Source organism: Gymnoscopelus microlampas (genome assembly GCF_963454915.1).
Source record: "Gymnoscopelus microlampas genome assembly, chromosome: 8".
NCBI classification, from domain to species: domain Eukaryota; kingdom Metazoa; phylum Chordata; class Actinopteri; order Myctophiformes; family Myctophidae; genus Gymnoscopelus; species Gymnoscopelus microlampas.
In genome coordinates this window covers 7,713,067-7,785,155 of record NC_139945.1, presented here as the reverse complement: position 1 = coordinate 7,785,155, position 72,089 = coordinate 7,713,067, and the positions used below count along the sequence as shown (strand labels likewise).

General features: G+C 40.7%; 2 protein-coding genes across 2 annotated transcripts in view; both read left to right on the top strand.

Annotated features, from left to right (window-relative positions):
• Positions 1–13,488, top strand: part of LOC311050683 (myosin heavy chain, fast skeletal muscle-like) — an 18,662-nt gene extending 5,174 nt beyond the window's left edge. Inside the window, exons 13-40 of the mRNA XM_084064768.1 lie at positions 1,445–1,594; positions 1,702–1,872; positions 2,105–2,408; positions 2,604–2,668; positions 2,988–3,075; positions 4,123–4,240; positions 4,418–4,541; positions 4,635–4,771; positions 5,575–5,830; positions 6,335–6,577; positions 6,822–6,998; positions 7,090–7,235; positions 7,319–7,409; positions 7,935–8,324; positions 8,442–8,568; positions 8,721–8,839; positions 8,945–9,141; positions 9,444–9,627; positions 9,723–9,888; positions 10,127–10,251; positions 10,705–11,013; positions 11,128–11,331; positions 11,421–11,546; positions 11,963–12,133; positions 12,219–12,323; positions 12,425–12,520; positions 13,133–13,261; positions 13,366–13,488. Coding sequence (XP_083920894.1) covers positions 1,445–1,594; positions 1,702–1,872; positions 2,105–2,408; positions 2,604–2,668; positions 2,988–3,075; positions 4,123–4,240; positions 4,418–4,541; positions 4,635–4,771; positions 5,575–5,830; positions 6,335–6,577; positions 6,822–6,998; positions 7,090–7,235; positions 7,319–7,409; positions 7,935–8,324; positions 8,442–8,568; positions 8,721–8,839; positions 8,945–9,141; positions 9,444–9,627; positions 9,723–9,888; positions 10,127–10,251; positions 10,705–11,013; positions 11,128–11,331; positions 11,421–11,546; positions 11,963–12,133; positions 12,219–12,323; positions 12,425–12,520; positions 13,133–13,261; positions 13,366–13,386 — 4,539 coding nt within the window. The 3' untranslated portion in view covers positions 13,387–13,488. The remainder of the gene's footprint in view (positions 1–1,444; positions 1,595–1,701; positions 1,873–2,104; positions 2,409–2,603; positions 2,669–2,987; positions 3,076–4,122; positions 4,241–4,417; positions 4,542–4,634; positions 4,772–5,574; positions 5,831–6,334; positions 6,578–6,821; positions 6,999–7,089; positions 7,236–7,318; positions 7,410–7,934; positions 8,325–8,441; positions 8,569–8,720; positions 8,840–8,944; positions 9,142–9,443; positions 9,628–9,722; positions 9,889–10,126; positions 10,252–10,704; positions 11,014–11,127; positions 11,332–11,420; positions 11,547–11,962; positions 12,134–12,218; positions 12,324–12,424; positions 12,521–13,132; positions 13,262–13,365) is intronic.
• Positions 13,489–39,776: 26,288 nt separating this feature from the next.
• Positions 39,777–56,371, top strand: LOC311050687 (myosin heavy chain, fast skeletal muscle-like). The gene is made up of 40 exons (XM_084064773.1): positions 39,777–39,993; positions 40,085–40,221; positions 40,514–40,670; positions 40,761–40,788; positions 40,879–40,987; positions 41,118–41,210; positions 41,298–41,361; positions 41,560–41,658; positions 41,748–41,851; positions 42,281–42,419; positions 43,155–43,273; positions 44,140–44,289; positions 44,381–44,551; positions 44,874–45,061; positions 46,060–46,175; positions 46,294–46,358; positions 46,693–46,780; positions 47,959–48,076; positions 48,162–48,285; positions 48,382–48,518; positions 49,261–49,516; positions 49,684–49,926; positions 50,118–50,294; positions 50,397–50,542; positions 50,677–50,767; positions 51,056–51,445; positions 51,574–51,700; positions 51,854–51,972; positions 52,058–52,254; positions 52,643–52,826; positions 52,917–53,082; positions 53,321–53,445; positions 53,896–54,204; positions 54,320–54,523; positions 54,602–54,727; positions 54,854–55,024; positions 55,114–55,218; positions 55,317–55,412; positions 55,988–56,116; positions 56,221–56,371. Exons 1-40 carry the CDS (start codon positions 39,783–39,785, stop codon positions 56,239–56,241), a joined length of 5,799 nt encoding a protein of 1,932 aa, XP_083920899.1. The 5' UTR covers positions 39,777–39,782; the 3' UTR covers positions 56,242–56,371.
• The last annotated feature ends 15,718 nt before the right edge of the window (positions 56,372–72,089 follow it).

The following is a 72,089-nucleotide window of genomic DNA, read 5'->3' as shown; positions in this document are numbered from 1 at the left end:
TGCTCGCATCGAAAATGTGCAGGCACACTCCCTGGAGGCCAGAGTAGAACATCTGCCTAACTTTTTTTCAGATAGGCCTGATATAGCGCCACCAGGAGGCCGATCTTTAAAAAACTTTTTTTTAAAATATTACTTCTACAGATTTTGTCCAAACATCACGCAAATCGGTACACAGTATCGTGAAATAACAGGCCGATTTGCGTTTTTACCTATAACCTGCAGGATCTGAGTAAAACTTTATATGTGCACTCCCTAGAGACCAAGGAAAAACCTTTGCTCTGCATTTTTAACATCTGCCTTATATAGCGCCAACAGGAGGCCGACTTATGTAAAATATTTTTTATCTCTATAGTCATGTGATCAAGACAGATCTGTTAGATTTTCATATAATATCATATATATGAGATACATCTAAAGTTGGCAGGCGTGGCCGGTTTTGAACAAAATGCCTCAAACCATGAACACAATGTCCGATTGTGGTGAAACTTTGCACGCACATTCGCACTACGAACAAACGACAACCTTTTGACATTGCCCTATGGTAGTGCCAACAGGAGGCCGATTTTGGCAAAACACATTTTTTATATTACTCCTATAGATTTTGTCCAAACAACTCGCAAAGCGGTACACATTATCTCTATAGTCATGTGATCAAGATGTATCTGTCCGATTCGTCATATTCCATCAACATTGCTGGCACACAATAACATACCTGACCTGTGCTCTGATAAGCACTTTTCTAGTTCAAATTCATTTATTTATTTAATATATGAAGAGCATAAAAAAAAACACTTTGCAGAAACGTGCAGTTCCATGCACCTCTGACATATTATTTTAACAGTATACAGTATACAGTATACCTGTAAAAAAAACACTACACATTGTGTATCCAACCCTACAACCCCTCCCGCTCACTCAGATCAGCTAACACAGGGAAGCTGTCAGAATCTTCCCTTAAACACCCGGGACAGACTCTCCCTTCTGGCTTCCAAACTGTGGAATGAACTCCCCATTGCAGTTAGAACTGCAGACTCACTCCCAATCTTCCACCGTAATCTGAAGACTCAACTCTTCAGACTCCACCCTAACACTTGCCGTAGCACTTGCCCTAGCCTTGAAGACCTTGCAGGCTTATGCAAAGGCTAAAATGTAATTTAGATAGCATGTTATGTAGACAGATGCCAGGTTCATTTGTAGACCTGGCATCCTAGTGTGTATAGTTTCAATGTACAGATTATTGATTTTTTTGAGATGTACAGTTTAGACTGATGATAGGTTATTGGTTTACCTATGATCCTAGATTACTATTGCTATGCATTTGATGTATTGCCTCATGTTTTCCTTGCTTACAGTAAATTGCTGTGGATTAAGAGTGTCTGCTAAATGCCCAAATTCTGAATTGTTTGAATCACACCCCTACTAAATAACGTTCCTATTGCCTTAGGTAATGAACTCAGTCGGTGCCTTGGCCAAGTCCATCTATGAGAAGCTGTTCTTGTGGATGGTCATTAGGATCAACGAGATGCTGGACACCAAGCAGCCGAGGAACTACTACATTGGTGTGCTGGACATCGCTGGTTTTGAAATCTTTGATGTAAGCATGGACTTGTTTTAAGTGGCATGGACTTGTTTAAGTGGGATACTCATTATTTCTGTCACAAAGACTTTAAAAGTGCAGGCTAATGATATTTCCACTCACAGTTCAACACCCTGGAGCAGCTTTGCATCAACTTCACCAATGAGAAACTGCAACAGTTTTTCAACCACACCATGTTTGTTCTGGAACAAGAGGAATACAAAAAAGAAGGAATCCCATGGGATCTCATTGACTTCGGCATGGACCTGGCTGTCTGCATTGAGCTCATTGAGAAGGTATGCTATTACTGGTTACATGGCGGCTTTCCGACATGTCGCCTTTCCGACGTTAACGAACCCTATACCTAACCCTCACCCTAACCCTAACCGCACGCGGAAGCCACTAGTCGGAGTGGCGAGATGTCGGCATGGAAGACGGTTACCGCTATTACTTTGTGCTTTAATGGACATGATGTTAATTTTGTTTTTTGTTCATGGTGATTGTGTTTCTTTTGTCTCCTTTACAAAGCCCTTGGGCATCTTCTCCATCCTTGAAGAGGAGTGCATGTTCCCAAAGGCTTCAGACAAAACTTTCAACGACAAGTTGCATGGCACACATCTTGGAAAGTGTAAAGCCTTTGAGAAGCCCAAGCCTGCCAAAGGCAAGGGTGAGGCCCACTTCTCCCTGGTTCACTACGCTGGAACGGTGGACTACAGCATCACAGGCTGGCTAGAGAAGAATAAAGACCCGTTGAACGACTCTGTGGTGCAGCTGTACCAGAAGTCTTCAGTGAAGCTGCTGGCTGTGTTATATCCCCCACCTGAGCCTGAAGGTATGTTTATTAATATAATATAATAATTGTATGTGTTCTATCCCCCACCTGAGCCTGAAGGTATGTTTATTAATATAATATAATAATTGTATGTGTTCTATCCCCCATCTGACCCTGAATTCATCCTCCTATAATTCCCCTAACCTCTGTCACCGAAATCTGTCACTAAAAACTGTTCTGCCCGGTTCTCCTCAGTATCTGGAGCAAAGGGAGCCAAGAAGAAGGGTGGTTCCATGCAGACTGTGTCTAGTGCTTTCAGGGTAAGAATATTTATTCATTATTATATTCCTGTAAAAATGAACCATTATTATTATCAACATTATATCCATGTAAGAAATAGGCACGTCTTTTCATGTTGGAATTAAACAATTTCTGTATCACATGTTGTGAGCTTGTAGATCAGCTATCTTTGAATGGCTGAAGTTTATAACAGGGCTTAATTGGTTAATGTATATTTTAGAAAAATCTAAATCTGCAAAGTAAACTAGTATCTAAAGAGTTAAAACAATTGTAGTGGAGGGAAAAGTACAACATTGTATCACTTTTTACCAATATCTAATATCTTTTATGTCTCAATAGGCAAACTTGGGGGTGCTGATGACCAACTTGAGGAGCACTCATCCTCACTTTGTGCGTTGCCTGATTCCCAACGAGTCCAAGACTCCAGGTAAACACAGAAAATATATACAACTAGAAAAAGTGCTCCTTGGAGCGCAGGTCTCCGCCAGGTCAGGTACGTTATTGTGGCCTCCTGGTGGCGCTATAATAGGCCAATATGTCTTCTTAGGGCTTTCATGGCAATCGGACACTGCATTCATGATTTGAGGCATTTTGTTCCAAAAATGTGTAATGCTAAATCAGACCTGCTGGTGGCGCTATAACAGGCTAATGTTAAAAGGGTGGCATTTCTTCCTCGGCCTAGTGGGAATGTACGTGTGAAATTTCACGGAATTTCAAGCTGCGTTCATGATTTGAGGCATTTTGTTCAAAACGGACCAATCCTGCAAACTTTGGAATCCAACCTTAGCCAATGAGGATGGAATCTGGAAAATCAGACAGATCCGTGTTGATCACATGACTATAGAGATACTTTGTACCGATTTGCATGACGTTTGGATAAAATCTGTAGGAGTACTATCAAAAATGGGTTTTGCACAAATCGGCCTCCTGGTGGCGCTATAACAGGCCCATGTAAAAAAAAAAAGAGGTTATGAATTGGTAGCCAGGGAGTATGTGTGCATAGTTTCGCAGCGACCGGGCCAACGGTGCCAGAGATTAGCTGCTAACGGACGGACAGGACACAGGGACGGACACACGGACGGACGGACAGGGTGCAAAACATACTCTCTCGCCAGGCCTTCTGGCCTGGCGGAGAAAATGAATATATATATTATTGTTATTATATCTGTAACCTCCCGGGTTCTGAACCCGGGTCTCCCTCGTGGAAAGAGCTTAACCACAACATCTTAACCACTAAGCCAAAGGGAATTATTTATGGCTTGGGAGAGATATTAGACTTTTAGACTGTAATATATATATATATATATATATATATATATATAATATATATAAATATCTAACAAATCCAAGACTCCAGGTAAAAACAGAAAATAAACATTTAAACAATGATTGTGAGGTGGTCATTTAATGCAACTTTAGCCAATATGTGTAACTATTTTGTCCTAATAATAATAATGAAGCAACATCTTCACAGGCCTGATGGAGAACTTCCTGGTTATCCACCAGCTGAGGTGTAACGGTGTGCTGGAGGGCATCAGAATCTGTAGAAAGGGCTTCCCCAGCAGAATCCCCTATGCTGACTTCAAGCAGAGGTATCAATTCCTTTTTCCAGCAGCTTTTAGTTCCACACCTATTAATGCAAATTGACCCACTTTTAGAAAACAGGTACAAAGTACTGAATGCCAGCGAAAAATTACCATGAACTTTTGCAAAACAGGTACAAAGTACTGAATGCCAGGGAAAAAATACCATGAACTTTTGCAAAACAGGTACAAAGTACTAAATGCCAGCGCATGTCCCGAAGGCGCGTTCATGGACAACAAGAAAGCTTCAGAGAAGCTGCTTGGGTCCATTGACGTTCCCGTTGATGAGTACAAGTTTGGACACACCAAGGTAAACACAGTGCAAATCTTGTTTAACATTATGGACAGAGGACTAAAAGTTGATTTTACGGTTGTTTAGTTACAGTGTTTGTAACATATGCAGGTGTTCTTCAAAGCTGGTCTGCTGGGTGTCCTTGAGGAGATGCGAGATGAAAAGCTGTTTGCTCTGGTCACCATGACTCAGGCCCTCGCACGAGCTTACATCATGAGACGGGAGTTTGTCAAGATGATGGCTAGGAGGTACTTTGAAAACATAATCTATTCAATATTAAGTACAATTTCCAAGTAAACATTTTCATTACTGTTCAACACAATTTTGTTATAGTGTCAAATCACTATATTAAAAGCTTTAGGTGGCAAGGAAAAACTCCCCTTAAACGGGGGAAAAAAACTTGAGCAGAACCAGGCTCTAGGGTGGGTGTCCATCTGACTTTACCTTGTCAGGTGGAGGACAACAACAATAAAACCAACAGCAATAATAAAGACAACAATAACAACTATAATGACACAATAAAAGCAGGTATAACAACAACCTGCAAGGAAACCCTCGATCTGCAGCTCGGGGTCCACAATCCACAAAGAGTAATGCTAAGTTGTTAGTACATCAATATGAAACTAGGGTGAACCAAGCGTTATATGCGATACCTAAGGTCAAAGGTTGTGGCAAGAGTTCTTTTATATTCACAGGCATATCTCTTTGGAATTAGCTTCCTCTGTGTGTCAGGCAGTCTCATTCTAAACTCTCCTATTAAAACAGTGTGAAAATATTGTTATGGAAAAAGTCACAGGCTTTGTTAGGGATTTAAGGTTGTTTTTAGTAGTTTTGTATTTTGTGAGTTCATGTGACATGCTGCGTGCTATTTAATGTATTGGTGATATGTAATTCTATTCAACTATTTATTTTTATTTATGTTGCAGGACCATATTGGAAACAAGCGTTTCATTACGCTTTTATGTGTATATCCTGGATTTAAGTTATATTTTGACCAAAATCTAATCAAATCAGTCATGACTCATGATACACTGCAACTGTGTTCCCTCAGAGACGCCATTTTCACAATCCAGTTCAACGTGCGCGCATTCTGCAATGTGAAACACTGGCCATGGATGAAGCTGTACTACAAGATCAAGCCTCTCCTGCAAAGCGCTGAGACTGAGAAGGAGCTGGCCAACATGAAGGAGAACTACGAGAAGATGAAGACTGACCTGGCTTCTGCCCTGGCCACGAAGAAGACACTGGAAGAGAAATTGGTGTCTATGGTGCAGGAGAAAAATAACCTTGCACAAGCAGCGGCATCAGTAAGTAGCTACACTTGTACAGGAAATGTTGCTAATAATTCATATTGTTAATCATCCTATCTTAAATATTTTATCTAATGTACTGTAGAATGCAGATGTAGACCATGGCAGAGAATGCCTGGTGGTCGAACGGCTGTTGGCATCATTGTATAGCTGCATGGCCACCAGCACAAAGGCCTGACCCAATTGGTCTTTCTTCTATGGGGAGGGTGAATCTGCATATGCCACTGCTAATTACTCAACCACACGCTACTATAGTTTATCCTATTGGAGGAGGTTGATAGCCTCTTCTTCCTTGTCCTCACCTCCGCCACCACCTCCGTACGTCTATCGTCTATCATTGTTAGAGCCTGCCTTTTTCACCAGCTTGTTCAGTCTGTTAATGTCCCTTTTGTTAATGTCCCCCCCCCCCCTCCAGGAAGCACCTGCAAAACAAATCTCATATATCTCCACCAGAACAAATGCTGACATGTTCCCTCACTTATCTTTTTCATTGACAATCAGGGAGAAGACAGTCTGAACGATGCAGAGGAGAGATGTGAGGGTCTTATTAAAAGTAAGATCCAGTTGGAGGCAAAGCTCAAAGAGACGACTGAGAGACTGGAGGATGAGGAGGAGATCAATGCTGAAATGACTGCCAAGAAGAGGAAGCTGGAGGATGAATGCTCTGAGCTCAAGAAGGACATTGATGACCTGGAGCTCACCTTGGCCAAAGTGGAGAAGGAGAAACATGCCACTGAAAACAAGGTTCAACATTATACACTCGAGCCGTCTTATCAAGTTATAGAACAATAATGATCCATTCCAATGGTTCTCAAACTTTAACATTTCAAGGTTCCCCCTTAACTCCATTTGTATACTGTCAGAGTTACAGACGTGTACGGGTCATTTAGACCCCCCCCCCCCTTAAAGGAACCCTGAGAGTCCCTGGAATCCACTTTGAGAACCACTGATCCATTCCATGACAACACATTCTGTTCTGCTTAACCAGGTGAAGAACCTGACTGAGGAGATGGCCTCTCAAGATGAGAGCGTCGCTAAGCTGACCAAGGAAAAGAAGGCTCTCCAAGAGGCACATCAGCAGACCCTGGATGACCTGCAGGCAGAGGAAGACAAAGTCAACACTCTGACCAAGGCCAAGACCAAGCTGGAGCAGCAAGTTGACGATGTGAGTTTATGAAGTGAATCAGATGTTCTGGATAACATTATGTTTATTGTTTCACTGAATGATGATGTACAAATAATTTATCATTGTGCAGCTGGAGGGTTCTCTGGAGCAAGAAAAGAAGCTCCGCATGGACCTGGAGAGAGCCAAGAGAAAGCTGGAGGGTGATCTGAAACTGGCCCAGGAATCCATCATGGACCTGGAGAACGACAAGCAACAGTCTGACGAGAAGATAAAGAAGTAATTTGGACCAACAATATGAAATGTCATGGAGAGAAACCACCTGCAGAATGACTGAAATATTGATGCACTGTATTCTACAGGAAGGACTTTGAAACGAGCCAACTTCTGAGTAAGATTGAGGATGAACAATCTTTGGGGGCTCAGCTACAGAAGAAGATCAAAGAACTGCAGGTATTTTTTTTCTTTTTCTGTAAAATAATTTACTGCCAGAGTAAATGAATAAAATACATCAGTGCGGTCAGCATTTTTACTAACATTTCAAGACCCACAGAATATTTCGCTCCACGACGATCGACACACAGGAGGACGGAGCAGAGTTTCTGCTTTCATCCGGAAAATAAAGCGTGTCACCGCGGCGCTCCCTTCTTTAGTTATCGGCAGTTGAATATAGCTTGTTTTCACCAAAAACGCAGAAATAACAAGAAAGCAGAGATCGTTGTGATCGGTGTGATCATTGTGATCACGTCATTTCCAGGTGTAAACTTCTTTGGAAGTCCCCAAGATCACTCACAGGTTGGCGAAGAGCACCCTCTATCGTAAACACTGAAAACACCAAGATACGTCAAAATATGTCAATGGCGGTCTGTGCGTTGGATTGACATGCGTCAAAATACGTCATTGGCAGTCAATGAGTTAATAATAAGTAGGAATGAATTATTATTTTCAGATGTTAATCTAACAACATTAATTTGAAAGGCTCGTATTGAAGAACTGGAGGAGGAGATCGAAGCAGAACGTGCTGCGCGTGCCAAGGTTGAGAAGCAGAGAGCTGATCTCTCCAGGGAACTTGAGGAGATCAGTGAGAGGCTGGAGGAGGCTGGAGGAGCCACCGCTGCTCAGATAGAGATGAATAAGAAGCGTGAGGCTGAGTTCCAGAAGCTGCGTCGTGACCTTGAAGAGTCCACCCTGCAGCATGAAGCCACTGCCTCTGCTCTCCGTAAGAAACAGGCTGACAGCGTGGCTGAACTGGGTGAACAGATCGACAACCTCCAGAGAGTCAAGCAGAAACTGGAGAAGGAGAAGAGTGAATACAAGATGGAGATTGATGACCTGTCCAGCAACATGGAAGCTGTTGCTAAGGCAAAGGTAGAATAGAATGCTTGTGTGTAATTCTTGACTTGTTCAATGAACCAATAAGAACAAAATAAGGGAATACATTGTAGGTTACTTCTGTGATTGAATATGTCCAATGTTAATCAACAGGGAAATCTTGAGAAGATGTGCCGCACCCTTGAGGACCAACTTGGGGAAATCAAGGCCAAGAGTGATGAGAATGTTCGCCAGCTCAATGATATTGGAGCTCAGAGAGCAAGACTGTTGACAGAGAACGGTAAACATCTTAAAGTCTACTTTGTCTACATGGTTTGTCGATGGTACTTGAGCAAATTGACCATAATTAGAGATAATGCTTTGAACAATTATCCTGGGACTGATGATTTGTTTGAAATGTTATTTCAACCGAATATTTCAATTTCTAACTAGGTGAGTTTGGTCGTCAACTGGAGGAGAAAGAAGCTCTGGTCTCTCAGCTCACCAGGGGCAAGCAGGCCTTCACCCAACAGATTGAGGAGTTGAAGAGACACGTTGAAGAGGAGGTTAAGGTGAGGAACAGATTATTATCATTTTGTTTCTACAAATAGGACAATTTTTTTTATTTTTGGTAATTTAATTCAGCTGACATTATTTTGGCCATTTTCTTTTTACAGGCAAAGAATGCCCTTGCTCATGCTGTGCAATCAGCTCGCCATGACAGTGACCTTCTGAGGGAGCAGTTTGAGGAGGAACAGGAAGCCAAGTCGGAGCTGCAGCGTGGAATGTCAAAGGCCAACGCTGAGGTGTGTCAGTGGAGGAGCAAGTATGAGACTGATGCTGTCCAACGCACTGAGGAGCTGGAGGAAGCTAAGTAAGTACCAAACTCTATACACAGTAAGTGATCAGTGTTCTACAATATCGGGTACCACTTTTTATACATTGATCAGTATCTTACACTATCAGGTACCACTCTATATACAGTGATCAGTGTTTTTGCACTATCAGGTACCACCCTTTATACAGTGATCAGTGTTTTACACTATCAGGTACCAGTGTTTTATACTATTAGCTACCACTCTATATACAGTGATCAGTATTTTACACTATCAGCTACCACTCACTGTACAAAATATTGCCCACAATAATGTGATTCCATTCGACACTGATCAACAGGAAGAAATTAGCCCAGCGTCTTCAGGAAGCTGAGGAGCAAATTGAGGCTGTGAATTCCAAGTGTGCCTCTCTGGAGAAGACCAAACAGAGACTCCAGGGTGAAGTGGAAGACCTCATGATTGATGTGGAGAGGGCCAATGGTTTGGCTGCCAACCTTGACAAGAAACAGAGGAACTTCGATAAGGTGCTTTGACGTTCATTATTTTCAAACAAAAATAAATCTAGCCTCCTTAATGTTGGGTAAATGACACATTACATTATAAATGCTTTGCTGTACAGGTCTTGGCAGAATGGAAACAGAAATATGAAGAGGGACAGGCAGAGTTGGAGGGAGCTCAGAAAGAGGCTCGTTCTCTCAACACTGAGTTGTTTAAGATGAAGAATTCTTATGAGGAGTCCCTGGACCAACTGGAGACCATGAAGCGTGAGAATAAGAACCTGCAACGTGAGTTTTCTCTTCATCATTCTTTATACAACAGTTTTTATTTTTGCTAATTTTTTGGCATATTTCTTTTGAGCCAAAAGTTTGAGTTGTTAATGGGTCAAAAGGTCATCATTTTGCCTTTAAAATTCTTCAAATGTTCAAGATTAATTTTGGATATAGGCTACACCAACTTTATTCAAACACAAAATACTTGTCCGACTGAAAAGTTCCTTGTTCATTATTTTCAATCAACCTGCAGAGGAGATCTCAGACCTGACTGAACAGATCGGTGAGACTGGAAAGAACATCCATGAGCTGGAGAAGTCCAAGAAACAGGTGGAGACAGAGAAGTCAGAGATACAGACAGCCCTGGAGGAAGCAGAGGTATAACTGCAAAAGAATACAATTGTTTATAAGTGTACCGACCCCACAGAAGTGTCTCTGAGCGAGCTAGTTCTCTTAACGTTGGCTGTTGCGTGTTGGACTGGTGAGTTGGTGATCAGGGTTTGATCCCAGCTCAGAGCGTTGCGGTATTCACTACATTGGTGTCAGAAGTGGGATGCCTCTCCTCGTGTGAGGAACGTTAAGCGCTTGGACTCGTACGGGGGGGTAGCGACCCCACAGAATTTGCTTGGCCATAACTTTCTCCTCTGAGCGAACTAGCTCTCTTAGCGTTGCCTGTTGCGTGCCCGACTGGTGAGTTGGCAATTGGGGTTCGATCTCAGCTTAGGGCGTTGCGCTATTCACTACAATATTTTAGATTTCTTTCAATATGTTTTATATTCAAACAGTGTAGCAGTATATGATCTTACATTTTGATCCTGTGTTACATTTCAGGGTACTCTGGAGCACGAGGAGTCCAAGATTCTTCGTGTCCAGCTGGAGCTCAACCAGATCAAGGGTGAGGTGGACAGGAAGCTGGCAGAGAAGGATGAGGAGACGGAGCAGATCAAGAGGAACAGCCAGAGAGTGATTGACTCCATGCAAAGCACTCTGGACTCTGAGGTCAGGAGCAGAAACGATGCCCTGAGGATCAAGAAGAAGATGGAGGGAGACCTGAATGAGATGGAGGTTCAGCTGAGTCACGCCAACCGTCAGGCTTCTGAGTCCCAGAAGCAGCTGAGGAACATCCAGGGAACGCTCAAGGTGCAAAACATAGTAGTTAGATATGTATCCAAACAGTGGAACTGCTCTGAGCAGTGAATGGTCACATTCTGATGTTTCTCTAAACGTGACCACCTCCCATGTGATTCATTTTAGGATGCCCAACTGCACCTTGATGATGCTCTCAGAGCCCAAGAAGATCTGAAGGAGCAAGCTGCCATGGTGGAGCGTAGGAACGGCCTTATGGTTTCTGAGATTGATGAGCTGAGAGTGGCTCTGGAACAGACAGAAAGAGGCCGCAAAGTGGCTGAACAAGAACTAGTGGATGCCACTGAGCGTGCTGGACTGTTGCACTCTCAGGTAAGTCAATGAGAAACTCTACATAACAAATAACAACACCAACCAAGTAATGCGTTCTAACATTTTGATAAACTGAATCTTTATTTTAGAACACAAGCCTTTTGAACACCAAGAAGAAACTTGAAGCTGACCTGATCCAGGTCCAAGGTGAAGTGGACGACAGCGTTCAAGAAGCAAGGAATGCTGAGGAGAAGGCCAAGAAAGCAATCACCGATGTAAGTTACGATGTTCGCCCCTTGTCCAATATAGCAGGACAATTAGATATCCTACAGAGGATGTATTTTAGAACTAAATCTTAAACTTGCATTTCTAATTCAAACAGCCATGATGAAGATCATAGGGAGAAAAGCAACATCACTATTGTTATGACTACTAAGATATTGTGATTGTATTACCTTCTACCTGGTTTGTTTCCTTCTGGTCTTATGACACTAGTATCTGTTTCTTTCCTTTCATCAATTTTAATGAGCTATTTTCTCACATGTGAATTTAAGCACGCTTATAGTGTGGTTAAGTATACTCTATTTACCATGTTTGTATATTTTGATTTTCTTGGCAAGTGTGTGATGCATCATGTGTTCCTTGCGGGACAACAAAGTATATTTTATCTTGTACAATAATGACTTTCCAGGCCGCCATGATGGCTGAGGAGCTGAAGAAGGAACAGGACACTAGCTCTCACCTGGAGAGGATGAAGAAGAACCTGGAGGTCACAGTCAAGGACCTGCAGCACCGTCTAGATGAAGCTGAGAACCTGGCTATGAAGGGAGGCAAGAAGCAGCTCCAGAAACTGGAGTCTAGGGTAAGTTGTATAGTTTACTTCAACACAGCTTATAGTCAATGAAATAAGAATAAATAATTTGATTATGTATAATTCAACTGTGAAGGTGCGTGAGCTGGAGGCAGAGGTTGAAGGTGCACAGAGAGCTGGAGCAGATGCTGTTAAAGGTTTCCGCAAGTACGAGAGGAGAGTGAAGGAGCTGACATACCAGGTACTGTATATTATGTTCACTTCACTGACCATCATGCCTCTGACAAAATGAATAGATTGCATGAACTTACAACTAATGTTATAAATTCCCTCTCACTTCAGACTGAAGAGGACAAGAAGAATCTTGCCAGGCTTCAGGATCTGGTAGACAAACTGCAGATGAAGGTGAAGGGCTACAAGAGGCAGGCTGAAGAAGCGGTAAGACAAATATACATATTGATGAATTTTCACTTGTGGCTGCCATGGGCATAGTGCCGTTGTCATAGTGTAACTAAGGAATACTAAGAATCAGTTATGTAAAAAATAATGCTGGTATTATGTGAAGATGACCAACAGCAGAGCATGCTTCAGTGTCCATCCCGCTGCTTTCCACGAGCGGCACATGGAATCACTAGATTGCTGTGCTTCTGCGGTAAGGTATCCGCACCGCGGGGAAGCTGTGGAAGCTCTAAGCTGTAACTGTAACACGGGTGCTGAAAAGAAAGGCAAGCCGTTCCACAACAATGCACACGTGCTGCAGACGCAGGCAGTCTGTTTCAGGCAAAATAGTAAACATTTCCAAAATGGTTATAGAAAGCAATAGATTTTGTTTCCTCTAAGCTGCGATTCTTCGCTCGGGGTGCCGAACAAGTACAAGAACACAGCCATGATCGCGTTGTTCCAATGAGAACCTGTAGTCCCAAGTCACTCATGAACATGCCCCATGGGCTACTGCATTATCCACAACCACACTTTATAATTTTCTGAGAGTGGACTATAAGATGCTCTTTTCAAATATTGAGGCTTTGAACCATCTCTATCATATTGTAGGAGGAAGCAGCCAACACTCACCTGTCCAAGTGCAGAAAGGTTCAGAATGAGCTGGAGGAGGCTGAAGAGCGTGCTGACATCGCTGAATCCCAGGTCAACAAGATGAGAGCTAAAAGTCGTGACTCCAAGGTAATACCTGTTCAATATGAAGGTTCATTATGTTGACTATCCTTAACTAACATTTAACTACATTTTCATGTTGAATATCTAAAATTATATTCCTATTTTTACAGGGAAAAGAAGCTGCTGAATAAGTTCTGCAATTCAAATCAAATTGTATTCAACAAGTCATAAAATATGACCCATTGTATTCAATAAAGATGGCAACAAAATAATTTTGTTGTTTATTGTATTCATTACTTTGTCAATTGTAAACCCATTGCAAAGATAAATAAATGTGTACTTAAAGGAACACTATGTAACTTCCCTCGTCTATCCCGTATTTGAACCCGGTTTCCTGCGCAAGTGCTGACATTTTTGCCATTGAGCTAATGGAGCCGGCCTGCTTGCTCGGGGAAGAAACTGAATCTTGAACATCAAGTCAAAATTCGTGTCAGATCCTGTGTCTAGGTGAGACATGACCTTTGATACGATCTAAATGTCTCAATAGAAGAGCAGGGAGACAAATACAACCACTCCAATTAATTATAAAAGTTGTGTTATATTAACATACTGTACCCTACAGAATGGACAAAATGACATTTTATTCATAAAAAAAAAGGTTACATAGTGATGCTTTTATCCTAGATGTTTTCAATGTAAATCACAGGATGGTTGTCAAATGCCAAGACCTCATCAGCATGCACATAAAATGGTGCTCCTTAGACACGTGCTTTTTCATGCTTTTTTACCATTCAAATTTGGCTTTGTGGTTAACACATTATGTGGCGTGACACAACTCACATACATATTATTACTGCTTTACAGGGACTTTAAATAACAGTAACTAGATAAAGCACAGCATTTATTTGTCAGTAGCATTTATTAGACAGAAGACCAGAACAATCTTTTTAGTGACCACTACCAGGAGCACGTCTTGGGCAAATCTAATTTAGGCCGTTTCTAACAATCAATAAACATACAACACAATACAATACAATGAAATAAAAGTACCTGGTAAGAATACACAGAAGTCTCTGTCTGGTCAGTCACTTCTTTTGGTGTAACACACCCAAGCCTCAGCACGTCTGCAACAGAATTAGCAGTAGTTTGTTGTAAACAATGTACTGTTTGGTATGTCAAAATAACTAATTGAAAACATTCTATATATACAAGTGGAACCCACTAAACTCTGTTACATGCAGAATTAATTCTCCTTTGTGGATTCTGACCTCAGCCCAGCACCTGTTTTTTAGTGAGTGGATGTGCGTGCTTTCTGTTAAATAAAGGATCACCATGTCAGTGGTCAAGACAGAGGGACAGAGAGGTCTGACATTGATTGACTGAAACACGCCCCCCTCACGCATTAGAAGGACAATATCAGTCACCAGAACCAGGGTGTGTTTTCATACAATGCCAAGCTTATTTATGGAATTTTGGCTCTGAGTGCCACAGTCAAAATTCATTGTAAAAAAAAAAGTGCTTAGGAAGCGAGATACAGCCTTTTTAAGTTATAGGTTAAACAAGGAGTGGATGGAGCAGCAAATCTTCAAATCATCACATCTTGGGTTCTGAACATGTTTTTAAAAAACAAAATATATATATATATATATATATATATATATATATATATATATATTTTTTTTTTTTTTTTTTTTTTTTTATGACGGATTTGACGGATTGTGGCGCACGCGGTGTCAGGCCACGTGACGGATTTGACGGATTGTGGCACAGAATGAGTTAATCTAACATGGTTTTAAAATGGAGTTTGCAGTTACAATGGCTTTATATAGGAAGGGGGCGTATCTATATTTTTTTATTTTTTATAAATATTAAATATCTAAATACTGAATCAAGCAACTTTTTTTTTAAAAAGTGTTTGAAAGTTAAATATCTACAGATGTGCCATTTCAAAACTTCACATGTCCTGCCATCGCCAAGACAGTAAATTTTCAGGGGATTCCCAGGGCAATAAGAGGGACAAAGAAGGGCATTTAAAATGCTGAATCATTTTGGTGATCACTGCTTTTATGATGCTAATTAATTTGAGCAACTGGTCAAGGCCCTCTTCAAATCACCTTTCACCTCATAATGAGTCTGACACACATTCTTTTGTTCTCATGTATATGGGTGTCTGTTGAAGGGAAAAACGGGGGTGTATAGTGACAACTTCTTTTCAGGGGCAAAACAGTGCAATTTTAAGGGCAGAACAGGGAGAAAAAAATGCCTTTTCAGGGCACTTTCAGGGAAAGAACAGTAACGTGTGAAGTTTTGAAGTGGCACATCTGTATTTACAGTAGTCTGTTACTGTCCACCACTGAAGTTAGTGATCATACCAGTTGTATAGAACCGTATAACATTGTCAATTTATGCAGTCACCTTATCACAACAGGTTTAATGGCAGAGTCAAACATAACCCTAACCCTAAGCCATGTGTGAGCTAATTGTTGTAAAATTCTTTCATTTATTGCTGCTATTATTACTGCCACACTTTCGGGTTGTCACCTTTTGTTAGTTTGTGACAGTCCTTTGACTGACTTTGGGACAGTCAGTGATTGGTTGGTGACTGTAGGCTACTATATGGGGGAAACTGTAGAAGCATTTTGGTATGGGACAATTAAAGAACAGATTGATATATTTATGTTGCTTGCTCTGCTTGGAATTAGGTGTACAAGTTCAATCATTTGAATGAGTCCTGTTTGCATGCAATTTACCCCCAAATGTAATGAATACAATGAACAACACATACAATGTGTACATTACACAAGGGCTAGATGTCTCACTCCAGTACCCCCTGACTCCATGTTCTCCATACATCAAGGGTCACGTGTGTTGTGACTTGTGTGAAACGCACACAAGTACACACAATGTATGCATTTTGGAGTTAGCAGCTGATAACATTCTGTGTTAAACCTTGTGTTGTCCTTCATCCAAGGGTGGAAAAACAGCCAAATATTATAGGGAAAGGGCGTAGGGAGGAGCCTAAGTCCCTGGAGCCCAGAAGCCCCTAGTTCCGGTGGCCATCTTGGGTGGGCTCCATAACAACCACTGTATCAACAACATTGACAGTTACTCACACGTGTCCTGAGTCTGACTCCTGAACGCATACACTACAACAGATTTATTGGTAGAGGACAGAAGATGGACCGCGCAGTGCGTGACAGAGAGATACCATACAGAGAGAAGCTTGATTGATTGATTGATTGAATTTTGTATTAGGCAAAAGAATGTAAAACAACACAGTTACATTTATAATGCTTTTGTCTAAAAGGTCCGGCCAAAAGCTGAACGCGGACGCAAAGGCACGCTACCTGGAAAAAAGTCATTACATCTGTGCCCTAGGGCCTAGACCAGATGTAATGACAGTGCCCAGTCAGTCACAATCATTCATTTTACCTGAAAAGAACAACGTTTTGTTGCTTAGTTGTGTAACTGAAATAAAATATAGTCATCTTGAGTACTGATTATTTATATATATGTTTATAATATTATTATAGTGAAGTATTATTATTTATTGTATATTGTTCATTGAGAAAGTGCACAACGGACCTGTTGCGATCAGTGTTGCCATATTTTGCGAGAGAAATAAGCAACCAGGTCTATGAAAACAAGCCCAAAAGAAGTGGCTTAGTGACATCGGCTACTTGAAAATAGCCGATCTACAAGCTCACGTGAGCTTGTACATAGGCTATTAAAAAAAACTCTTGCAATAAAATAAGGAATATTTGGAATATTTGTGACCTAGTGATATAGAGGACACCAGACACAAGACTGTATTTATGGGGGTCATTTATTATCTGATTACTCTCCGAAGGTGAGAGCGATATTAATGTAAAGATTTTTAGAGTTTCCACTCTGGTTCAGTGTTGACAAAATAAAAATAATAAAACAAACACAAATATCACAATGATCTGTCTCAGACAATTCTCATAGGACACAGTCCTTGGTCACAGTTCTCAGTTATTGACCTTTCACAGACTTTGGTCACCAGACTAACTTCAGGACTTCAATGCACAAATAACAATGCTCAACATATCTCAGAAGAATGTACTCACTACATGAATTCTTGGTGCTCACACAGGTGCACATGTAACACAGGTTTCCTCTCAAACATCTTTCTCAAACACTATACAATGAACACAAATATACTTTCAGCATAATGCACAAAATGAAACTCAAACAATATATATATATGTTTCTCAAACAATACATATAAAAGAACAATTGTCTAGAAATAAACTTACAATGCTTGCAGAACACAGCTGCAGGACACTTCTCTGCTGCCTTACTCAAAGTGCTGACTGATCAGTGCATGTGAACACAATCTGTAAAATATCAACAACTCCTCCACAACTCCTCACATGAATGGACAGTGACAGTAAGATGGCAGAGGCTTCACTTCCTGTTTCTTCTACTGCTACCCTTGAGGAACCCTGAGTCTGAGAAACTCCACAATGGTGACGTGCCATCTAGTGGTCATTTGTGGGAACAAAACATTTTCATGAAAAGATTTGAGAACCACTGGTTTAAATGTATTTAATTTTTAAAAAAAGCCTAAATAAGCAAGTACCTAAATAAGCCTAAATAAGCAAGTACACTTTATAAATAAGCCACACAAAAAAACGCAACCTGCAACTACCAATTTTACAAGCAACTTTACAGAAAAAGAAGCCCAAAGTTGCTTATAATAAATAAGCCGTCATGGCAACGCTGATGCTCGCCTAGCCCTTGCCTCCAACAGATGTTTATATTTTTGATTGTGTGCTGTCATGCTCGTTTGAGCTTATATGTGTTTGGGAATGTTGTTGAAGGTTATGTTATTTTGTCAGCTGACACCCAAGCCATACTACATTTATTTGATATCTCCGACATCTGAACACTTGCTGACAGACAGACAAGAGTCCCTGGCTGTTTACTCAGCCACCGTGACCGTGAGCCACCCACGTTAGACAACGTTCCTCAGACTGGACACATAGAGAAACACAATTTAGCTGTTAGCTCAATCTCATTGTATTTAAGATGCCCAAGCCAAGCCATACGACGTTTCTTTGATATCTCCGACATCTGATCTCCATAGTGCAACAAGCATAGGACTCTAGTACAGTGTTGTGGCAGCACGTCAATCTACCCACCGAAAATGGCGGCCAAAGTGGGCCGGGTTACCACTGTGACGTCACGGTGACGTCACTACGCCCGGTCTCTATACTTTTACTCCTCTGCAATTATTTGAAAACTTTGGTTATTAGTTACCTTGCAGATTTTGATTATCATTACAAAACATACAATAACCACTTATACATTGTGGCCATTTGAAAACAGACGATGGTCTTCAACCTGATGGAACTTCAACCTGGTGTTTGCATTTTCTTCCTTTTTGGTCCGTACATAAACGTTCAGATTTCAAATATACAGTGCTTACCACATGACCACGGATGTTAAAATTGTACACGGCCCCTCATAAGTACCCGTATCTTCCGTATTTTTCAATAAAAAGCATTTTTATATGATTGGTAGCCATTTTCTCCGTATTCTTTCAATATGCTTTCAACCACGCGACCCCATCGGTTGGGAGGTGTACCGCACCCTGATACACTGTGAGAAAATTACCACAGTTCGGATTAAAATGTTTTTTATAGAACAATACGGAAGATACGGGTACTTATGAGGCTCCACATAATTACAACATCCGTGGGCCGTGGCTATGGGGTAAGCACTTTACATTTGAAATATGAACGTTTATGTAGATGTACGGGTCAAGAAGGGAGACAGTTTAAATACCAGGTTGAAGTTTCGTCATGACTGAGTCATGTTTCAGGGCTAGTGAAATGCAGCACATTCTGGAACTAAATATACTGCACACAATGAAACGCGGTAACTATGGCAACAACAACATACACAAACCTTTCTGTGCATGTAATTACTCTTCTATTAAACAATTAATATATTTATATTAATGTAGTTATTTGTTTAAACTGATGATGATTTAAATTTGTCTGTCATTAAATGTTTTGATGAATTGTGTACAAAGGACGGCCGGTCGCCAAGAAACATGCTTTCTTGGATTTAAAATCCTCTTAGCAGACCTTGTAGTGAACTGTACTTTCCTGTACTTTTCCAATCAATCATGTCCAGTGCTGTACACAGTGATGGAACAGCGACATACATGTGTAGTACCTCTGCTTTGTCACAAGATGGGGCATTTTCCTCACATTCCGTGTGGTCTGATTTGTAGGCTAACTATTTCAGATTTTAAATGTAGGCCATTAATTATGCAGTGGTGTAAAGTAACTAAGTAAATATACTCAAGTACTGTACTTAAGTATACTTTTGAGGTATTTTTACTTTACTGGAGTATTTCCAATTTTCAGTAATTTTACTTCTACCCACTACATCTCATGTTATACTTTTACTCCACTACAATTATTTGAAAACTTTAGTTACTAGTTTGTAGATTTAGATTATAATTACTAAACATACATTAACCACTTACGCTCTATATATATTTCGACTATTTGAAAATAGCCGATCTACAAGCCCACAACGCGTCCCGATGCAACGAGCTTGTAGATCTGCTACTTTCAAAAGATTTCTACAATGAGAAAACTGAAAATGGGACATTTCTGCTTAATGAGTGCTTTTACCTTTGCATGGTACTTTAAGTACATATTGATGCCAATACATTTGTACTTTTACTCAAGTAAATTCTGAATACCAGACTTTTAATTGTACCATATTTCTACATTGTGGTACTGATACTTTTACTCAAGTAAAAAATATGAGTACTTCTTCCACCACTGAAACGTAGGCTGTGTATTATGCAGAGCAGCACTCAAAAGTATGTTGAAAATAGCATGTATTGATTAGCCTGGAGCATGTGATTTTGGATGCAGTGAGGAAGCTGCAGCCAAGAGAGTCCAGATGACAGACTGACCCACTGACACACAGGTCAGTAGATCATTATAAGCAATTGATGCTGAGCTTATGGGACATTGAATTCTATATCAATCATGTTGGGTGTGGTTTAAATTATTTGTTTCTTTCACAGATTATGTGGTTGAAAGCCATAATCGTATAATTTGAAGATTAATTGTATCTAACTAGACAGTGGGAGGTCCATTTAACATTAAGGCTAGCCAAGACATGTTTGAGCTGTTGAATTATGCTTTTTCTTTTTCTTACTAGCTTAAGTGTGCTTAGTAGGATTACAAGGCAGTTCTGTTCAGGACGGTACAAACATAATTACTGTTACTCAATTACATTTTAATTTGAAATGGAATCAAATGACCCATCACCCACGGGGACATTGAATGGAAGCTGGTATCCTTCTGCTTAACTGATGGGGTGGATGCTGAGTCCAGATACACCTCAGTACAGGAAAGATGAAATTACATCTTTTGTACTGTGACATGCCTGCTATCTATGTGAACAGAGATGTCACAATTACACTACACCGAATGATTGACAGTACCATAGGGCAGTGATTCCCCCTGTAAATAACGCTTTCGTCCATGGCACCCCTGAACAACATTGTTACTTTACAGCACCTTACATTTGTGGCATATTATGCTACGTAAACATGTCAATCTTTCCCCCTAAGATACAGTATGTCACGAGGAAAACTTGAGAGAATATGAGAGAATATGAGAATATAAGTTTCCATCAGGACAGATTGAAAATAACTTTAAGCTTTGGACGTTTAACCACTTGAACCCCATCATCCCTATTCATTAGCCAAACATAGCCGATCTGCAAGCTTACAACGTGTCACGCTGCGACGCATTGTGAGCATGTAGATCTTCTATTTTTGGCAAAGACATTGGGTGTAGATCGAAAAAGAACGCATCAATTACAGTACAATTCAGGTCCAAGTATAGATGTATATTTTATTGATATGATATTGATAAATTACAAATACTATCGAAGTATTCTGCGGCACCCCTGGACTTGCGTCACAGCACCCTAGGGTGCCACGGCACCCACTTTGAGAAACCCTGCTATAGGGCAGTGGTTCGCAAAGTGGATTCCAGGGACTCTCTGGGTTCGATTAAGGCGGTCTAAATTGACCCTTATAAGTCTCTAACTCTGACAGTATACAAATGGAACCAAATGGACCCTAACGGATTCAGATGGTTCCATTTGTTTACTGTCAGAGTTAAGGGGAGACCTTGACATTTTAAAGTTTGAGAACCACTGCTATAGTTGTCCAACACCCAAAATGATACACACTGTCAAACGTTTGGGCAGGCCTTCAAAGCAAGTTCACCATTTTTCATAGTCAGTGATGGAACGTGTAGTTAAAAAGTGAACACTACATAGATTTGACCCTCAAAGGAATGGGTTTGGCCTACTTGATGTAAACTATACAGATATGTCTATAACCATCTGCAAATTACAGACATCAAACGGCCACTATTTTGTTTATCATTGCTGTTGGGCCGGGAACTTATCTCCATATTTAATCTTTTAAAATGTTTTCCTTTTTTCATAAATTACTGTCCTATTTTATACTTTGTTGTATTTATTTCAACAAAGTAGGAAATAGCTTATCTACAAGGTCACAATGCATCATCCCAATGCGTTGTGAGCTTTTAGACCGTCTATTTTAGCTATTTTTGAGAAATTTAGAAACATTTTTTATTTTTTTTGCCTTTACAATGATTTGTGGTGTGTCTGTGGGTTTTTAGATATTTAACCAATGAAAAGTATTTACAAGAACTTAACTATATAGCTCCACTGGAAACTGTTACTGTACTTTAATCCATTTTCTGAAAAGTAACATATATCGTTGCTGTCGAATGGAAACCTTGTATGTCCAAAACCGTTTCTTAAAAAATATTATGTGAAAATATGAAATATGGCGATGAAAGGTTTCTGCCTGACGGCAACGATATATTGGATGACTATATTAATTATTGTGCTTATTTTTAAATCTAGACGCTCGCTGCAAGACATTTGATGGCCTGGTGACAAGCCCAGAGGTCATGTGATGTCATCGCTTGCTGTCACCAATCAATAGAAGCAGCAGACTGAGGGTTCGGAGACACAGCTTGGCAACACATTATGGTTAGAAAGATTATTAATGAAAACAAACAAAACATATTTGACACTGTTTAACTGTTCAGAAACTTTGTAAATTTGGACTTTCTTTGCTGCAGAGGATCAGATTTTGTTAAATGTAACTTTACTCTAATGCCAGTTAACCAAGCAAGCCCTAGCACCCCTATTCTGGGCATTTTGTGGTGGGCGATTCAGCGAAAATGACGAATATTCAATGAAAATAGCAATTCTACAATGTCTGCTATTTTTGGTGAAGAGATTAGTGTGGACTAGAGAAAAACAAGGGGGCCTAGTGGAGACCATGAGTGACAATGTATATGCAGGCCTATAGGGCATAGCAGTGGTGCCACAGATATAAAACCCATTCATTTCCCCCATAGAGATTTCAGAAAATATTTATATAAATTATTTTAAGCCTGGAACCAAGCCATCCAGGCTCCCGGTGAATCATGACCATAAAACATTTGATTCTGAGTAATAAAAAACATTTAAAACCGCAAAAAAATGAGTATATAATACAATTAAATATTGAAATATGTTTTGATACAGAATCAAATGTTTTATGATTCTGAAATCTAAAAAAAATAATGAATGGGGTTTCTATCTGTGGCACCAATAAATGGTCAGCACTGCCATGCCCTATAGAGCGTGCCAAAATTCCTGAAAGGGGCGTCAACAAGTGTCTTTTGGTAGCTGCGGACATCTTTGAGGGGTAAAAACCAGGTTGACTTAACATTGCCCAATGCCACGCCCAATGTCAACGCCCCCCCGTGCTGACGACGCGTTGGCATGCCCTATAGGCCTGCAAGCAATACTTCTTCATCTTACATTTAAATGACTCATCAACGATTATGAACTCATTTATGATTAAATATTCGCTTATGGTGATTTATCGCCCCGACAGTAAAAAAGAAAGGCTGGCCGTTGGAGTTGATGGTGTACTGTAGGCTACAGGTAAACTTAGCCTAACCACTATACCGGCTCTCGTGGCTGACAATACAAACACACGCAGGTGCGTAGCTATTTACCTTTTCTGTCATTATCCTATATGACGATTATTTTTTTAAATGCGCTGCTTCAGATGGTTGCAACAATATCAACTGCATTGTTGCCATGAATGATGATTCATGATCATAATCTCATGCCATGAAACTGTTATTATAAACCTCTGACTGAATTAGTCAATTTGAAACCTTGTTAACCTTGATGGGCTGAACGCCTATGGTGGGATTATATGCATTCAAGTTCATCCTAGCCTATAATTTCTTGTGTCATATGTGACATAAAAATGCAGTAGTTTATGCTCACTTTTAGACCCTGTGCCTCAGTTATTGTTCATGTGTGTGGTTTATGCTCATTCACTTTGTGCTCACTTGATTGCATCTCATCATGATTTAGCTTGCTGAAAATAGCCGACCTAAAAGTTCACAACGTGAGGTTGCATCATGACTCATGTGAGCTTGCATCGGCTATTTCCACCTTACAACACAACCTGTTGCTGATTGAGTTATTTTTCATCTTTAAACAGAACTGGCAGTCTGGCACCATGGTGAAGGTTCTGAGTTTCACCGTCGGATTGGCCATGATGATAGGGCTCCGCTACATTATGGGGCATTCTCTGGACATCCTACAGTTGATCCACCACGGAGGTAACATCCATCACTGAATCACATAGCAAATCACACAAATCTGTATTATCTTTTATAGAAATATTGTAATGTCTGTAGATGTCTATCTTACAGGACGTATAAAGTTCACACAATTATAATGAGGCGACTCCACGAGTTCTTTGTTGTGTATCAGCAGTAGTCTGTTTATTAACGTTCCCTCCAGAACCGGCATCACACATAACATCTCTCGTACTTCCGCCTACGTCACACAACACATGCCGCTCTTAAAGTGACAAGCACTCTGTCTTAGTAACTTCACTCATTACAATATGTTTATTATTGTCTAAGAAGCCTGTCTCATGTTCCAGTTCTTGAATTAGCCATTGACTATGTCCTGGCCCACCATAATAATGGCTAATGGCTTAGATTTTAAAAAGACCTGGCCAAACTTGCTTGCTGACCTCAGCTCTATTCTATACCTTTGTACGTGCACCAATAACTGTTCCCATAGCCTTCACCAAAAGTGCTAGTGGAGGTGCAATAATGTAATGCTTTGTATGGAGTAGTGTTTGCAATGTTTCTGAAACAAACTAATACAGCACGCTCATCCACTCACTAACAGAGGTCAGAATCCAAAAACAATAAAGTCTGCAAACTGGATCATGCTCCAATGTTTATAAATGTATTGATTCCTTTTACACCATCATTGGACGTGACTTTTCGAGCCTTACAGGCTCTTCATCAGACTACAATGTTTCTGACCTCCAGCTTTTTGTGTTGCACACAGTTCATTCCAAGCTTGTGCTTGTCTCATGGATGGTGGTAGTCTACACCGCGATCTTCGGTCCAGTCGGGAGGATAATGCACAAGCTCTCTGGCCCCTCCTATTCAACTCTGGAAAAATCCCTCTGGCTCCGTTTCCTGTTCAGTATCTTGATCCTGACCAGCCTGTATGCCAACTTAGAAGTCTTCCTCAGCTGCTCGATATACTATCGCATCACCGTCGTGAACGGCTGGCTTCCCTCGAAGTCCGTCGCCATCGCCTTTACCATCATGGCCGTGTTCCTCACTATGGCCATCGCCGTCGACATGATGCAATATGCAGTCATGTAGACCGGTAATCCTCCACAAGTTGAATTGTTTGTGTGTTGATTGTTAATGTTGATTATTATACAGTATTTACTGTTTACTGTGCAACAAATGGCCCCTCTGGGATAGTCAAGTTTACCGTGACCTTGATCACAAACACACATTTATTTATTTGAAATGTGTACCACAACTTTTCAATCGCCCATACCGTAAACAAGAATTAAACAGTATACACACATCAATCATTCAACAACATCACATGCAATTGTGAATGTTACTCTCCAGACTAAAAACATTTCACAAAAACACAGTGGCCCGATTTCACGTTGAGATTTTTTATAATGTAGTAAAAGAAAACATTTTAAATACCATTGTATTTCACTCCAAATGTGCTCACAGATTAGAGAATGGCAGTATTGTTCTATATGATATAATTTTCCTCTCAAATTAAAATTGTTTTATTAACGGACTAACGGAACGTCACGACTTGTTGGGGCTTTGTGGAGGAAACAATATGACTGGAAACATACTGTAATGCTGTGTCTGACCAATGAATATTCAGATCACATACCGAAGTACTGCCATTATGGATTAATGGTGTCATTCAGTTTTAGATAACAATAGATAACTTCAAATATTAGGCCTGAATTGTGCGAGTACATCTGGTTTATCATCATGGTTTATTCATCCAAAGATGTAATAGTATGTCTACAGTATTATCAGACCTGTGTCACACTTGAACACAGACTGTTTATGTCTGGCCAGGTAGCCAGATGGATACAGTTAGGGCTATTCCAGTGGAGTCTATGGAGCAGGCCAGGACAGTGAAACATTTGATTACCCTTACGTCCAACCACTGATATTCACAGTTCAGAGGTTACTGATACACCATGGCTTATAGAATGTGACTTAATGTGATTCATTATTGCTGGTGAAGGTTTAATGTTGTTTATGAGGCACAGGTTTCTCCAATCTGTTCCTCTTTCTGATGCACGCACGCACGCACGCACGCACGCACGCACACACGCACACACACACGTACACGACGCGTACGCTCAGTAGATATTGTGTCGTCTGCTGCTCTGAGGATTAGCATCTAGAGATGTGTTTCTGCTCCTGAAACTCCTGAAAGTCGAAGGAAGGCACACTCTCACCTGACTTCCTCAATAAGGTGGTTTCTTCTGAATACATACCGTAAACAAGAATTAAACAGTATACACACATCAATCATTCAACAACATCACATGCAATTGTGAATGTTACTCTCCAGACTAAAAACATTTCACAAAAACACAGTGGCCCGATTTCACGTTGAGATTTTTTATAATGTAGTAAAAGAAAACATTTTAAATACCATTGTATTTCACTCCAAATGTGCTCACAGATTAGAGAATGGCAGTATTGTTCTATATGATATAATTTTCCTCTCAAATTAAAATTGTTTTATTAACGGACTAACGGAACGTCACGACTTGTTGGGGCTTTGTGGAGGAAACAATATGACTGGAAACATACTGTAATGCTGTGTCTGACCAATGAATATTCAGATCACATACCGAAGTACTGCCACTATGGATTAATGGTGTCATTCAGTTTTAGATAACAATAGATAACTTCAAATATTAGGCCTGAATTGTGCGAGTACATCTGGTTTATCATCATGGTTTATTCATCCAAAGATGTAGTAGTATGTCTACAGTATTATCAGACCTGTGTCACACTTGAACACAGACTGTTTATGTCTGGCCAGGTAGCCAGATGGATACAGTTAGGGCTATTCCAGTGGAGTCTATGGAGCAGGCCAGGACAGTGAAACATTTGATTACCCTTACGTCCAACCACTGATATTCACAGTTCAGAGGTTACTGATACACCATGGCTTATAGAATGTGACTTAATGTGATTCATTATTGCTGGTGAAGGTTTAATGTTGTTTATGAGGCACAGGTTTCTCCAATCTGTTCCTCTTTCTGATGCACGCACGCACGCACGCACGCACGCACGCACGCACACACGCACACACACACACGTACACGACGCGTACGCTCAGTAGATATTGTGTCGTCTGCTGCTCTGAGGATTAGCATCTAGAGATGTGTTTCTGCTCCTGAAACTCCTGAAAGTCGAAGGAAGGCACACTCTCACCTGACTTCCTCAATAAGGTGGTTTCTTCTGAATACATACCGTAAACAAGAATTAAACAGTATACACACATCAATCATTCAACAACATTACATGCAATTGTGAATGTTACTCTCCAGACTAAAAACATTTCACAAAAACACAGTGGCCCGATTTCACGTTGAGATTTTTTATAATGTAGTAAAAGAAAACATTTTAAATACCATTGTATTTCACTCCAAATGTGCTCATAGATTAGAGAATGGCAGTACTGTTCTATATGATATAATTTTCCTCTCAAATTAAAATTGTTTTATTAACGGACTAACGGAACGTCACGATTGTTGGGGCTTTGTGGAGGAAACAATATGACTGGAAACATACTGTAATGCTGTGTCTGACCTATGAATATTCAGATCACATACCGAAGTACTGCCATTATGGATTAATGGTGTCATTCAGTTTTAGATAACAATAGATAACTTCAAATATTAGGCCTGAATTGTGCGAGTACATCTGGTTTATCATCATGGTTTATTCATCCAAAGATGTAGTAGTATGTCTACAGTATTATCAGACCTGTGTCACACTTGAACACAGACTGTTTATGTCTGGCCAGGTAGCCAGATGGGATATACAGTTAGGGCTATTCCAGTGGAGTCTATGGAGCAGGCCAGGACAGTGAAACATTTGATTACCCTTACTTCCAACCACTGATATTCACAGTTCAGAGGTTACTGATACACCATGGCTTATAGAATGTGACTTAATGTGATTCATTATTGCTGGTGAAGGTTTAATGTTGTTTTATGAGGCACAGGTTTCTCCAATCTGTTCCTCTTTATGATGCACGCACGCACGCACGCACGCACGCACGCACGCACACACACACACACGTACACACACACGTACACGTACGCTCAGTAGATATTGTGTCGTCTGCTGCTCTGAGGATTAGCATCTAGAGATGTGTTTCTGCTCCTGAAACTCCTGAAAGTCGAAGGAAGGCACACTCTCACCTGACTTCCTCAATAAGGTGGTTTCCTCTGAATACTCTCAACTCTCCTGATGAACTTTTGAATTAAAACAAAAAAAACCCCAAAAAGTAAGAAAGGAGACAAAGTCCTGAGTGGCTTGTCTGTTGGCAGAGCTGAGAGCTGAGATTCCTCTAGTGAGCCAGGACAGGAGAGAGAACACCTATGTCCAAACAGTTGGACATAGGATAAAACATTACTCAAACTTTTAGACTATACTGAGATACACAAACATGCGCGCGCACACACACACACACACACACGCGCACACACACACACACACACACACGCACACGCACACGCACACGCACACGCACACGCACACGTACACGTACACGTGCACACGCACACGCACACACACACACACACACACACACACACACACACACACACACACACACACACACTAAATAAACATAATCTGCACAAGGTACAAGTAGGTTGAGGTATACTGAATGTTAATTTTAGATATGATATATTGCCAATAGTAAAAATGTGTTAATATGTCATAATATTACATATTAACACATTTTTACTATTGGCAATATATCATATATATATACATACACATATAGTAATAACACTGGAAGTTGTAGTGAATAAACGTGATTATACTCTTATATGTATGTGGGCTGTTCAAACAAACTGCTGTTTCCAATGAAACTGCAGATCCGCTGAGCCATGTCTATTCTGTCTGTTTATCCAACTATAATCCTACAATCCATAAAATGGGGAAACATCTGTCCGTCCGTGCCTTGCGTGGTTTCCTCCACCATCAGTGCGTGTGAGAATGAATGGGTGAATGTCTTGCGCGTTGTAAAGGGCTTCGGAGAAAGGCGCTACAGAATACAGTATAAAAACACCATTCAACTTGGTGTTTTGCTCCTGTACTGTGCATGTTGGTGTCGAGGAGATTTGAAATAAGTCATGTTATTTATTTAAGAGAACTCATAGCTTTAATGATGAGGAGGATTTCTGACATGTGAACATGTAATATGACCTCTCCTCCAAAAGCTGACTCCTGCAACAGCTGAGAATGTTTTGTGAGACTCATTTTCATATTTAACACCTGAAGTCTCCTTTTATGGTGTGCCATGTGTGTATGGCCGTATATGTGTCAAATACAGAAGGTGTTAAGCTCTGAGTTAAAGATAGGGTTTATGTAAGAAGCCATCTTTCTTAGCTGCAGTTGTGTAAGCCAACACTGAGCGTGTCTGTCTTGGTATTTAAGTTGAGGCCAGTCTGGACATGCTCTGAGTCAGACAGGGTTTCCGTTGCATTGTACATGTAAGTTTGGCTCCTTACTCAAGTAAAATATCTTATACTGAAATTTGAATTTTTGTCTACCCTCATTGTGTATCTATGTTTTTGAGTACCCACTACAGATTCTGAATTGACATTGGGCAGTGTGCTGGTTATTGTTTCCGCCAGGCCGCAGGCATGGCGAGAGAGTATGTTTTTACCCCCTGTCCGTCCGTCCGTCCATGTGTCCATCTGTCTGCGAGCGGCTGATCTCCAGCACCGTTGGTCCGGTCGCTGCAAAACTGTGCACACACACTCCCTGGATTTTTCACATGGGCCTGTTATAGCGCCACCAGGAGGCCGATTTGTGAAAAGAATATATATATATTACTCTTACAGATTTTCTCCAAACATCACACAAATCGGTACACAGTATCTCTATAGTCATGTGATCAACACGGATCTGTCCGATTTTCCATATTCCATCCTGATTGGCTAAGATTGGCTTCCAAAGTTTGCAGGATTGGTTCATTTTTAACAAAATGGCTCAAATCATAAACGCAGCATGCGATTTCCGTGAAATTGGCCACGCACATTCCCACTAGACTAAGGAAGAAATGCCACTTAAAAACGTTCAAATCAGCCTCATGGCGGCGCTATAACAGGCCGATTCACGTTTTTACCTACTGTATAACTGCACCGATCTGCGTGAAACTTTGCACGCACACTCCCTAGAGGCCAAGAAACAACCTTTGCCCTGCATATGTAGCTCTAAGCGCAAATTCAATAAAGAAGATCTAACGCTTTGTGGGAGCGCATCACTATTGTCTGCGTCACTTCCGTTCCCACGCTGTCAGTATCTTTCCATTCACAAATCTAGCGAGCACACCCAATCTGCAGCCAGCCAATCAGCGATCGGGATCCACTCTATCAAATATCACCGCCTCTAACTGTCATTCTCCTTTCAGTCGGCGAACAGCAACCCACCTCCATCCCCAGCTCCACCTCAGATGTTCAAGAGCCGAAGGGAGGTCGATTCTTCTGCACTGCCACCACCAGCGTCTAGACTCCATGGGGGCTTTCCTTCCTATTCATCTATGCACGTTAAAATGCGATGGAGTCTAATCGCCAAATCAATTCAAAGTTTTTGTATTTTCTTGTATCAAATTGGCGTGATCTCTCTTTTATTGAATTTTCACATCTGCCTTTTAGAGGAGGCCGACTTTTGGAAAACAATTTCTTTGCTCTTACTTGTTCATTGGCTAACATTGGCTTCCAAAGTTTGCAGGATAGGTCCGTTTTGAACAAAACGCCTCAAATCATGAGCGTAGTGTGCAATTTCCATGACATTTCGCACGCATATTCCCACTAGGTCGAGGATCAAATGCCACGCTTTTCACATTGGTCTGTTATAGCGCCACCAGCAGATCTAATTTTACAAAACACATTTTTGGAACAAAATGCCTCAAATCATGAATGCAGTGTCCGATTGCCGTGAAAGGCCTAAGAAGAAATGACACCCTTTTCACATTGGCCTATTATAGCGCCACCAGGAGGCCACAATAACCTACCTGACCTGGCGGAGACTTGTGCTCTGAGGAGCACTTTTTCTAGTTTCTTATTGTTCGCCAAACAACACTCACACAACCTCATTGCCAAAGCTCCGTTTAGGTCAAGGTAAAGGTCAAGTGTATTAACAGATACTGAGGGCACAGTGAGACGGAGAGTAGCTCCAGATCAGCTGTGCAGATCTTCTCTCTGACGGTTACAGTTTTACGTCAATATATATATATATATATATATATAGAACTAAAAGGAAAAACCTTCAAAAGAAGGGACCGCACAACTCCAGGACTGATTTTGCTTTCTTTATTTGCACAACGCGTTTCGCTTGTTTGCTTCTTCAGGTGCTATACAGCAGGTGTCAGTGATCATCAGTTTATACAGAATGCTCCACACCCCCACCAAGTAATATGCCAAGTTCATTGGCTCTTCAATTATTACATTTCATTTCATTTTTCATTTTATGAAATGACTGACAATTGACTGTAACAAACTAAACTATGACATCATATTTGTATGCTATAATAAACCATCTGCTTATTACAGAATTATTTGAATCATTGCATACTGTAGCACAAAACATTTAGTAATGTGTATATTTATGTTATGTGGCCTTGAAACTAAGATCATTGAATCTCGTTTGTTATTGGTGTTATTCATATTGTCTGTTGCCTAAATTAATTAGTCTCTACAGTCCCCCTTAGCTCTCCCAATCACACTTCCCTGGAGCCGCCACTGTGTGTGATATACAAACTAAGCTTACCATAAATACAATCCTTGTTTAGTTCATCACTGTCTTACATTCTATAACACCAGCAGTGATTTCAGAAGGAGAGGGAGGGGCTGCTGAGAGCCAGGGGCAGACATGCTCTCTCTATAGGCACGGCAGCAGCCAGCTCTGGTCCATAGTGTTAGGCAGCGGCAATTGCTTCCTGCAGAACACGTTCCAGGAAAACAGGATAGTGTTTTCAATACATAATTATTATAATATTTACATTTTCACACAGATCAGATGTCCCTTCCTTTGCCATGCTAATGTATTTTTAATCAAAGTAATTATAAACAGTTATTATCTTAGAAAGTACATATTTTTATTAAGGCATAATGTCATTTCAATCCAATGTTTTAGGATCAAATAAATATAATGTTTTGTATGTAATTTCACCCCAACTTTGAATTGTGTTTGTTCTACCAATCCCTTCCCTGCATATTATCAAAAGAAGATGAATATTATTTGTTGATTTCATTGAATTGTGATTAAAAAACACCCCTGTTATTGTCCACCCTGTCCTATTTTGCACTCCAACAGGTGGAGAGGACATAACAGGGTGGACATTAAACCAATAAGCAAAGAAAAACCTAACAAAAACATTGTTCGGAGACACAAATGGCACCGAATAGGCTACTAGGAATGACCCATACACATTTGTGTTGAAAATATATCCTCCACAGTATCAATTCTCTAAACTAATTTAAGATACAAGAAACCCTCTCTGACTGTTGTGGTATGGACGTTAAGTTTGTTCGCTGTTTGACAACTATACGCTTCTCTCTTAGCCAGGGAATATTATCAGGAAAAAAATCCAATCTGGGAATACATTCCTCACCAAGACATTTCTACACCAATGTGTTTGTAAAGGTGTCTAATAACAAATCTCACAAAGATTGAAATTCTATTTCCCTAGGGGAATCTGTGACAGCTGCTGAAAGTTGGGGTACCCTTAACCTTATGCAGGATAAATTTTCAAAATGTAATTCTGCTTTAAGTAGCATGTGAGAGGTCAAACTAGGGTTTTTTCGTGATTCTGAATCCATTGCAAGCATTTGTTTTACACCAACCACTCCTTGGCAGAAAATCGTCTAAGCCAACCTTGCCAGCTCATTGCATAGCTATTTCCGCTGACTATCTCTCTTCACCGACAAAGGCTGCAGCAGCTGTTCTGTGAGACAGGCAGGCAGTGTGAAGGAGGGGGGAGGGAAGGGCCACAGCTGACGCTCTTAAAGAGACAGAGACAGGCAGACTGGCTGCTCTGCGAGCACAAAAGCCATTGACGGTTACATTATTGCGTCATCAATATCGGTGAAAATAATGGGGTTTATTTTGAGATCGGTCAAAAGATCGGTTTTCACAAGATGGAGAAGAAACGCTCATGTTGTACTGGATCTGTGCAGGGAGATTTGAAGACGGAAAGAAGTCCTCAATACCTACTCTGGACCAGGTGGCATACCAGCCAATAGCAGAGTGATGAGATCCATGTCCAGCAATCACGACATGAATAAATGTTGTTGTTTAATCAGCCTCGTAGCAGAGGAGGCCAGCTTCCCAGGACACTTACCTTAACTTAGCTTAATAACATTCTACATTCTCAGCATTGTCACAGCTGCGTTCTGCAGCCTGCCAGTGTTCAAACTCCCTCCACCTCCCCGGCCTCCTCCCTGTGGTAATTAGTTTTCCCTGTTGTTAAAAAGGATCCCTGGCCAATAAGCCAAATATGCCTTAATTCATTATAATTGCCCTCTATAGCTAAAATGTAAATCAATATTTTAGTTATTTTAGAAATGGTTCATCTTTAACTAAAAGGGCCGTCACAAGTTGATGATGTCATTTGTCCATGTGGTGCCGGGAAGACGTTATAGGTTACGGGTGCTGTATTATTTTTTTTACTTTAACTCGGTTAATTCGGTTCCAGAACACATTGCACTAAATCCCCCCCAAATAACAACCAACAATAACAGGCATTATGCAAAACTGTATGTATGTAATGATATATTCTTTTTATTATTTTTCAAACTTTATTTTCAGGGGGTGCTGCAGCCCCCTCAGCACCCCTACTTCCCACGGCTATTGTGTGGTCCAACCCTATGGAATATTATTAGCATGTCCTAATAAAAAACAACTTAATACTTACTAAGGTTATATGAACATACAAATTGTATTTATTGTTTTATTAGGACAATGCATCCTTTTAAATGGATAATTGTGGATTTTACTGTTGAAATGTGTGTATCTTATCTTATTCCATTGAAATGTTGAATGTTATTGTAACCAAAAACCCAAATAGCATATTATGCTATTTAGGTTTTGAAATTCTCTGTTTCACCCTGTGGCAAGGCCAGGCTATAACAATAATTCAGGCTGAGAGAACATACTGTAAGTCAGTAAGTAGTTGTGTTTGATCCCATAGCATGGCCCTCACCCCTGGCCCCCCCCTGGGGGGCTACATGACTATTAGCCTGGGATCAATACCTTTTTCGGGTTTGTGATCCGGTCGGGAGCGGAAGTAACCCTACGTCACCAGGCGTGCCACCCACGTTATCAGGCGGCCGGAACCCGCAAATCCGGAAAGACCTCACCCCAAAATAACTTTGGCCACTATCAAGGGCATTGTAATAGGGCCTACCTAATAAAATCCTTGATGCAGCGTAGTTTAGCTTATTTAAAAAAAAAATACAAAATAAATATAAATGTGAAAGTACTTTCGGGAGACTATAGCGTCTGTCTACCTTTGTAATCCCACAGGGAAATTCTATTCCATTTAAATAGGGATTGGGGAAACAAACAGGGGGAACCAAAACGCAGCGGCTCCGCCAAACCGTAACCCGCAACTTCCGGAAATAGAATAACGAATACCAGGCTTTCCTCCGAGGTGGAAAGACTGGTGATGTGAGGTTACATGACTATAGAGATCATGTGTACCGATTTGCGTGAAATTTGGATAAAATCTGAAGGAGTAATATCCAAAAATGTGTTTTACATAAGTCGGCCTCCTGGTGGCACTATAAATGGCATATGTGAAAAATGCAGGGCAAAAGTTTTTCCTTGGCCTCTAGGGAGTGCACATACAAAGTTTTACACAGATCGGTGCAGTTATAGGTACAAACACAAATCGGCCTGTTATAGCGCCACCATGATGCTGATTAGAACATTTTCATGTTGTGCGTGCAAAATTTCACAGAAATTGCATGCTGTGTTCATGATTTGAGGCATTTTGTTCATAACAGAGCACTCCTGCAAACTTTGGAAGCCATTCTTATATAGCCAATCAGGATGGAATCTGAAACATCTGAAAAGACACGTTTTGTTTAATGACTATTGAGATACTGTGTACCAATTTGCGTGATGTTTGGATAAAATCTGTAGGAGTACTGTCAAAAAATGTGTTTTGTAAAAAGCGGCTTCCTGGTGGCGCTATTACAGGCCCATGTGAAAAATTTGGGGCAGAGGTTTTGTATTGGGATCAAGGGAGTGTGTGTGCACAGTTTCGCTGCGATCAAGCCAACAGTGCCGAAGATTAGCTGTCCACAGACAGAAGGACACACACACACACACACACACACACACACACACACACACACACACACACACACACGGAAGGACGGACAGGATGCAAAACATACTCTCTCGCCATGCCTTTCGGCCTGGCGGAGACAAAAATTCAAAGCGCACTTTAGATATTTAAAGCTGAACATGTGACCTGCACCTACATTCCACACTTGCAGAAGCTCCCAAAATGTTCTGTTTCAACTTAAGACATGGGTAAGGAACAGAAAGAAAGAAAGAAAGACGTGCATGCCAAGTGTAGGACAACTTCAGGCACAGCGTGCTGTAACTGGAAAAATGATGCGAGAAGTGCTTGGAAAACTCTCTCTAATTACAGCTTGGTTACATTGTAAAGAAGTTGTGTTTATATTTGGAAGCCTCAGTCATGTCCATAAGTGAGAGGCCAGCAGATTGCAGGAATGCCCAAGCCAAGAGCTAAGGCAGGGGTGCCCACACTTTCTTTTGGCTTGAGAACTACTTTTAAAATGACCAGCTCATTAAGAAATGATTATACCATTGCTGAAAGTACTTTAAAATGCTTTTAAAATACGTAGAATGTTTTGAAAATGTCTCTCCATCTTTCCTTTCTTGGAATACACACTTGCAATGGGCCACAGTGGGGGAAGAAAAGTCTTCCTCCCATTCTGTAGGGAAGTAGTAGGTTTTCGATCTCTATACCATGCACATTTATATACCTTTACAAAGCCACCGATGTTCGCACGCAACACTCTTGAAAACAAAGCAATGAATTGTGCGTTTGCCTACTATCAGTGAAGGGATGTGACAGGCGGATTCCACTTTATGTTGTTATTATATTTCATTTTGTTTGGGGCATGGCATGGTGTCTACCTGCACAGCCTTTGTGATCTACTGATAGATTGATCTATATATTTATAGTTTTGGGAACCCCTGAGCTAAGGCATCGGCTCATTTCTGTTCAGTGTCTGTGATAATTGCCAGTCGCCACATATCATTTATCTTCTTTATGCATTTGTTTGATAGGACAGTAGACGGGGAGATGGGGAGTGACTCGCAACAAAGGTCGTCGGGATCGGGATTTGAACTAGCGACACGCTGTCAGGCTTTGCAGCTTGGTGCCAAGACCAGGGACGTGCACAGATAGACTCTAGGTGGGGCTAGAGCACCTGCCCTTTGCCCTCTTGACCAGAAGTGCCCTTTTGAAAAAAAGAAGAAAAAAACGTTTGTTTTTTCTCAGTTTACAGCAGGGGTCTTCAACAGGGGGTCCGGGACTCCTAGGGGGTCCTCAGAGTTACTACAGGGGGTCCGCCAAATCTTTGTGTGATATGACTTTTCTTTAACCACTCGAAACCTAGCATCCCTTTTCTGAGGAGAACTTTAGCCAAAAATAGCAGATTACAAGCTCACAACGCCTCGCGCTGCGAGGCGTTGTGGGCTTGTAGATCGGCTATTTTTGGCAAAGAGCTATAGGTGTAGAGGGAAAAAAAGAGCTGACCAAGTAAACAAAAAAAAGTATAATTTACTTGAGCACCTGCCCCTCAAAATGTCTGTGCACGCCACTGGTAGACGGGGAGATGGGGAGTGACTCGCAACAAAGGGGATTTGAACTAGCGACACGCTGTCAGGCTTTGCAGCTTGGTGCCAAGACCGCCACACCAGTGGCTTAACATTTTTGAGGAGTTTTAATAGTGGTATTCCATAGATATAATTATACATGTACAGTAGATACCCTGTACCGCACTGTACTGGCTGCTGTTCATTGGAGTGATGCATTCAACACTGACACAGGTCCTTAGTTAATCCATTGCCATAATACTGAGAAATGCTGTTAAAATAGGACCAGATCCAATTAGGGGAAGGCAGCTCTGGGGTGGTTAAGCTGGATGCAAACTTTGTCGTACGACATCCTCGCATGCTGAAAATGTCTGATTTACAGGCTCACAATCCGTATCAGAAGTGATGTGTTGTGAGCTTGATCGGCTATTTACGAAGAGGTTATCGAAGCAGAATCGAACATGGCTACTACATGGCACTCGACCCCCTTGTTAAGTCTTTCTTTTACACTTCTTAGTATGCAAAAAATATATACTTGATGTTAATCTAGTAATCATACTAGTTTCTGTATTATTACATCTTGTGTATAGGAGTAACATTATTTAGTTCTGGTTCCTCTGTCATTTCTATATTTTTATGGGTGTTTCCAGGCTTTGTATAAAGTAGTGGTTCTAGAAGCAAGCAAACCAGTGCATGCCGTGCAGGTGGTTTCAGAGAGTTACTTCTCTGAAACAAGAGTTACAGGGTCCTATAAATTCATTGTGAAAACATTGCAATTCATCTATATTAAAACATAGACATTTTCTACTTTTACTTGTACTTGTACTTTTTAAAAGCATGTACTTTTGAATACTTAAAGCAAATGAAGCAATTACTTTTTTTTACTCTTACTTGAGTAACATTTTGACTGAGCTACTTTTACTTGTAGTGGAGTAAATTTGACCAGGAGTATCTCTACTCTGAGTACCTCTGCTGAAATCAAAAGTGATAAGGGATGAAAATAACATTTTGTGAGCCATTTTATTATGGGATGACATCAGGGGGCAGGGGCCAAACCTTAATTCCAGCCAGACATGTCATACATGCCTGTATACAAAGTATATAGGCCTACAAGTAGGCTATTAGCAGCAAAATGTACTTAATGTACTTTCCACCACTGAATATTAACCTATTCCAAATAATTCATTTGACAAGACATAGTGACACCAAGTGAAGAAACCCAGCACCCTGCCACCCTCCCAGTTATATAGATATTTTCTATGCAGGCAGCAGTGATTAAATTTCATAGCCAAATGTTATTAACCAAGATGCAAGTTCACCCCATTACCTCAAATACCAAGTATGGGATGAATGTTGAAAGTGACATTTACAGCTCCATGATGTGGCATATTTATAGATTTTAAATAGTTTTTATGGCTAAACCGATACTATCTCAATGTCAAATTAAATTAAGGGACCTTTTAAGGCAAGTCCTGCTTTTACTTTCTGCAAAGCATGCAATAAACACCAATATATAAGCAGGCTGAGATAGTTGACATGGAGCCATTGCGGGAGTGCCGAGTTCTACTTGCTGGTGAGTGAGACTTTAATTTATTAGACATGTTCGCTATTCATGCTAGACATATAAATGTATTAGGGAAGTTAACTATGTATAGCCATGTAAATGTATTAGTCCTGTTAGCTATTCATAGACATACAAATGTATTAAAAACATTAGCTATTCATAGTCATTTAAATGTATTAGTCCTGTTAGTCAAATACATAAATGTATTGTGTTAGCTACATCCAAATGTATTCAGTTTTAGGCCTTCAAACATAATGTAACCAGAGGTGGGAAGAGTACACTTACTCAAGTCACTTTTTGAACGAATTGTACTTACAGTACGAAGAGTACTTTTAATGCAACATACTTTTCACTTTTAGTACTTAAGTACATTCATGAAAACCTTTTTCTTTACTAGTATAATTAACATTTTCAAATTATTTAGCTACAATACGCCAGTTGTTTTTTTTTACCAATTTTATTAAATTGATGTTTTGCTTGTTTAATTATCTGAGAAACACTTCAGGCAAAGAGGCTGACTGGTATATAGCCCCTGTTATGTGTTGAGGTGTCCATAAGAATCATACATCTATTGGAGTCATTATTATATCAATTTAACAATGCTTTTACTTGGGTATACGTTTTTTGCTCGACCAACTTCTGAATGTAACCTTAATTCATGGAATGGAATGAAAGTGTATAAGAATAAATGTAGTGTTGTTTCACTACAAATGAAACCAAACACAATTGGTTAAAACAATCAAAAATCAAAATAAGGTGTTAAAATTGAGGATAAGCAACAACAAAAATCTGAACGAGCAAATATACATTTATTTCATTGCATATACATAATAATACAAAAATGGATCACTCTACTCAGTTGTGGAACATGTGAGAAATAGGATGTCTGTCTGTCTGTCTGTCTGTCTGTCTGTCTGTCTGTCTGTCTGTCTGTCTGTCTGTCTGTCTGTCTGTCTGTCTGTCTGTCTGTCTGTCTGTCTCTCTCTCTCTCTCTCTCTCTCTCTCTCTCCCTCTCTTTCTCTCTCTCTCTCTCTCTATCTCTCTCTCTCTCTCTCTCTCTCTCTCTCTCTTTCTTTTTCTTGTCTTACTGGGTGCAATAATTAACTTTGATATCTTCATTAGGGATTTATATAATGTTATTTAATGTATTAATAGTGAATTAAAGTGTATCATTCAAGTCATGTTTGTGTCCTCAAAATGATGTGTTATTTTTTTCTCCAAACTTTCTCCACACAAGTTGCACTTGTGAAAGGTTCCACTGCTACTGGGTAAAGGGAAAAAGTGAGTGTTCATAAGTTTGTATTAAACCTACAATAAGATAGAGGTTATAAGAATAATCCTACAATTATTTGCTCAGATCTCAATTTAACAAAGGCATCAACACCATCTATTTGTCTGTCTACAGAAAGCCGCCACCATGAGTACGGACGCAGAGATGGAGCAGTATGGCAAGGCCGCCATTTACCTCCGTAAGCCAGAGAAGGAGAGAATGGAGGCTCAAGCTGCACCCTTTGATGCCAAATCTGCAGCATTTGTGACTGATGCTAAGGAGCTGTATATCAAGTGTAAAATCATAAGTAAGGACGGTGGCAAAGTCACCGTGGAAATACTCGAAACACAGGAGGTACGTAGGTAGAGATGATTTAAAATAAAATAGTGACACAGTACAACTGTAATTGCAAGACATTCTAAAGTTGTGTTTTTATTTTTAGGAAAGAGTTGCAAAGGAGGCTGATGTCACCCCTATGAACCCTCCCAAGTATGACAAAATTGAGGACATGGCCATGATGACCCACCTCACTGAAGCCACTGTCCTGTATAACCTCAAAGACCGTTATGCAGCATGGATGATCTATGTAAGGTTTTCTACATGCTTACAGTACAGTATTAGTTATATAAGTAATATAAGTTATAAGTAATATAAGTTATACGTTATAAGTAATATAAGTTATACGTTATAAGTTATAAGTTATAAGTATAAGTTATATAATCAAGTGAAACCCATGGAAAAACAGTTAACTTGCTTATAAGTTGATGCCACTTGCAAGTTGTGACTAATCACAGCTCTAGTGATCCGTTGTCCCAGATATGTGGCATGCTCAGTGCTATGTTGTGTGATGTTAATGTTCTCTCTCTTCTCCCCTTCAGACCTACTCTGGCTTGTTTTGTGCAACTGTGAACCCCTACAAGTGGCTCCCAGTGTACGACCAGGAGGTTGTAAATGCCTACAGAGGCAAGAAGCGTATTGAGGCTCCACCCCACATCTTCTCTGTCTCTGACAACGCTTATCAGTTCATGCTGATGGGTACGTACTAGTCAGGACAATGTAAAGAATATATAACTATAATGGTTTTGTGCTGTATCCATGACTAAAAGTGTGCTTTACATTTTACAGATAACGAGAACCAGTCTGTCCTGATCACGTAAGTTTCCCATCTACTAGGCATAAAAAATAGAACATTGTACACAAGTTCACTAACTGCATTTCTCTGAATGTATGCATTTATAACCAGTGGAGAATCCGGTGCTGGAAAGACTGTGAACACCAAGCGTGTCATCCAGTACTTTGCAACAGCTAGTTCTGGTGGAGAAAAATGTGCGGCTGATAGCGGTAAAATCAAGGTATATGTACATGTTTTTAACATTAACAAAAAAAAAAGTTTGAACATGAAGCATTTATATACAATATAGCAATTCAATTTAAAATAATTCTGACCAAATTTTAAATATGGCGATGTCTAAAACATTCTAGGGGTCACTGGAGGATCAGATTATTGCAGCCAATCCCTTGCTGGAGTCCTATGGTAATGCCAAGACTATTAGGAATGACAACTCCTCTCGCTTTGTAAGTATAAATAATGACATTTTATGAGAAAACCTGCAATGATTCCACAATGTAGAGTGATGCAACATATGTTGCTATATCAAACAGGGTAAATTCATCAGAATCCATTTCGGCACAACGGGTAAACTGGCCAGTGCTGATATTGAGACATGTAAGTATGAAGTTCACAGATTATATATTATATACTGTATGCTTAAATTAGAGGATTGCTTTTTGAGTTGTGTACAACCCATATAAATGTTATTATTATTATTATTATTATTATTATTTTCATTATGAGTTATGTACAACCCATATAAATGTCATTATTATTATTATTTTTATTATGAGTTATGTACAACCCATATAGATCTGCTGGAGAAGTCTAGAGTGACCTACCAGCTTTCTGCAGAGAGAGGTTACCACATCTTTTTCCAGATGATGACCAACCACAAACCTGAGATTATTGGTAAGTGGAATTACTGATGATGCAGTGAGTACAGGTACATAAATGAATGAATAAAAACACATGTTCACCCTTTTTTAATCCCTTTTAAGAAATGTGTCTGATCACCTCCAACCCTTACGACTTCCCATTGATCAGCATGGGTGTGATCACTGTGGCCAGCATTAATGACAAGGAGGAGCTGGACGCTACTGATGTTAGTGAACATATTTTAATCTTTCTAATACTCACTGTGCACTGCAGTCAGTTGCTCTGCAAAATGTATTTTATAGAGCAGTGGTTGAAAGCACTTTGGAATTGTAGCAGTTGAGGCATTACATTTAGTTTGACTCGGTTCCACAGATACATATTGTGAAAATAGCCGATCTACAGTTTTCACATTTTTTACCTCTTTCTTAGATAATATTCGACAATTTGGCCAATGCTTCCCAATTTGTATAGTATAGTTTGTTGATTACTTTGGACGCAGTAATGGTCTTAAAAGTCCTAAATTGTCACTTCAGAAATGAGCAGATACAATATATACACTTATACTGTATGTTGGATTGTTAACTGTTGAGTTGTACATAGTTTTAACTTATGTTTGTTAATCTAATGTTTAATCTCAATCTTTTGAATACATCAGGATGCTATTGACGTCCTGGGCTTCAACGGTGAGGAAAAACAGTTAATCTACAAGCTCACCGGTGCAGTGATGCATCATGGAGTCTTGAAGTTCAAACAGAAGCAGCGTGAAGAACAGGCAGAACCTGACGGCACGGAGGGTGAGCTGATATTTATTATTATTAATATTATTATTATCACAGAGGGTGAGCTAAATCTTCAACTATGGTTAATGTAAATGAAAATAATGCATACTTTGTCGCAAGTATTGTATTTACTTATATTCAAAATGAACTAAGCTAAATATATTTCCAATATATTTCCATTATTTTATTTATTTATATTATACTGGTTACGGTGGCACGGTGGCGCTGTCTGCAAGTGCTGTCGCCTCACAGCTATAAGTTCCTGGGTTCAATTCCCGCTGGGGGCGTGCATGTCTCTCCTCCGTGTCATCATTGCCCATACTCTAGGTGGGGTTGGCCTTTCTGTATGGAGTTTGCATGTTCTCCCCGTGTACCCCTAGGCTAGACACCCTCACAAAAAACATGCAGTAGTCCTGGTCTCTATACTGCCTCCCCCTGGTCAGTCGGGGCCTGATGGAGGGGAAAGGAACAGGTTGGAATAACGTATTCCTTCCACGCGCTACGTCCTACTGGGCCCAGGTTTACAGCAAAGAAAATTTGCACTGGTTTAAAAAATCGTGGGATAAAAAAGAAAAAAATATATTATACTGTTTAGACTGATGATTATTGGGTTTACCTATCCTAGATTACTATCTCTATGCATTTGACGTATTACCTTGTGTTTACCTTGCTTACTGTATATCGCTCTCTGGATTAAGAGCATCTGCTAAATGCCTAAATTGTAAATTGCAAATTGTATCAACATTTCAGAGGCTGACAAGATCGGCTACCTGTTGGGTATAAACTCAGCAGAGATGCTTAAGGCGTATTGCTACCCCAGAGTGAAAGTCGGAAACGAGTATGTCACTAAGGGACAAACTGTCCCACAGGTGAGTAAGTTACATTATTTCCATGTTCTGATTTCATACACACCTTATATACCATAAGAACACAGCATACCATAAGAACTCTAATATCTTTTTGAGTTGTGTCCAGACTGTCTAAAATCACCTTCTGTAGATAAAATGATCCTCCAACATTATTCAAATTAATTTCTATTTATTTATTTCATAAATGAAGAGCATACAAAATATACCACTCTGCGGAAACATGTGCAGTTCCATGCACCTCTGACATATTATTTTAACAGTATTGTTATACCTGTAAAAAAAAACAAAAAAACATTAGCCTACACATTGTGTATGCAACCATACAAACCCTCCCGCTCACTCAGCTAACACAGGGAAGCTGTCAGAACCTTCCCTAAAACACCCGGGACAGACACTTCTCCCTTCTGGTTTAGAAACTGTGGAACAAACTCCCCATTGCAGTTACTGTAGAACTGCAGACTCACTCCCAATCTTCCGCCGTAATCTGAAGACTCACCTCTTCAGACTCCAGCCTATGCTATCCTTGCCCTAGCCTTGAAAACCTTTCAGGCTTATGCAAAGGCTTAAATGTTATTTAGATAGCATGCTATGTAGATAGATGGCAGGTTCATTTGTAGACCTGGCATCCTATAGATTGTATAGTTTCAATGTACATATTATTGATTTTTTTATTATACTGTGTAGACTGATGATAGTTCTTGGTTTACCTATGATCCTAGATTACTATTGATATGCATTTGATGTATTACCTCGTGTTTTCCTTGCTTACTGTAAATCACTCTGGATTAAGAACATCTGCTAAATGCCCGAATTCTGAATTGTAAATTGTGTAATTCATACCCCTACTAACGTTCCTATTCCCTTAGGTAATGAACTCAGTCGGTGCCTTGGCCAAGTCCATTTATGAGAAGGAGTTCTTGTGGATGGTCATTAGGATCAACGAGATGCTGGACACCAAGCAGCAGAGAAACCATTACATTGGTGTGCTGGACATCGCTGGTTTTGAAATCTTTGATGTAAGTGGCATGGACTTGTTTTAAGTGGGATAATCATTATTTCTGTCTTTAAGAGACTGCAGGCTAATGATATAATGATATCCACCCACAGTTCAACACGCTGGAGCAGCTGTGCATCAACTTCACCAATGAGAAACTGCAACAGTTTTTCAACCACACCATGTTTGTTCTGGAACAAGAAGAGTACAAAAAAGAAGGCATCCCCTGGGATCTCATTGACTTCGGCATGGACCTGGCTGTCTGCATTGAGCTCATTGAGAAGGTATACAATTACTATTATATCATATTAATATATTGTTATATATTACCATGGACTTGGCTGTCTGCATTGAGCTCATTGAGAAGGTATACAATTACTATTATATCATATTAATATATTATTATATATTACCATGGACTTGGCTGTCTGCATTGAGCTCATTGAGAAGTTATATTATTATATTATATAATTATATGTTATCATGGACTTGGCTGTCTGCATTGAGCTCACTGAGAAGGTGTACAATTATTTTGTGCTTTAATGGACATGATGTTAATTTTGTTTTTATTTATGGTGATTTGTCTCTTTTGTCTCCTTTAAAAAGCCCTTGGGCATCTTCTCCATCCTTGAAGAGGAGTGCATGTTCCCAAAGGCTTCAGACAAAACTTTCAACGACAAGTTGCATGGCACACATCTGGGAAAGAATAAGGCCTTTGAGAAGCCCAAGCCTGCCAAAGGCAAGGGTGAGGCCCACTTCTCCCTGGTTCACTACGCTGGAACGGTGGACTACAGGTAGAGCATTAGGTGCCATACTAAGTAAAATGAAATTGTGCCCTGGCTTAGGTATTGCTACATTTACCAAGCTTTATGACTCTATGGTGTCTTTCATTTTATTTTATGCAGCAGGTTTTGGGGGTTTTGAGTAGAGCTTTGAGGTGTTTTCTCGGGGTACACAAGTATACCACTAAGTTGGCCATTGAAGGTGACACAGGAAAGCTGCCTGACAAGGCAGAGATGTGAAATGATCAGACTGTGAACCGCCTTAAACAACTGACAGAAGAGAGGCTAACAAAAATGATATTTAATTGGAATAGGCCTAGAAGATGTAATCATCCATGGATAAGAGAGGTCTCTTAAATTTTTTTCACTTTCTGATTTAAATGTATATTTTATGAATAACCTTCATTGTAATATCAATACGGTCAAACATAAATTGTCAATGTTACAATTTATAGGAGCAATGGAGGCTGGAGGGAGGACATTTGGAAAAAAGCAAAGTAAAAATATTGTGTGTTCTTTTTGACCTGGGAGTTGTGGAGAATGAGTTTCATTTTGTTTTTCAATGTCCACTGTACAATGATATATGACATTATTTATTTGAAAAAATGCAGGATAAGATTCCAGATTAGTTAGTTAGTTAAGGCATGGCAGTTGCATTGGAGAACGATGTATCCTAACTCACATCCTGGACAATCAATATGTTTATGTATTCTGTTTGTGGTCTATCTATCTATCTATCTATCTATCTATCTATCTGTCTGTCTGTCTGTCTGTCTGTCTGTCTGTCTGTCTGTCTGTCTGTCTGTCTGTCTATCTGTATCTATCTATCTGTCTGTCTGTCTGTCTGTCTGTCTGTCTGTCTGTCTGTCTGTCTGTCTGTCTGTCTGTCTGTCTGTCTGTCTGTCTGTCTGTCTGTCTGTGTCTATCTGTATCTATCTATCTATCTATCTATCTATCTATCTATCTATCTATCTATCTATCTATCTATCTATCTATCTATCTATCTACAGCATCACAGGATGGCTTGAGAAGAATAAGGACCCCCTTAACGACTCTGTCATTCAGCTGTTCCAAAAGTCTTCAGTTAAACTGCTGGCTGTGTTCTATCCCCCACCTGAGCCTGAAGGTATGTTTATTAATCTCTGTTGGCACCAGTGTTTCACTCCCCATGAATACTTGTCTCAGCTCTGCTTGTTTTTGACCTTTTTGTTAGACCATTTTGTTTTTGATATTTTTCTCCTCAGTGGCTGGAGCAAAGGGAGGCAAGAAGAAGGGTGGTTCCATGCAGACTGTGTCTAGTGCTTTCAGGGTAAGAATATTTATTCATTATTATAAATATTATATTCCTGTAAGAATGAAGCATTATTATTATCAACATTATATCCACATAGGAAATAGGCATGTCTTTTCAGTTGGAATTAAACAATTTCTGTATCACAAGTTGTGAGCTTGTAGATCAGCTATTGTTGAATAGCTGAAGTTTAAAATAGGGCTTAAGTGGTTAATGTTTTAGAACAATCTAAATATGTAAAGTAACTAGTTAGTATCTAAAGTGTTCAAGTAATTGTAGAGGAGGAAAAGGAAGAATATTGTATGACCTTTTACTAATAATAAGCCAACTTGGCTCTTTTATGTCTCAATAGGCGAACTTGGGGGTGCTGATGACCAACTTGAGGAGCACTCATCCTCACTTTGTGCGCTGCCTCATTCCCAACGAGTCCAAGACTCCAGGTAAACACAGAAAGTAACTAGAAAAAGTCTTCCTCGAAGCATAGGCCTCCGCCAGGTCACGTAGGTTATTGTGGGCCAGCAATGTTTGGAATTCGCCAATCAGGATGGAATATGAAAAATCGGACGGAACCATCTTGATCACTTGACTCTAGGGATAATGTGTACCAATTTGCATGATGTTTGGACAAAATTTGTGTGAGTAATATAAAAAAGAAAAGTGTTGAAAAAAGCGGCCTCCTGCGGCACTATCATAGGGCAATGTTAAAAGGGTGGCACTTGTTCCTCAACGTAGTGCGAATGTATATGCAAAGTTGAAACAGATCAGTCTTGATCACATGACTATAGAGATCATGTGTACCGGTTTGCGTGAAATTTGGATAAAATCTGAAGGCTTAATATCAAAAAATGCGCTATAAAAGGCAAATGTGAAACATGCAGGGCAAAGGTTTTTTCCTTGCCTTCTAGGGAGTGTACATACAAAGTTTTACACAGATCGGTGCAGTTATGGGTAAAAACAGGAATCGGCCTGTTATAGCGCCACAATTAGGCTGATTTGAAAAGTTTCAAGTGGCATTTCTTCCTCGACCTAATGGAAATGTGTTTGCAAAATTTAGAGGAAATTGCATGCTGTGTTTATGATTTGAGGCATTTTGTTCAAAAATGAGACTCCTGCAAACTTTGGAAGCCAATTTTAGCCAATCAGGATGGAATATGAAAAATATGAAAGTTTCGTTTAATGACTATAGAGATACTGTGTACCGATTTTCAGGATTTTTGGACAAAATCTGTAGGAGAACTGTCAAAAAATGTGTTTTGCACAAATCGGCGCTATAAAAGGCCCATGTGAAACATTTGGGGCAGAGGTTCTGTTGTGGCATCCAGGGAGTGTGTGTGCACAGTTTTGCTGCGATCAAGCCAACGTTGCCAGAGATTAGCTGTACAGAGACAGAATGACACACACACACACACACACACACACACACACACACACACACACACACACACACACACACACACACACACACACACACACACACACACACACACACACACACACACACACACACACACACAGAGCCAAAAATGTAAACAATGATTGTGAGGTGGTCATTTTAATAGAACTTTGTCCAGTGTGTAACTATTCTGTCCATAATAATAATGGAGCAACATCTTTACAGGCCTGATGGAGAACTTCCTGGTGATCCACCAACTGAGGTGTAACGGTGTGCTGGAGGGCATCAGAATCTGTAGAAAGGGCTTCCCCAGCAGAATCCCATATGCTGACTTCAAGCAGAGGTATTCATTCTTTTTTCCAGCAGCTTTTAGTTCCACACCTACTAACTGGAGACACGCAAAATGACCATGAACTTCTGCAAAACAGGTACAAAGTACTGAATGCTAGCGCATGTCCTGATGGCGCATTCATGGACAACAAGAAAGCCTCTGAGAAGCTGCTTGGGTCCATTGACGTTCCCGTTGATGAGTACAAGTTTGGACACACCAAGGTAAACACACTGTGAACCTGGTTTAACATTATCAAGAGAGGACTAAAAGTTGATGTTACAGTTGTTCAGTTACAGTGTTTGTAACATTGTCTTCAGGTGTTCTTCAAAGCTGGTCTGCTGGGTACACTGGAGGAGATGCGAGATGAAAAGCTGTTTGCTCTGGTCACCATGACTCAGGCTCTTGCACGAGCTTACATCATGAGAAGAGAGTTTGTCAAGATGATGGCAAGAAGGTACTTTGAAAACATCATTTATTTAGTATCATTTGTAAGTCAGCTTTTTCGTTACTGTTCAACATTATTTTGTTATAGTGTCAAATCACTATAATAAAAGCTTTAGGTGGCAAGGAAAAACTTCCCTTAAACGGGGGAAAGAACCTTGAGCAGAACCATGCTCTAGACTGGGTGTCCATCTGACTTTACCTTGTCAGAGGGAGGACAACAACTATAATACCAACAGCAATAATAACGACAACAATAACAGCTATAATGACACAATAAATGCAGCTATAATAACAACCTGCAAGGAAACCCTCGATCTGCCGCTCGGGGTCCACAAGTTGATTGTACATCAGTATGAAACTACGGTGAACCAAAAGTTATATGCGATACCAAGAGTCAAAGAGTGTGGCAAGAGTTATTTTATATTCACAGGTATTTCTCTTGGAATGAGTGTGTCAGGCAGTCTCATTCTAAAGTCTCCTATGAGAACAGTGTGAAAATACTAAGAAAATACTAATACTAATTTAAGGTTGTTTTCAGTGGTTTCGTATTTTGTGAGTTCATGTGACGTGCTGCGTACTATGTAATTTATTTGTGCTATGTAATTGTATTAGACTATTTATTTTTATTTATGTTGCAGGACCACATTGGAAACAAGTGTTTCATTACGCTTTTATGTGTATATCCTGGGTTTAAATTATATTGTGATCAAATCAATCATGACTCATGATACACTTCAACTGTGTTCCCACAGAGAAGCCATTTTCACCATCCAGTTCAACGTGCGCTCATTCTGCAATGTGAAAAACTGGCCATGGATGACGCTGTACTTCAAGATCAAGCCTCTCCTGCAGAGCGCTGAGACTGAGAAGGAACTGGCCAACATGAAGGAGAACTATGAAAAGATGACAACTGACCTGGCTGCTGCCCTGGCCAAGAAGAAGGATCTAGAGGAGAAGATGGTGGCTCTGATACAGGAGAAAAATAACCTCCTGCTGTCATCAGCATCAGTAAGTAGTCTACACTGGACATGGTACAATTCCCTCCCTCAGATCACAAAGCTGTGCTTTTTCATGCTCCCTAAGAGTCTGTACTCCCCAACAGGCAACTGCAAAAGTATATCTTGACCAGAACAAATGCTGATATCTTTCCTCCCTTTTTTTCCCTTGACCACAAGGGAGATGAAGCATTGAATGATGCTGAGGAGAGATGTGAGGGTCTTATTAAAAGTAAGATCCAGTTGGAGGCAAAGCTCAAAGAGACGACTGAGAGACTGGAGGATGAGGAGGAGATCAATGCTGAACTGACCGCCAAGAAGAGGAAGCTGGAGGATGAATGCTCTGAGCTCAAGAAGGACATTGATGACCTGGAGCTCACCTTGGCCAAAGTGGAGAAGGAGAAACACGCCACTGAAAACAAGGTATAGATTATACACTCTAGATTCAAGATTATACACTTTAGCCGTCTTATCAAGTCATAGTACACTAATGATCCATTCCAATCCTAATTGGACCTCCCCCCCACAAAAGGAACCCTGAGAGTCCCTGGATTCCACTCTTTTAGAACCACTGATCCATTCCATGACGAAAAATTATGTTCTGCTTATATCAGGTGAAGAACCTGACCGAGGAGATGGCCTCTCAGGATGAGGGACTTGCTAAGCTGACCAAGGAGAAAAAAGCCCTCCAAGAGGCACATCAGCAGACCCTGGATGACCTGCAGGCAGAGGAAGACAAAGTCAACACTCTGACCAAGGCCAAGACCAAGCTGGAGCAGCAAGTTGACGATGTGAGTTTTACCAAAGTGAATCGGATGTTTTGAAGACATTATGTTTTTTGTTGTTTGTTTCACTGAATTATTCATTTTTTTTTATTTTTTATTATTGTGCAGCTGGAGGGTTCCCTGGAGCAAGAGAAGAAGCTCCGCATGGACCTTGAGAGAACAAAGAGAAAGTTTGAGGGTGATCTGAAACTGGCCCAGGAATCCATCATGGACCTGGAGAATGACAAGCAACAGTCTGACGAGAAGATAAAGAAGTAATGTGGACAAACAATATGAATGATTAATAATACAAATAAAAATTCATATTAATAATAATAACAATATTAAATGTCATGAAGAGAAACCACATGCAGAATGACACTAAAATATGATGTGCTGTATTCCACAGGAAGGACTTTGAAGTAAGCCAACTTCTGAGTAAGATTGAGGATGAACAATCTTTGGGGGCTCAGCTGCAGAAGAAGATCAAAGAACTCCAGGTATTTTTATTTTCCGTAAAATCATTAACACATTTAGACCTGAGGCCGATTCAAAAAAAGCCTTCTAAATCCTGACCAAAGTTTTATGAAAAACTTCATATATTTATTAAAAGATTACAACAAATGTATATTGCTATACTTTATATATTGTATATACTGTACATCAAAAGGAGTTCCCGCCCTGAAAGGTATATTTACATAATAGGGGTTCCCGCCCAAAATGGGTTAATGATAAATAAGAGTGAATTATTACTTTCAGATGTTAATCCAACATCATTCATTTTAAAGGCTCGTATTGAAGAACTGGAAGAAGAGATCGAGGCAGAGCGTGCTGCTCGTGCCAAGGTTGAGAAGCAGAGAGCTGATCTCTCCAGGGAACTTGAGGAGATCAGTGAGAGGCTGGAGGAGGCTGGTGGAGCCACCGCTGCTCAGATCGAGATGAACAAGAAGCGTGAGGCTGAGTTCCAGAAGCTGCGTCGTGACCTTGAAGAGTCCACCCTGCAGCATGAAGCCACTGCCTCTGCTCTCCGCAAGAAACAGGCTGACAGCGTTGCTGAACTGGGTGAACAGATCGACAACCTCCAGAGAGTCAAGCAGAAACTGGAGAAGGAGAAGAGCGAATACAAGATGGAGATCGATGACCTCTCCAGCAACATGGAAGCTGTTTCTAAGGCAAAGGTATGATGGAATGCCTGTGGATAATATCATTATTGAGGTAATACTTGTTGAATGAACCAATCAGGAAAATAAGAGGTAATACATGTAGGTTTGTTCAATGATTGAATATGTCCAATGATCATTTCCAGGGAAATCTTGAGAAGATGTGCCGCACCCTTGAAGACCAACTTGGTGAAATCAAGGCCAAGAGTGATGAGAACGTTCGCCAGATCAATGATGTTGGAGCTCAGAGAGCAAGACTGTTGACAGAGAACGGTAAATGTTCATCTTAAAGTCTACTTTATATACATGGTTTGTCGATGGTACTTGAGCAAATTGACCATAATTAGAGATAATGCTTTGATTAGCAGTTATCTCGGGACTCTGTTGTTTGAAATGTTTGAAACAAATGTAAAAAATTCTAACCAGGTGAGTTTGGTCGTCAACTGGAGGAGAAAGAAGCGCTTGTCTCACAGCTCACCAGAGGCAAGCAGGCATTCACCCAGCAGATTGAGGAGTTGAAGAGAGTTGTTGAAGAGGAAGTGAAGGTGAGAAATATTTTTTTTTCTTTTTTTTTACAAATACGCCAAGTTTCATTCAGCCGACATTATTTTGGCCATTTTCTTTTGACAGGCAAAGAATGCCCTTGCTCATGCTGTGCAATCAGCTCGCCATGACTGTGACCTTCTGAGGGAGCAGTTTGAGGAGGAGCAGGAGGCCAAGGCGGAGCTGCAGCGTGGAATGTCCAAGGCCAACGCTGAGGTGTGTCAGTGGAGGAGCAAGTATGAGACTGATGCTGTCCAACGCACTGAGGAGCTGGAGGAAGCTAAGTAAGTGATCAGTGTTTTAAACCAGTGTTTCTCAAACATTGGGGCGTCAAGGACCCCAAAATGATATATATTTGACCACCCTCTGCAAAGGTTTTGTGCCAAGGACCCCCAGAAGAGAAGCTTTATGTTAAAACAAAATTATAAAAAATGTCCAAACGTTTTTGATATTTTTCAAAAACAAAACAGCAGAAAATAGCAGATATACAATTACATCTGGGATAGAGTGGTTGAAATGATCTTGATGCTACATTAACTACGTTTGTTAGGGACCCCCTGGACCCCCCCCGCAGACCCCAATTTGAGAACCAATGTTTTACACTGTCAGGTACCACTAACTATGCAAAATATTGCCCGCAATAATTTGATTCCATTTAACACTGATCAACAGGAAGAAGCTAGCCCAGCGTCTTCAGGAAGCTGAGGAGCAAATCGAGGCTGTGAATTCCAAGTGTGCCTCTCTGGAGAAGACCAAACAGAGACTCCAGGGTGAAGTGGAAGACCTCATGATTGATGTGGAGAGGGCCAATGGTTTGGCTGCCAACCTTGACAAGAAACAGAGGAACTTCGATAAGGTGCTTTGACATTCATTAGTTTAAAACAAAAATAATCCTTGCCCCCTTAAAGTGGGGTAAATGACACATTTCATTACAAATGCTGTGCAGGTCTTGGCAGAATGGAAGCAGAAGTTTGAAGAGGGCCAGGCAGAACTGGAAGGAGCTCAGAAAGAAGCTCGTTCTCTCAGCACTGAGATGTTTAAGTTGAAGAACTCCTACGAGGAGTCTCTGGACCAACTGGAGACCATGAAGCGTGAGAATAAGAACCTGCAACGTGAGTCTTTCTCATCATTCTTTTAACAACTGTTTAAAATGTTGCTTCAATATTTTTTGCATATTTCTTTTGAGCCAAAAGCTGGTGTTGTTAATGGGTCAAAAGGTCATCATTTTGCTTTTAAAATTATTTAAATATTCAAGATTAATTGTGGATATAGGCTACACTAACTTTATTCAATTGCAAATACAGAATACTTGTTGACTGAAATTCATTCATTATGTTCAATCAACTGCAGAGGAGATCTCAGACCTGACAGAACAGATTGGTGAGACTGGAAAGAGCATCCATGAGCTGGAGAAGTCCAAGAAACAAGTGGAGACAGAGAAGTCAGAGATCCAGACAGCCCTGGAGGAAGCCGAGGTAAAACTGCAGAAGAATGCAATTGTCTATAGTGTAGAACCCCCACAGAAGTGGTTCTGAGAGAGCTAGCTCTCTTAGCATTGCCTGTTGTGTAACGGACTGGTGAGTTGGCAGTCTGGGTTTGATCCCAGCTGAGGGCGTTGTGCTATTCGTTACATGGAACATTAAGCACAAGGATGCGCTCGGACTCGAACAGGGGGTATTGTAGCGACCCCACAAAAGTGGGCTAGCCATAACTTACTCCTCTGAGCGAGCTAGCTCTCATAGCACTGCCTGTTGCGTGCTGGATTGGTGAGTGTTTGATCAAGGTTTGATCCCAGCTTAGGGCTTTGTGCTATTTGCTACAATGTTTTACGCTTTATTTTTTATTTAATATTTCTTTCAATACGTTTTATTTTCAAACAGTATAGCAGTATTGATCTTACATTTTGATCCTGTGTTACATTTCAGGGTACTCTGGAGCATGAGGAGTCCAAGATTCTTCGTGTGCAGCTGGAGCTCAACCAGATCAAGGGTGAGGTCGACAGGAAGCTGGCCGAGAAGGATGAGGAGATGGAGCAGATCAAGAGGAACAGCCAGAGAGTGATTGACTCCATGCAGGGCACTCTGGACTCTGAGGTCAGGAGCAGAAATGATGCCCTGAGGATCAAGAAGAAGATGGAGGGAGACCTGAATGAGATGGAGGTACAGCTGAGCCACGCCAACCGCCAGGCTGCTGAGGCCCAGAAGCAGCTGAGGAACGTCCAGGGACAGCTTAAGGTGCAAAGCATAGTATTTAGTAGATAGACACATATTACAATAGTGGAGCTGCTCTGAAAAAAAATAGTCACATTCTGATGTTTCTCCTCACCAGTTCAAATGTGATTTATTTTAGGATGCCCAACTGCACCTTGATGATGCTCTCAGAGCTCAAGAAGATCTGAAGGAACAAGCTTCCATGGTGGAGCGTAGGAATGGCCTCATGGTTGCTGAGATTGAGGAGCTGAGAGTGGCTCTGGAACAGACAGAGAGAGGCCGCAAAGTGGCTGAGCAAGAACTGGTAGATGCTAGTGAGCGAGGTGGACTGTTGCACTCTCAGGTAAGTCAACGAGAAGCTCTCAACATCAAATATTTGACATTCAAGTCATGCATACCTAAATCTGAATCTTAATTTTAGAACACAAGCCTTTTGAACACCAAGAAGAAGCTCGAGTCTGACCTGATCCAGGTCCAAGGTGAAGTCGACGACAGCGTTCAAGAAGCAAGGAATGCTGAGGAGAAGGCCAAGAAAGCCATCACTGATGTAAGTCACGACGTTGTGACGTTCTTGGACAAGTGTGTTGTGTGATGCAGCGCCATGGAGACCAAGAAAAAACATCCTTGCTGCACATTAAAGTATTTTTTATCTTATACAAAAATGCCTTTCCAGGCTGCTATGATGGCCGAGGAGCTTAAGAAGGAACAGGACACCAGTTCTCACCTGGAGAGGATGAAGAAGAACCTGGAGGTCACAGTCAAGGACCTGCAGCACCGTCTAGATGAGGCTGAGAACCTGGCTATGAAGGGAGGCAAGAAGCAGCTCCAGAAACTGGAGTCTAGGGTAAGATGTAATTTACTTCAACACAGGTTATAGTCATGGACGATGAAATAACATGAAATAACCTCATAATGTATATTTCAACTTTGAAGGTGCGTGAGCTGGAGGCAGAGGTTGATGGTGCACAGAGAGGTGGAGCAGATGCTATTAAAGGTGTCCGCAAGTACGAGAGGAGAGTGAAGGAGCTGACATACCAGGTACTGTATCATGTTCACTTAAATAACCATCATGCCTCTGACAAAATCAATAGATTCATGAACATACAACTAATGCAAAAAAATCACTCTGACTGTAGACTGAAGAGGACAAGAAGAATCTTGGCAGGCTTCAGGATCTGGTAGACAAACTGCAGCTGAAGGTGAAGGGCTACAAGAGGCAGGCTGAAGAAGCGGTAAGACAAATATACATATTGATGAATTTTCACTTGTGGCTGCCATGGGCATATTACCGTTTGTCATAAGGAATAATAGGAATCAGTTATGTAAAACTGACCAACAGCAGAGCATGTTTCAGTGTCCATCTCGCTGCTTTCCATGAGTGGCACATGGAATCTCTAGATTGCTGTGCTTCTGCATATGGCATCCGCACCATGGGGAAGCTGTGGAAACTCTGACCTGTTACTTTAACACGGGTGTTGAAAAGAAAGGCAAGCTGTTCCACCACAATGCACACGTGCTGCAGATGCAGGCAGTGTGTTTCAGACAAAATATTAAGAATTTCCAAAATGGACTACAGAATGCGATATTTTGTTTCCTCTAAGCTGGAATTTTTCGCTTGGGGTGCCGAACAAGGACAATGAGAACCTGTCCATACTCATGTGTGTGGTCCCAAGGCACTCATGAACATGCCACATGGGCTACTGCATTAGCCACAACCACACTTTACAATTTCCTGAGAATTTGGAATATAATTGCAAGATGCTCTTTTCAAATATTGTGGCTTTGAACCATCTCTATCATATTGTAGGAGGAAGCAGCCAACACTCACCTGTCCAAGTGCAGAAAGGTTCAGCATGAGCTGGAGGAGGCTGAAGAGCGTGCTGACATTGCTGAATCCCAGGTCAACAAGATGAGAGCTAAAAGTCGTGACTCCAAGGTAATACCTGTTCAATATGAAGGTTCATTATGTTGACTATCTTAAACTAAGATTTAACTAAAGATTCATATTGAATATCTAAAATGATATTCCTACTTTTACAGGGAAAAGAAGCTGCTGAATAAGTGCTCCAATTCAAGTCACCATAAAAAGTCATAAAATATGACCCATTGTATTCAAAAACTCATAAAATATGAACCATTGTATTCAATAAAGGTGGCAACAAAATAATTGTGTTGTTTCTTGTATTCATTACTTCGTCAATCACAAAATTATTGTCAGGTTTGTCAGAGTATTATGGTTCCAACTCACGTGTCCACTATATACTAAGTTGTAAACTCATTGCAAAGATAAATAACGTGTAATTCATCTTAGACGTTTCCAATGCAAATCACAGGATGTTTTTTAAGTGCCAAGACCTTGTCAGCATGCTCATTAAAATGGTGCTCCTTAGACACTTAAGCAATATTACACGAGAGGGTGTGCTTTACCGTCATTATTGGCACGCCAGTGATGCGGTCAGGAACGAGGCGGAGCCGAGTTCCTTAAGCATCACTGAAGTGCCAATAATGTAGGTACACAGTTACCAACAGAACACATCCAAATGTATTCATATTGTGGGGCAATCATAATAAAAATGTCATTAATGTGATTAGGCCCGTGCTATCATGCTGGTTTGAATCACGGCTAGATAGCTATTTCAACCAATCAGATTGCTTGGTCGGAACTACCTGTTGTATAATTGCTGTTTCATGATTCTTTTTACCAAATCAAATATGGCTTCCACATTATTCTGTGGTTTGACAAACTCACTTACATATTATTACTACTTTAGGGTGCGGTCACACCAAACTTTAATTCTGCCTATGCGGCCATTTTCTGCCAATATGCTTTTCAATGGGGACGGAGCGTTTTTTTTTTCCGGAAATCCTCGAATGGCCTAAAAAAGCTCCATTCCCATTGAAAAGCATTGTCAGAATCCGCCTGCATAGGCAGAATTAAAGTTTGGTGTGACTACACCCTTACAGGGACTTAACATAATTTAAAATAGCAGCCCAGCATGATTTATTTGCCGGAACAATCTTTTTTAGCGACACCAGGAGGCTGAGTTACACTCATTAAGATTAAGAAAAGAACACAATATCAACATTTTCAGAACATAAATATCAGTAGAACTATGTTATGTAACCAAAATATAATTATATTCTCAACTATATTCTATTGTACAGAATGTTACAAAATAATATTTTTTCTAAGCTAAATAATACTGACCGGAATATGTTTGAACATAGTAGGGCTGTCCTCGACTGGAATTGTTACTCGTCTTATAGTCATAGGAATATGTCTGCATATGATGTTTTCTGCTACTACTGTAGCTATTGAACGTTTTGGAAATGCAGAATGAAAGGGTTATATAAAGTTTACAAGAGATGTGCATGGGGCGGGCGGGCGGGCGGGGGGGGGGGGGGGGAGCATAAGAAAACTAGCAAAGCCTTTGTCAACTAAGACCAAAATGACCGGTTAATTGATTTGAGTATGAGGGGACAGCCCTACCACATGCTTACATCCATGTTTACAGTACACACACACACACACACACACACAGACACACACACGTACACACACGCACACGCACACACACGCACATTAGCATCTGATCTTTCTATCACACTCCCTGGCGTCACTGCTTATAGGAAAGACAGAGAGACGTTGTACTGAGCGGTAAGCAATGTGTGTGTGTGGGGGGGTTATTAGCAAGTGCATAGACGACATAGTTCCAAAAAAGACAGTTCGGATCTATTCCAATCAGAGACCGTGGATCGACAGCGGAGGACGTGTACAACTACATGAACGGGACACTGGTTTCAGATACAGAATGGGCAGCATCACATCTGACCCCCTGACCCTCAACACTGGAGCACTCCAGGGATGCATGCTGAGCCCTCCCCTCTACTACCTGTACACGCATGACTGCACAGCCACACATGACTCCAATACATTCATAAAGTACCGGAAGACACAACAGTGATAGGTCGAATCGTCAACAATGACGAGTCTGACTATGCCGGGAGAACAACTTCTCTTCACGTCGAAAAGACCAAGGAGCTGATCGTGGACTTCAAGAGGCCGCGGAGGGATCATGTGCCCATCCTCGTCGATGGCACTGCAGTGGAAAGGGTCAGCGAGTTCAAGTTCCTCTGAGTACACATCGAGGAGGAGCTCAAATGGGAGACACACATCATACACGTGAGGAAAAAGGCTCAGCAGCGACTGTACTGGCTCCGCCGCCTGAAGAATTTCGGAGTAAGACACTGCATCGTCAGGCTGTACTACAACAGCTCTATCGACAGCGTTCTATCAGGCTGTGTAACGGCCTGGTATGGAAACTGTACGGCCTGAGAAAAGATGAGCCTACAGCGAGTATTGCGATCGGCAGAGCGCATAATGGGAGGCGAGCTCCGAGCGCTCCAGGAACTGTACAAAAAGCGATGTGTAGTCCAGTGCATCATCAAGGACAAGCACCACCCAAGTCACAAACTGTTCAAACCCCTACAACGACCGCGGCTGGGCAAGGGGGCCTACTGCAGTATCAAGGGCAGCACCACCATGTTCTTGATCAGTTTTCAGACTACTGTCAGACTACTGAGCAAGTCATGAGCCTTGTTCAGCAGCCTGATGACAGGCGGTGCTGTCAGGCTGGTCTCAGACCTTTGCTCTTCCTTGGACCTACCTGTGGATTATACAAGGGACACATGACTTGGATTTAGCTCTTCCTTGGACGGTCCAAGGAAGAGCTAAATCCAAGTTACGTGTCCCGGTATAATCCACAGGTAGGTCCAAGTTGGACCTACGTGTGGGGATTATACCAGGGACAAATTACTTGGATTTAGCTCTTCCTTGGACCTACCTGTGGATTATACCAGGGACAAGCCAAAAGTGACTTGACTTTTTTTTCTTTTCTCTTCCTCATGGACCTACTTGCGGATTATACCAGTGTCAGTCTACTTTATGTGGATTATACGACACGCACTGACATTTTGCACCTTAAACCCATGTACAACGCACTGACTTTTGTCTTTTTTATTGTGTGTTTTTCTAGCACCTTAACTAACGTCCATAAGTATATCATCCACAGTATAAATCTGCTGCTATGCTCACGCACCTTTATATTTTATCGCAGGTACCATGTGTAAATATGTAGATAACCTGTTTTGTTTGTTTTTGTTCTCTTGTTTGACCTTCTTTCCCCCATGGGGAGTGGTTCTCAACCTGTGGGCCAGGGCCGTGAGGATACTGCAAGTCATTGGCAAAACAGTATGATTTTAATGAAAATATGACATTAATATGAAATAAATAAAAAAGGTATAATGGTGTAATATACCATGAAATTGTTTCAACAAAGGACATATACAAATATGAAAATATTATTTAAAACCTTGAAAACAATTTAAGTTTAACTAACAAGTACCATTGATCCAAGCGGAACACAATTGATTAATTGGTCATTAAAATAAACTCTGAAATGCTTTCAAGCTTTTCAAGTGGGCCCTGATCCAGAAAAGGTTGAGAACCACTGCTTTATAGCCTCAATGAATAGCTGTCATCTTAAAATAGCAATCACATATCATATAAAACCTTTAACTTGATAAACATTTTATCCAGGGATGCATTTTCATAGCAGGGAATCCCATGTGGTTAATAATCCAAGTTGGGATAGCTATTATATTTGGGCTTCCATGCTACCAGCATGGAATAAAGCTTTTATAGTAACAAGTAGTGCCAAGTGTCTTACATTTGAAGAGTCATGTATAATATAACCGCTGTTATTGTATGTTAACAAGCTGAACCTGTGAAGTTTGTTGCATGCTGGTGATTAGTAATAATTAATAGACACCATTCTTAGTAATGCAATCCCTCAATGCTCTCAAAATCAGAGCTCAGACAATTTACCTATATCTAGACTATATGTATAATTTATATTTGACTATGTAGACCATTAGTGTCAATATAGCATAGTTATTGACAAAAAAAAGATATCCCACTATTCCAACTTCAAATTTACATATTTACCAAAATTCCGTCATTTCAATTTGTTGGATAAATCACGTGCCTGATTCACACAAAGTTTATTAAAATTAACCTGAACAATACATATCTGCTGTTAATTATACGTTTTAGGGAGTATGTTATTGTATGTTATTGTGCAAATCAGCTGATGCACCATCCTACTTTAGCATGGAATGCATCATTGAAGTATGTTATTGGCCCGATATCTGTTGATATCTGATATCGGTGGGCCAGTTGGTACTGATGCACCCATAGTTGTCTTAGATCAGTTGTAAGTGAAGTATAAATGTTTCAGATTAAATAATTCTAAAGGGGCTGTTGGGACGCTTTAGCACTCTGAGATTACAACAGTGGGTAAATATCATCATCTAGTGGTCAAAACATATAACAAATGGTGTGACCAGGATAAGGCCAGGTAGGACAACAATTGTGGATACAATTATTTAAAACCCTTATGTTATGTTATATATAAGTACTCTTGGTCCCCTCCTTTTTTCCCTCGACACCAAATGTGCCATAAAAAAAAAAAATATGATATGATAAAATTAATTGTAAAAACACAGCCCCCTCACGCATTAGAAGGATAATATCAGTCACCAGAACGAGGGACGTGTGTTTTTAATGAATCTAAAATGATTAAAATGGAGTTTGAAGTTACAATGGGTTTATATAGGAAGGGTGAGTGTCTGAAAAAATGAATATCAAATATCTAAATACTGAATCAAGCAACTTAAAAAATGATGTTTGAACGTGAAATCCCACTTTAAGTACAGTAGCCTACTATGTTACTGTCCACCACTGGTGTTATTGATTATACTAGTTGTATGGAACCCTATATGACATTGTCAATTTATGCAGTCACATTATCACAACAGGTTTAATGGCTGAGTCTGATGATTCATCTTTTTCATATTCAAACATGCTCCTTTGACACATGAAAGGCTCCTTGGAGAATGCAGGCATCGATTGCGCTAGTATGCGAAGCGAGCACTCTACCATTAGCTAATTCCCCTTGTTGTAAGTTACTGTATATATTGTACATAGTTTACAGAGATAAATCAGAGGTGGGACCAAGTCATTCTATTGCAAGTCACAAATAAGTCACTCACAAGTCTTTGCACTCAAGTCCCAAGTCAAGACAGGCAAGTTAGTCCCAAACCTAAACATTTTTTTTTGTCCTAAACAAGTCATTATGCAACTTGCAACTACTGATAATATATTTAAGGCTTTGAACATATCAAGTATGTTCAAGTCGAAAGGCTCAAGTCCAAATTAAATCACAAGTCATTGGTGTTAAAGTATTTTTTTATTTCATCAAGTCAAGTCTAAAGTCATAATATTTGTATCTTGAGTCCTCACCTCTGGAAATAATCATGATGACATTGTGATGTTTAATGGAACTGAAGTATTGTCAAGAGGGAACAAGTCAACAGGTGTACAGGTTAAAGCTGCGATCCAAAATCATAACATTATGTTTGTAAGCAGATTACAACATCTGTTTATAGGCTACATTGAAAAACAGTCAGCATGATGGTAGAGTTGCAGACTGGTAATCTAAATGTAATTTTCATAGCCTAGAGCAGCAGTTTACAAACTTTTTGGCACATCAATGAGTGCTGTATTCATAGCAAAAATACCCATAGCAGAGCTGCTATTTGTGCTAGATTTGTGAAATTCAAAACCAGATCCCAAATGTCTACCACTCAGCTTTAAATGTGCTACAGATTACGAAAATACAACATTTGCTCATTAAACATAAGATGTCTGGAACTTGAAGAGTCAATTTCCACAGTCATATTACATAAGCCTATACAATAATAACCCAGCCTAGGGACTGATTGTACCATTGTGAACACAAGTGCATGTGTTAATCTTATTACCAAAATACTTTCAAGTAACAGTAATAGTCACAAAATATTTTTGTCTCCATTCACTGACAGACTACATGAAATATGCTGGCCACATTACAGAATTGCCTTTATCCAACATCCTCAATGTTAGCTATTCAGGTCAGAACAGAGCTATCAACTTTGAAAGACCATGTCTCTAGGAACCTGTTTAAACTGCAGTAAAAGACGATTTATTATTGCACAAATCCAGAGTGTGGAGTTTGCCAAGTTCCAACAAACTGGATGCTGCGCAGTGCGCAGCTGCTGCCTTTTAAAGGGTTAAGAGCTGGGTTACAAAAAGACCCGCCCCCACCTGGCTCTGATTGGAATACCGAACGCCCCCTTCTCTACCCCCTGTGAAAGACAAACAGCAGAGTTTAGAATGGTTATGCTATGGGTTTGTTTTGTGTTTACTGACAGAGTCGATGAAGTGACATAAAATACAGTAAATGCATGCCAAATATCGTAGTTATGATAATGGCAACCTGAGTTCTAAGAATGTAAATGTCATGTCTATGTTTCTCAACACTTACCTGTCCTCTCCTCTCTCCTACTCCCAGGGTGCATGACTAAAAGAGTCCCTGTGAAAACAACAGCTGATTTTATTGTTCCGGGAGGGATTCATCAGATAGGATTGTGCAGGGGAGGGGAAAATGTTATTATTGATGTTTATTGGTTTTATTGTGGTGTTTGGGGATGGTAGTGTTGGGTTTTGTATTGTTTTTTTAAAAGTGAAATATGGTATGATAGAGCAGCCCTGTGGTTGGTAGCACCTGAGGGTGGGGAGTGTAAACGGCTGCTCTCTGTGCCAGTCTGTATGTAGGGCTGGTCAGGGTAACATGTGCCCGGAATACATGGTTTTATTGTTACGATGTATGCTATGGAAACTGTGACCCCATCTGCCCCTGGAGCTACAAGCAGCAGTATCCCAGTACCATATGTCCTTCAGGATCAGATCAACTGCTGTCCTCTCTGTCCCAACTGCTGCTTCAGCACGGCCTGTGTTCAGACCTGCCACCTATACGCTATAGTATTGGGTTCCTCTGCTTCCCCTGCCCAGTGGCCAAACTGCTGTCGTCTGGTGGAGGCTGGTGATTTTTGTCAGGCTCTGTGGGATACACAGGAGTCCCAAGAAAGAAGTGAGTAAGAACCTGTTAAGTAAGATGGACTATGGATATCTCCATATCCGGCAGCTGATTCTGGCCAATGGGGACATTATGCGAGTGACCGGCATAATGCTGGTGCAAGTGAACCAGAAAACTCTCAGTGGTACGTGACGCGGGTCAAGAGGGAGGCAGGATCTTGCGTTGGTTCTACAGGGGATTAACCTGCCTACTGCTATGCCTGTGGCTGCTGGGCCCCTTCCAGCTGCTAATGTCCTCCCCACTCTTCCTCCTCAACCGCCTGGTATTCAGCATGTCTAGCACCTGCCACAGAGTACAGTAGGGCAAGCTAAGATGAGAAAAAAGGTCAACGGATGAAGTTGCTGCCACCCCGTCAAAGACTGTCAGCACAGAGGCAGCTACTCCTAAAGTCTCCCGCTGCTCTGTTTGTCACAGCCGCCCCTGCACCCTCACTCCTCCCTCAAACTCTCCTTTTGTCTCATGACCTTAGCACCCCACCTCGTTTCTGTGCCCTTTGCTGTCTCCCAGACCTCAGCTGTTCTCCCTGCTCTATCTGTACCACATGTCCAAGACCAAATTCAACAAGCGAAGAGTGGAGGCAAATTCATGCAGAAAGTGTGGCCAGTTCAGAACACAGGAAACAGGACACGGCCAATACAAGGGCACAATATACTGCCCAAATACGGAGACCATCTCAAAGGAGGAGTGGCTAGCAGACAAAAAAAAAAAACTTGAAAAAGTGCTCCTCGGAGCACAGGTCTCCGCCAGGTCAGGTATGTTATTGTGGCCTCCTGGTGGCGCTATAATAGGCCAATATGAAAAGGGTGCCATTTATTCTTAGGCCTTTCACAGCAATTGGACACTGCATTCATGATTTGAGGCATTTTGTTCCAAAAATGTGTTTTGCTAAATTAGACCTGCCGGTGGCGCTATAACAGGCCAATGTAAAAAGGGTTGCATTTCTTCCTCGGCCTAGTGGGTATGTGCGTGTGAAATTTCACGGAAATTGCAAGCTGCTTGCATAATGTGAGGCATTTTGTTCAAAATGGACCAATCCTGCAAACTTTGGAAGCCAACCTTAGGCAATGAGGATGGAATATGGGAAATCGGACAGATCCGTGTTGATCACATGACTGTAGAGATACTGTGTACCGATTTGCATGACGTTTGGATACAATCTGTAGGAGTAATATAACAAAAATGGGTTTGCACAAATCGGCCTCCTGGTGGCGCTATAACAGGCCCATGTGAAAGAGGTTCTGAATTGGCATCCAGGGAGTGTGTGTGCACAGTTTCGCAGTGACAGAGATTAGTGCCAGAGATTATTAGCTGGTCGCGGACGGACGGACGGACGGAAAACATACTTTCTCGCCATGCCTTTCGGCCTGGCGGAGACAATGAGCGGTTGTGTTACATCTGAAGTTAATAAATAACTTCAAATATTAGGGGCCTGAATTGTGCGAGTACATCTGGTTTATCATCATGGTTTATTCATCCAAAGATGTACAGTATGTCTACAGTATTATCAGACCTGTGTCACACATGAACACATGTCTGGCCAGGGAGCCAGATGGGATATACAGTTAGGGCTATTCCAATGGAGTCTAGGGAGCAGGCCAGGACAGTGAAACATTTGATTACCCTAGTCCAACCACTGATATTCACAGTTCAGAGGTTACTGAAACACCATGGCTTATAGAATGTGACTTAAACATTTTATAATTATTCTGATTTATTATTGCTGGTGAAGGTTTAATGTTGTTTTTGAGGCACAGGCTTCTCCAATCTGTTCCTCTTTCTGACGCATGCACACGCACACACGCACGCACGCACGCTAGCACGCACGCACGCACGCACGCACGCACGCACGCACGCACGCACGCACGCACACACACACACACACACACACACACACACACACACACACACACACACACACACACACACACACACACACACACACACACATAGAGGTATACTGCAGTTAAAGATTTTAAACATGATATATTGCCAATAGTAAAAAAATGTTAATAATGTAATATACATAAATATATACATTCAATAATAACACTGGAAGTTGTAGTGAATAAACATGATTGTGTTCTACTTGACTGTTCTACTCTTATGTATGTGGACTGTTCAAACAAACTGTTGTTTCAATTGAAACTGCAGATCCGCTGAGCCATGTCTATTCTGTCTGTTTATCCTACTATAATCCTACAATCACATCTTTCTCCTCAGTGAAATAGCATATCGCACGCACACTCCCGGGAGGCCAAGAAAACATGAACATGACACAGAACCCCTAACTGCTCCTGATGTGCAGGATGGTGCCTTGTGTGGTTTCCTCCACCATCAGTGCATGTGAGAATGAATGGGTGAATGTCATGCCCGTTGTAAAGGGCTTTGGAGAAAGGTGCTACATGAACACACCATTTAACTTGGTGTTTTGCCCCTGTATGTGCATGTTGGTGTCGAGGAGATTTGAAATAAGTCATGTTATTCATTTAAGAGAACTCATAGCTTTAAAGGATGAGGAGGATTTCTGAGATGTGAACATTTAAAATGATCTCCTCCAACTGCCAACTCCTGCAACAGCTGAGAATGTTTTGTGAGACTCACCTTGATCTATAACACCTGAAGTTTCCTGTTTTGGTATGCCATGTGTTCGTGCCATACATGTGTCAAATACAGAAGGTGTTAAACTCTGAGTTAAAGATAGGGTTTATGTAAGAAGCCATCTGTCTTAGTTGCATTGTGTAAGCCAACACTGAGCTGTGTGTGTCTTGGTATTTAAGTTGAGGCCAGTCTGGACATGCTCTTTGTCAGATAGGGTTTCCGTTGCATTGCACATGTAAGTTTGGCTCCTTACTCAAGTAAAATCTCTTTCTTTGAAATCTGAATTCTTGTCTAGCCTCATTGTGTATCTATGTTTTTGAGTACCCACTACAGATTCTGAATTGACATTGGGCAGTGTGCTGGTTATTTCTTATTAAGCTAACACTCGAACAGCCTCATTCCATTTCAGTTTAGTTTAGGTCAATGTCAAGGTCAAGGTCAAGTTTATTGACAGATACTGAGGGCGTAGTGAGACTGAGAGCAGCTCCAGATCAGCAACTTGTCTGTGATATCAGCGTCTCTATCCAGCCGGATTGGCACACCAAATCCGTCAATCCTAAATTCCCTGTCCTTGTCTCTATCTTCTAAAAAGGTTTCCGTTATCGCCAAGATGCACGCATCTCTGAATGCATGGCACAATTTCACCTGCGCCTGCAGGATCCCAGTTTTGTTTCGAAGGGATCGGACTAGGGATGCACGATTAAGACATTATGGCCGATATCCAATCTCGAATTATTTGCAGGGTCATATCTGCCGATACCGATATATTATATATATATATATATATATATATATATATATATATATATATATATATATATATATATATATATATATATATATATATATATATATATATATATATATATATATATATATATACATATCGGTGTCTCTCTTTCGGCTCCCCCACAAATACACAAACCTAGGCCTATATAGGCCTATATATATATATATATATATATATATATATATATATATATATATATATATATACACACACTATATATAAGCCATCTGCTTATTAAATAATTATTTGAATCGTTGTATAACACAAACATTTAGTGATGTATATTTATGTTATGTTATTGTGTCCTATGAAACTAAGATCATTGAATCTTGTTTGTTATTACTGTTATTCATAATTGTCTGTTGCCTAAATTCATTAGTCTCTACTCTAAACAATGCAGCCCCCCTTAGCTCTCCCAATCACACTTCCCTGGAGCCGCCACTGTGTGTGATATACAAAATAAGCTTACCATACATACAATCCTTATTTAGTTTATTACTGTCTTACATTCTACAACACCAGCAGTGATTTCAGAAGGAGAGGGAGGGGCTGCTGAGAGCCAGGGGCAGACATGCTCTCTCTATACACGAATCCACGGAGCGCTGCCCTGCGCGCAGCCATTGCTGCGGTGTCAACGATCCGCGGACGCGACACCGCAGCAATGGCCGCCTACAGGCAGCTACAGGCAGCACGTCTGTGGATTCGTCTATAGGCACGGCAGCAGCCAGTTCTGGTCCATAGTGTTAGGCAGCAGCAATTGCTTACTGCAGAACACGTTCCAGGAAAACAGGACATTAAAGACAGAAACATTAGTTAATTTGTGCTCATTCTCTGTAGTTAAATACACAGACTTGCTTGTTCAAAGCGGCCGTTGGTTGCACTCGAGTAGCGAGTGCTTGTTACTTTGATGTTAAATAACGAGGCAATATACAGTACACTGTGTTGAAAATATATCCTCTGCTGTATCACTTCTCTAAACTAATTTAAGATGTACAAGAAACCCTCTCTGACCGTTCTGGGTATGGACGTTAAGTTTGTTTGCTGTTTGACTACTATACGCTTCTCTCTTAGTCAGGGAATATTATCAGAAAAATGTCCAATCTGCAAATAAATTCCTTACCAAGAAATGTCTTCACCAATGTGTTTGTAAAGGTGTCTAGTAACAAATCTCATAAAGATTGAAATTAAATTTCCCTCTGGGAATCTGTGACAGCTGCTGAAAAAATTACAAAATGTAATTCTGCTTTAAGTCGCATGTGAGGGGTCAAACTAGGGGTTTTTCATGATTCTTATTGCAAGCATTTGTTTTGCACCAACCACTCCTTGGCGAGGGCTAGGTAAAGAGGATGAACGGTTGGACATCAAGAATAGAGAAAATCATCTGCACCGATTGGCTAGACAGAGTTAAAAGGAAGGGAAAGATGTGCAACAGGTTAAGGTGATAAAAGATAGATGGAAATGTTCTAGCAAGCAGAGACAGTGTGTTGAGAAGATGGAAGGAGTACTTTGAGGGAATGGATGGAGGAAAGTGTCTTTGTGACAGCTAGGGTACCAGTGAGAGGGAAGATGTACAGTATAAGACGGTAGTGAGACCAGCCATGCTGTACAGCTTGGAAATGGTGGCACTGAGGAAAAGACGGGTGGTGCAGCTGGAGGTGGCAGAATTAAGGATGGTATGATTCTCATTAGGAGTGAAAAGGAAGGATATCAGAAATTACTAAAGCTGAATTCCCATACTCAAATTTCTGCTCATTCGGTCACTCCAGCATGGCAGTGTTACGGTAAAATTGGTGACCTGACAAAATATGAGACAATCGTGTAAACATCACTTAACGTCAGCGTCCGAACGTAAATCATTACGGTTTGTTTAGCAGTATTTAGGCCACGTATTTAAAGACCTCCAAGTTATGTGAAGTCCACAATATGGTCACATATTTCGGCAGGTCACCAATTTCACCTTAACACCACCATGCTGGAGGACAGATGACGGAGGCGAGGAGGCAGAAATTTGAGTATTGGAATTTGTCTTAGATTAAAGAGAGAATCAGCCCAGGTTAGAAGGTTTGGGGATAAAGCAAGAGAGGCAATTTGGTTTCGACATGAAAAGGAGAGATGAGGGTTACATCATCAATGTTTAAGTCATTCAGGGGGTTTTGTGACCGGCACTCATTCCACCAGCTGATCACTCAGCCCACGAGGCTGTGTGTTTCCACTCAAACTACCATAGATCTCATTATAACAACGGACAAGGACAAAATCCTCAATAGTGGTGTTTCTACCTGTGGTATATCTGATCATAACATGATCTTTTGTACCAGAAAGAAACATAAACCTAAGACCGTTTACCACAAATCAGTCACGATCAGAGACCTCAAAAATTACAAGAGTGAGGACTTAGATCACAGGCTCGAGGAACAGGACTGGTCCGACGTACTAAACAGCACACAGGTAGACGAATCTTGGCTTGGTTTCAAAACCAAATGCATTCAAATTTTGGACAGTGTGGCTCCCATGAAAACCATCAGGGTCAAAACCCGCTCGGTACCATGAATGAATTCGGACATCCTTACTGCCATGAAAGTCGTAAACAAACTTCATAAAGGTAGGATCAAACTCGCCAAATGCTTTAACAAAGGTCTCGAATCCCACTTAGCTAAACTCAAAAAAGAGAGAAACATGCTAAGAAACAAGGTAAATGGCATGCTCCTGTTAGCAAAAAAAACATTTGGATCCCCCTGTATTTGTCAAAATACTTCCAAAACGTTAATGAAGTCCACAATCATAACACCAGAGGCAGCTCCATGAATCATGTTCAACCCAGATTTGGCTCAACAAAGGGAATGAACTCGTTCTCATGCTATTCATCAAAAATGTGGAATGCCCTACCAAAAGGAGTAAAGGAGTGTAAAACCCTACTCACTTTCAAAACTGCCGTAAAGATACACCTTCAGGAGGCTGCAATTCTAAAATGGCCCCTGTCTAAGTCTTAATCAATCAATCAATCAATCACATTGGGAGAAGGATAATGAAGATGTAGCTGTTAGGTAAGAGGAGAAGAGGAAGGCCAAAGAGGAGGTTTAAGGATGTGGGGAGAGAGGACATGCAGGAGTCACAAAGGAAGACACAGAAAACAGAACCAGATGGGGAAACAAATTAATACATGAGATTTTTGTTTTGCTTTAATCCCTGAGTTTGCCTCTGAGCACAGCTGTATGGTGTGTTTTTGAAATGTTTTCATTTTGATGGCTATAAATGGTAACTCCTGTTTGAAAATGTAAAAAAAAAACAATGGGAGTGCTATTTGATGTTTTGGTGATTGACCTCACAAAAGTATAGGCAAAGATATTCAGGGGTGCACATAACTGGTGCGCAGGTGCGCATGCGTTGTCAAAATGCATGCTGCGCGGCACATCAGACGAAGGGAATTTACTTCCTGAAGCCACACTCACACAATCACGCTAAAGCACGAGTCGGCACCATACACAACCATTAGGCGGAGGGGGAGGGGATGCATGCTGCACGTGATTGTGTGTGTGGCCTCGAATCCTGACACACAGACACAGTCAGCCGCGTGACTCGCACGCAGCACGCTGCTGGCTGTGTTACAGGCACTCGTCACCGTTGATGAACGCACCGTGATGGTGCAAAATATGCCGTGAACGTCCCAATTTGGCGGATAAAATCATCGCAGCACAGGGCTGCGACCAACCTGGGGGGGGGGGGCAGCAAATGGTGTGTAAAAAAAAAACGGCGGAATTTAGAAGCAGGGCGCTACAACATTTCTAACTTTGTGAGATGTGTTACTAGACACCTTTACAAACACTTTGGTGACACAAGGAATTTACTCCCAGATTGTTTTAATATCCTCTGACTAATATCCATCTCTCTTCACCGACAAAGGCTGCAGCTGCTGTTCTGTGAGATATGACAGGCAGCCCTTGTGTGTGAGGGAAGGGGGGCGGGAAGGGCCACAGCTGACTCTCTTAAAGAGACAGAGAGACGGTCACATTATTATTGTGTCATCAATATTGGTGAAAATAATCAGGTTTATTTTGAGATCGGTCAAAAGATCAGTTTTCACAAGATGAAGAAGAAACTCTGTTGTACTGGATCCGTGCAGAGAGATTTGAAGACAGAAAGAAGTACTACTCCGGGCCAGGTGGCATACCAGCCACAACAATGGCAGAGTGATGAGATCCATGTTCAGTAATCATGACATAAATAAACGTTGCTGTTTAATCAGCCTCGTAGCCGAGGGGGCCAGTTTCCCAGGACACGTCCTTAACTTAGCTTAACGTGGTCTTGTGACAACATAAAACGTAAACCCACATAAAACATAAAGACAACAGGGAGCCCCACACCACCTGCTGCAGGTTGCTAACGAGCTGTCTTTTTGTGTTGTGAACAGTCCAACATTCACAACATTGTAAATGCTCAGCATTGTCACAGCGTTCTGCGCATTGTCACAGTGTTCAAACTCCCTCCACCACCCGGCCTCCTCTCTGTGGTATTTAGTCTTCCCTGTTGTTAAAAAGGATCCCTGGCTAATAAACCAAATATGCCTTAATGCATTATAAATGCCCTCTGACTATAGCTAAAATGTAAAATTAAAAACACCTTCAATATTTTAGTTATTTTAGAAATGGTTCATCTTTAACTAAAAGGGCCGTCACAAGTTCATGATGTCATTTGTCCATGTGTGGTCCAGCCCTATGGAATGTTATTAGCATGTCCTAATTAACTACTTACTGTAATACTTCCCGAGGTTAATATGACCATCGAAACAATATTTTCAACGTGTGTCATTAGCACATGCATTCCATAGCGCTGGAGGTGTTTTTAATTTTACATGTTTGTTATAGAGGGCAATTACAATGTATTAAGGCACATTTGGCTTATTAGCTTAGGCCAAGGGGTCTTTGGACCCTTATTGCATCTCTACATTATCGTCTTCCGCCGTTTTACGCATAAATGGCAGAATTATCTCTAACGTGCAGTCACTTTTTACGAAACTCTGCAATAATGGAAGAAGGCTATGCCAAACGGCTAAGACACGAAACCCTCAACTATTGGCTAAAGGTGGCGCTTTAGCACTCAATTGAAAAATGATAACTTTGAACATGTATAACTCATGCCCTGTTTCAACTAAACTCCATACAAATATGTGTCTCCTCACCTTTGACCTTTAGATCACCCACCATTTTTTATTATATGAACAATCTATCTCCTCCTGGGGGTTTTTGAGCAATGTAGGGCCTAAACACAAATTTCTACACATGTACTTTGGACATATGCCGACAGAAAATCGGGAGTGTTTTTTTTTAAGTGAAAAAATGAAGCTTTTATGAACCAATGAATATTGCAGTTTTATGAAAACCATTCTTCTGCCCCATACACATAAATGCAGACTCATATTTTTATGAAACTTTGCAGGATGGTAGAGGGTCATTCCAAATATCAGTGAAACCAATCTTACTTCAATT

Excerpts from the sequence above, each read along its gene's own strand:
- LOC311050687 (XM_084064773.1), top strand. The coding sequence starts at position 39,783 with ATGAGTACGGACGCAGAGATGGAGCAGTATGGCAAGGCCGCCATTTAC. Across the intron at positions 41,852-42,280 it reads AGGAGCTGGACGCTACTGAT|GATGCTATTGACGTCCTGGG; the intron begins GTTAGTGAACAT and ends TGAATACATCAG. Across the intron at positions 55,413-55,987 it reads AGAGGCAGGCTGAAGAAGCG|GAGGAAGCAGCCAACACTCA; the intron begins GTAAGACAAATA and ends ATCATATTGTAG.